This window comes from Papio anubis, chromosome 2 (assembly GCF_008728515.1).
Source record: "Papio anubis isolate 15944 chromosome 2, Panubis1.0, whole genome shotgun sequence".
NCBI lineage: Eukaryota > Metazoa > Chordata > Mammalia > Primates > Cercopithecidae > Papio > Papio anubis.
This window is the reverse complement of record NC_044977.1, coordinates 187,756,857-187,828,945: the sequence shown is the minus strand read 5'-3', so window position 1 is coordinate 187,828,945 and position 72,089 is coordinate 187,756,857. Positions and strand designations below refer to the sequence as shown.

Genomic DNA, 72,089 nt, shown 5'->3' with positions numbered 1-72,089 from the left:
TGTAAAGATTTTTTAGCAAGTATCCAAATACCCACATCAAATATTAAATAATTACATTTTCTAGAAATGTTCTAGATAGTTTATTAATTGACTATATTAAAAAAGAACATTTATGGCTGGCTCCTAAAATAAAACTTTTGATGACTACCTTGTTCTTTGAATGGTCTAAAAGATGATGTTCCATAAATACAGATTGTCAAGTCCTGTGGGTAAGAAAACACAAACCACAGTGATTCATTGGAATCACTTTTGATTATGTTTATACCCTTGGAAAATAAGTTAAAATAACCATTCTTACATATATTATTTGTCTATTTATTTTAGAGACAGGGTCTCACTCTGTCACCCAGACTGGAGTACAGTGGCTGGATCATAGCTTACTACAGCCTTGAGCTCCTGGGCTCAAGCAATCTTCCTGCCTTAGCTTGCTGATTAGCTAAGATTACTGGTGCAAACCACCATTCCCAGCTAATTTTTATTTTATTTTATATTTTTAGAGACAGGGTCTCGCTGTTTCCCAGAGTGGTATCAAAATGCTGGTCTCAAGTGATCCTTCTGCCGTGGCCTCCCAAAACACTGAGTTTACAAGCATGAGTCACCATACTTGGCCATGTTATTTAAATCAAAGTTCAATACATTGATTGAAGGATAATCTAAGCAGAGAATCTGGAGTTAATCATCTTTGTGTACAGTTGTAAATTTGGGCTTCATATAACTATGTGGTTGGTTCTACTAACAAATTTCCATCTTCCTCTGGTATTTTACTATATACCTATACACATCGCTTCTCTTAGAGGATAGTACAAGTAGTGCTCAAATAAGAATAAGAATAACTCATAATGGAGAAAGGACATGGTAGAGGAACCCAACCTGCACTATTGCCAAGAAGTACCTGTGCTGTAAAGAAAAAAAAGTCCAAAATCACATGGCAATAATTAATTTAGGTAGATACGAATAGATGGATAGATCTTCCTTTACTTTCTTCATGTACCTTTGCCACACTTATAGGAAAAATCCATTTTGCTATTATATTCTGTATAAAACACAGTCTATGAGGATTTTCATTTGAAAGCTGATAAAACTTGGGCCGGGCACGGTGGCTCAAGCCTGTAATCCCAGCACTTTGGGAGGCCGAGACGGGCGGATCATTGCTGTCAGGAGATCGAGACCATCCTGGCTAACACCGTGAAACCTCGGCCTGGGGTAAAATGGCAAAAACTAGCCGGGCGTAGGTGGCGATGCCTAAACCCAAGCTACTCGGTTTGAGGCAGGAGAATGGCGTGAACCCGAGGCTGGAGCTTGCAGGAGCTGAGATCCCGCCACTGCACTCCAGCCTGGCTACGAGCCAGACCTCGCCTCAAAAAAAAAAAAAAAAAAAAGCTGATAAAACTAAAAGGTATTTGAAATAAATACTTAAACATTATAATTAATAAGAATAAAAAACTGAATAAAACACTTTGGCACATTTAAAGTTAATTAAATTATTGCTCTGGAAATAAATAGAAATGCTTTCTATGCTAAGAGATATTGATGATGAGAGTATAAAAAAAGTCTTACATTTATAATGTCATTATCTAAATCTACACATTTTGTTCACTTTAGGTTTTCTTTCTTTTTTCTTTTTTAATGACCTGGAAACATGCAAAAGGAATGGTTACAAGACGTATTTCATCCTCCAAAGTATTATATTATTTAGAGTTAATATTTGCAATAATGGTAAATATTTTTGGCTAATTAAAAATAAAAACAAATTTTGTAAATCTGATAAAGGAAATCTGTTTTTTGGAGCGGGGGATGGAATTTCACTCGTTGTGCAGGCTTCAGTGCATTTTAAGTTTTTTAATTTTTGTCGTTGTCATTGTTGTCATCGTTTTTTTAGATGGAGTCTAGCTCTGTCACCCAGGCTGGAGTGCAGTGGCACAATCTCTGCTCACTGCAACCTCCACCTCCCGAGTTCAAGCAATTAATTCTCCTGCTTCAGCCTCCCAGCTAATTTTTTTTTTTTTTTTGTATTTTTAGTAGAGGCGGGGTTTCACCATGTTGGCCAGGCTGGTCTCAAACTCCTGACCTCAGGTGATCCACATGCCTTGGGCTCCCAGAATGCTGGGATTACAGGCGTGAGCCACCCCACCTGGCCGGAAATCTTTAAAATATGTGGCAGGTACCATATTAACGGTGAATTTTTGAAAGCTTTTCTTCTAAAACAGTAATGTCTGTGATAAACACCACTTTTTAACACTTGGCTGGGTGTTCTAATGACTATAACCAGAAAAGGAAATAAAAGGCATAAACATGAAAAAAGGGGAAAATGTTGTCATTATTTACACATGACCTATTTTGTACGTATAAACTCTGAACAGTCTACAAACTAAGTATTTAAATTAATGAATAAATTCAGTGAGGTTCCTGGACACAAAGTCAATTGAAGCTAATTGCATTTAAATACAGTGACAAATATTTTTAAAAATTAAGAAATTGGTACTGTTTATAAAAGGATAAATCTAAGTGTTTTACCAGAAAACCACAAAATAATGGAGATGAAAATTAAAGGAGTCCTAAAGAAATATAGTGAAATATCATGTTCAAGGATTGGAAGACATAATTTATAAAAATTTCAAAACCCCACAAATTGATCTGTATATTAAAAATGAAATATCAATCAGAAACCTAGAATCTTAGAAATTAATTTTTAGTTGGGGGGAGGGTGATTAAAAGCTGGTTTTAAAAGTTATATGGAATCACAAATGACAAAGATTTGTAAGGCAATTTTTAAGAAAAACGTATTTGGAGAATTTGCATTAATGAATATTAATAGTAATTATAAAATTATAGTAATAGAATAGAGTCCAGATTCATATCTATGAATATTAATGTATATTTGTATATCATGTTATTATATATTATAGATTAGTTATAATGTAGATACGAATACATATGTTATATTTTAATAATATATAGATTTACATTAAAATATATTATTTATGTTAATTATATTGATATGATATTATGTATTGTACATAATATTATATAGTATATATTATATATGTATTATGATGTAATTAATATATTTTTCATATGGTCACCTGATTTATGACGTAGGTGACACTAGAACACAGTGGGGGCGGAGAGATTCTTCTCGGCAAACATTTGTATTGACAAATGAGATACCCCATCCCATACGCAAATATTAAGCTGTGATAGATCTAAATATAAAATATAGACAATTTAAGTATAAAATGTAAACAATAATGCTTTTAGAAAGAAGCAAAAAGAATCTTTGAATTTTTTGATGATTTAAGATAGGCTTTCATCAAAAGGACATAAAAAATTGGTAGCCAAAAACTTAGATGAATAGGACAAATTAAGATTAAGAGCATACATTCATTCGAATATAGCTTTAAGAGAATGAGAAAGACACGAGGTGTGGAAAACATTTGCAATACACATATATGTGACAAAAGTCTTATATCTAGACTATATAAAACAAAACAACGTTAAAATGCATAGAAGCTAATAGAAAAATGAGGAAAGACTTCAGAAAGCACATTACAATAGAAGACAGACAAACAAAAAGTTGCTTAATATTTAGTCACAAGAGAAATACAAGTTAAAACTAAAACGCTATGCCAATCACAGCTGCCAAAATGGATTAATACAAAGAAAAAAGTACTGAGATTTACTTAAGTTAGGAACAATGGGAAATCCTATCCACTACTGAGTAGAAGTATAAATGTAAGCACTTTGGAAAACTGACACCATGTAATCCAAGAATTCCATGTCTAGGCATGTATCCAATGTAAATGCATGTTTATGTGAACTTTTAAAATGTTCATGAATAGTTATTGCAGTGCTCCTTATTGAAGTAGCCATCTACATTGTTGTATAGATGGAATACCATACAGTGATGAAAATGACAAATCTTAATTACATACAACACCCATGGTTCTCACAAATAAAATGTGAAGCAAAGGAAGTCACATTTAAAAGGGTGCATACCTAACGCTTTCCTTTACACAAAATTGAAAATAGGCATAACTTATCTTTGTTGGCAGTCAGGATAGTTGTTAATTCTGTGTGGTGAAGTCACTGGAAGGGGAAATGGAAGAGGCTTCTCTGGTGCTTGTAATACTGCGTGTCTTAATATGGGCGTTCATTATGATTATGTACCTGTTTTCAGCTTATAAAAAATTAATTGCAGTTTATACTCATGACCCTTCTGCTTTTCTCAATTGTACTTCAACAGAAGTGTAGAATAGAAAGTTATCTAGCTGCGTGAAGAATATGTAGCAGAAAAGCTATATTTATCTGTATAATTTTTACTGTTCGAATTATTTCTTTAGGATAAATTACTGATAAAGAATTTCTAGATAGAAAATGTAAAATATTTTGCAGTTTTCACTGTAATATTGCCAGAATAGTCTCCATAAATAAAGCCGGATTTCTATCAAATTTACATACAAAAAAGGCAATCGTATCTTTGTAGCCTTAACTGTATTTGATCTTAGCACGTTTTTCTGTTATTCCAAGGAGCCTATTATTTTTGAAATTTCATTTAATTATACTTCAGATATTGACTTACTTTTTGTTTTTTCTTTTGGAAGAATTATCTATACATAGCCTTTCACCATAACTAGGCCAAGAATTTCGCTCCATGTTTAAATGTCAGTCTGCAAAGATATTCCTGTCCTCAACTTCAAACAGAAGGAGTAATGTAACACATAGTTTTCAGATAGTCATAAACTAAGAAAACAATCTAATAGATTCTGTGCTGCGTAATTATTAGTCTCTATCTGCTGAGTCAGAGCTCATTAGAGAAACATTAGGGTGCTTCATGTCTCTCACTGATTGTACGTGCAACATCTATGAACTGTAAATGGGATTAACGCGGATACAGTCAGGAGAGGTTCAATAGGCAAACTTTAAAATAATCATTTTCTAACTGGAGTGATACACTGCAGGTTTCTCAGTAATGTGGAACTCTTGGGGACCTGATTCATTTGGCCTTTGACTTCATTTAGCACAGTATACCCACAGGAAAACTTTATGGCGTTTTAAGTGTGTTTGTTATCTTGTATCATTGCTTACACAACCAGAGTTATGTTTGCCAGCTCTATTTTTTTTTTAGGCCATAGTATTTTTCAGTTTTTGTCATCAGACTTTGTTCTTATGCACTTAGTTGAATGGGGAAAACATTGTTTTTACAATTGGAATACGTCTCAGGTTTGCCATAAATAATTTTTTAAGCAGATGGTTTAAAAAAATTAAATGAAAGTTCCACATTCAAAAAGCGTAACTTTGTTTTCTTCATCAGATCTTTCACTGGCCATCTAATTGCTGGGTCTCTGGAGCTGATTAAGGAGCTGACTATAAAACCTGGGCCTCTAATGCCATCAGAAGTATTAATGGTAAATTGTCTTTCTAGTTTTCAGTGTGACAGTTGGTAATTGTTCAAGAAAATCATGATTGCTATGTCCCTTCTCTTGATATGCAGAGTTTCAAGAAACACAAGCCAATTTTTCAGAGAAATAAAGCTAATAGTGTTATATATTTCAGTTTTGGGAAGGAGTTCATAAAAACACTTTGTAAATGTGTAAATATTAAAAGTTCATCCATATTAGGCAGTCATTACAAACTTATAGATTAGTGGTCAATAAAATTTTTAGTATGATCAAGATCACCTGTAGGGTTTATTACAACAAAGATGGTTGGCCCCACCCCTAAAGTTTTGATTCATTTTGTTTGCATTGCTAATAAGGTCCCAGGTGATGCCGATGCCTCTGGTCAGGAGATTTCACTTTGGGAACCACTGATATAGATAAAAGCTGTAGTTCAATGGCTAGGTGGAGAGGCAACTAGAAGCTGTTTCCCTGTAGTTCAGGTAACTTCATAGCCTCACTTCCATTCTAGAAACTCTACTGGAATGTACCTTTTTGAGGGTCATGTTATTTCAAGAATAATATTATTTCTATTTTATTTACTGATATGGTTTGGCTTCACCCAAATCTCACCTTGAATTGTAATAATCACCAGGTGTCAAGGGTGGGACCAGGTAGAGCTAATTGAATCATGGGGCCAATTTCCACCATACTGTTCTCGTGGTAGTGAATAAGTCTCGTGAGATCTGATGGTTTTATAAATGTGAGTTCCCCTGCACACTCTCTCTTGTTCCCTGCCATGTAAGACATGACTTTGCTCCTCCTTTGCCTTCTGCCATGATTGTGAGGCCTCCCCAGCCATGCGGAAATGTGAGTCTACTAAACCTCCTTCCTTTATAAATTACCCAGTCTTGGGTATGTCTTTATTAGCAGCATAAGAACGGACTAATCCATTTACAAAATGAGTCATTAGTAAGTATTATACTGTACTGGTAACAAATTTGGCCACATCACAAGTGTGCTTGAGCACAGCAGTTGAGACTGGCTCTCCAAGGAACAGCTTCTAGTTGCCTCTCCAACCAGCCATTGCTGCTGTCTTCCTCTGATGTCCCAATCTTAGCCCCACCACTCACTTCAGTTATTCCCCTGACCCCTGCCCTTGTCCTCAGATATTCTCCATGATGAATGTTCTGAAGTTCTACAGTGTCTATCTGCATGCTCCAGAACCTTCTCTGCAGTCTCTCCAGTGATCACTGCCAAACAGTAGGCCAGTTATTTTTGATACATTCATGTTTCAATTATCAAACACCCAATCCCATCCCCATAACCCCTCCCTACCCTGTTTTTTCTTTTCACACAGCTTCTGTGTCTTTGGATTACCTGGAAATCTTCAAGTGATAGAATTTCAGTGAAAGTGCTAGAGATCACTTCACCGCAGTATCTTTATGAGCCTTTTGATGCCATTTTCATGAAAGCACTTGGGCAGAGCCTTCTGAAGGTGATACAGAAAGCAGGCCAGTCTTTCTTGCATAGCCCACTGAAAACACTCTTTTACTCAGCACAGCTTGACCTACATTTTCTGATGTGCCCTGGCCATGGCATGGTCTTAGGCTTCTCTAGGAAACCAGAGAGGTGTTTGTCACCCTATTGAAGGATCTCAACTCACCTTAAAGAGCAGAGCAAAGGGAGAGCTCCATCCTGCCCCTCACAGGCAGGAAGACTTAAAAAAATGTCAAGTCAAGCTTACATCACAGTTCTCAATGCTGGTATTCAATTTAAGCTCTAATAATGACTCTCAATTAATAACATAAGACAATGCAAAAGGGTGATTTTATGCCCAGCTACTTGTTGTTTTAAGTGAGAAAGATTAAAGCATGCCAGCCCAATGTTATTCTGTCTTCTCTGACTACTTGTCTGAATTTTTATATACTAAGTTAATTTCAAACTGCACTAAACACATTTTGGCTCTCAGGGTTGTCTCCAGTTTTAATCTACTTTAATACATTACACGTTGTTTCTTTTAAAGTCATGCAGCTTTGTTTACATTTAATAGAGTTTATCTTTAACTCAATTCAGGAAAGCATCCTGTGATATCCTGCTGTTTTTACATCCTGGAATAGCCTTGTCTCTCGTGCCCCAACCCCACTCCTTATCCATCCATGGAAAGTCTTATCTTTTGAGGCACAGCTCAGATTCCTGCTCCAATTATCCTTTCCATCCTCATGTCCCTTGGTCTGATCCCCTACTGGGTGATTTTACATCACTTGGCCTTATTTGAGTCATTTTTTATTCTCCATCAGTACTTAGTAAGGTGCTTCCCATATAGAGCTGATCAATAATTTATCTTAATAAAAATCACTAGTGCATTAAGTAGTTACTAAGTACTAATTATGTCTCTGATCCTATGCTTTCTCAGTTTATGACTATCTGAAAACTGTGACAGTTTACACCTTATATTTGAAGATAAAGGCAGAGATATCTTTGTAGACTGAAAGAGAAAGAAAACATGGTTGCTCTCCCAGGGAAACTTGTAGTCTAAGGAAAAACACAGGTATGCAAACCACAAAGTACAAAACAGGGTAACAGTTTTCTAATACAGGTAACTCCAGAGTGCTCTGACAGCATTAAAAAATATAAAAATCTTTAATTCTAGGGAATTGGGGAGGAATTTGCATAGGGGGTGACATATGAGCTGAATCTTAAAATACAAAAATCACTGGATAGCAGAGGAAAGAAAACATCACCTAGACTGAATGGCATATACAAATGACAAAGCTGTGAATAGACATGGTAGGTTGGGGAGAGCGTAAGTAGTTTATTTCCTGGAGGGTTTCATGCAACAAAGAAAGTTTCAGGAAGTGAATTTGTGCTTCCAGCATTAGCCAAATACTTTTGTCTCCTATTTACATCTTTCTAAATGTGTAGTCCTCTATAATGGAAGGCAAGGGAGTTAATGAATGTAAAATCACACCTCTACCAGTCAAGAAAGTGCTCATTATCATTGCCATTAATCTCTCATGAATTGCATCTCTAAAGACAGAAAAATCAATTAGGCTAGTTGAGATTCAAGGCAGCAGACCTATCTTTCAGAAATATGGCATCATTTCTCCGTTTCATTCATACAATTGGCGATTATTGAGAATCGACCGTTTACATGACGCTGGATTGATTACTAGGCACAAACACAATTCAATCAATGTAATAGAGGAAAAGACAGACACAAGTAACAATATTATACAATACATATTATACAACATTATACAATATTGTACAATAGAATATTTTAAGCATATTCTTATACAGAGAATATGCTTAGTGTAGGAGTGTAGAGCTGAGAATTATGACTCACAGCAAGAGGAATATGGGAGTACTTCAAAAGGAAGGTAGCAACTTTGGCGAATTTTCCACTAAGGGTAGCATTTGAAATGGGGGAAAAGAATCTTAGTCAGAGAAATTGGAACAAAAACAGTCAGCGAGTTGTAAATGAGTATAATAAGTTTAGCAATCCAGATAGCCCATTTTGATTTGGGGGCTTCTTGCCTTGCCTCTCAGGGCTAATACACTCGTAAAAAAAAAAAAAAAAAAAAAAAAGAAAGAAAGAAACATTTTGTCACTAATTAATTTTACAAGATGTAGAGACTGATGAAATGAAGAGCACCTGAAAGTTCAAATTAAATAATGTTATTCAACCAAAACAGATTAAATAAGCAGTTTCCCTAAAAAGAAAGAAAAAGAAACAATTGCTGCGAACTTTTTCAGAGCCACACGTAAATTGTGTTCTGTTGGTGCCTTTGAGACATAAATTATTTAAAATAAATTATGGAGATTTATCTTAATAAGAATAAATGAGAGCATCATCGCAACAAAGCAGGAACTTCTTCCGTAACTGTCTGCATCAGCATCATTAGGGTTCTGGAGAAGCCATCCTTGGGTAAGCCTTGTTTAAGGCGTTATTTATTTATGGTTAAGCTTCCTTAGACTTGGAAGCACTGAGGCAATATGCTGATGGGTCAGATCAACAGAACACACTGAGTAAGCTGACCTTTGCTGTTCTTTGGAGTGAATAATATTTATGAAGCTAAATTTTCTCTTAGAGTTCAAAGCATAGAGCAGAACTGTTACTCAGATTCTGTCACTCAATAGAAAGAACGAGGGCCTGGAATTTGGAGTCAGAAGGTCTGAAATTGAGTTGTAGTCCTACCACTTACAAGCTGTTTGATTTTCATCAAGGCACTCAGTCTCTCTGAGACTCCATTTCTCCCTTTGAATACAAGAATGACTAATATATGCATTGTCTACACATTTGCTGTGAGAATGACAATGTGTAAAAAATCAGTGTTTTACATATTTATAATTTCCCAAATTTATATTTATTACTTTAATAGTTGGAATCTCAGTAAAGAAGTATTGCTGTAACTAGATTGAAACAAACTGAGGATTTTCTCATTTTTCCTTTCCTATTACCTATTAAAATTATCTGCCCAGAGATCCCATTGAATTTTGCTTGTTTGTATTCACGTTTTCTTTTTCCTCTCACACTTTCTTCTAAAGGAAAGCAATTTAAAGTGACAGTTTCTCACTCTTAGGCCTTTTGCCATTTCCTCAAATTGCAAAGCTTCTCACATTAGCCCATCTGGTATTTGGAGTAAAATATACACCCCCGTGATGTGCTAATTGTCTTAAGAATATGGCCTCACAATTGTAATTAGTTCTTTTTACACAGTTTCTTCCTGTCATGGATAGTATTTTGGTGAATAAATGATAATGTGGGATTGTCTGTGTCAGAGCAACAGCCTGTTGTTTTCTAGAACATGCATCTCAGAAGCCAAGAGAAGATTTGCCTTCTGTCGAGGGCTGCAACTGTCCTTGTCACTCTATTGCTACACTCTCTGTGGAAGTGATCTCAAAATGTACCCTGAGATAAGATTAGGGAGATCAGTTTCTGAGGTAGAAAGCAATTAATGTGCTAAAACATTCTTTCATTGTACTCCAAAAAGACACAAGCTGAATATAAACACATTATTGAAATATTAATGCAGACATAATCAGAACTGTGAATTTAGCATGTCTGAATGTAATTTTTTAAATCTGGTAATCACATACAGTATTTATATGCTATGTTTTTTTTTTGTTTTTTTTTTTTTGTTTTTTTTTGAGATGGAATCTCGCTCTGTCCCCCAGGCTGGAGTGCAGTGGTGTGATCTCAGCTCACTGCAAACTCTGCCTCCCAGGTTCATGCCATTCTCCTGCCTCAGCCTCCCGAGTAGCTGGGACTACAGGGGCCTGCCACCATGCCTGGCTAATTTTTTTTGTATTTTTAGTAGAGTCGTGATTTCACCATGTTAGCCAGGATGGTCTCGATCTCCTGACCTTGTGATCAGCCCACCTCGGCCTCCCAAAGTGCTGGGATTACAGGCGTGAGCCACTGCGCCCGGCACATATGCTATATATCTTTATGTAACACTCAATTTTATTGAGTTGTAGTCCTACCACTTACAAGCTCTTTGACTTTCATCAAGGCACTCAATCTCTCAGAGACTCCATTTCTCCCTTTTTATTTTATTTTATTGGTGAAAAGGAGTTGATTCTGCCAACAAGCATGCTAAGACTTTAGCAATATTTGGAATGAGAAAGAAGATCTGGGAGTTATTTTTCCAAGGATATTGAGAAACTCATCTCTAATGGCAGCTCGAGGCCAAGGTGCACCAATAAGAGCACATAAACACAAAACTGCAATGTGTTAAACAGTGTGTTACAGATACATTTCTAGAGAAATAAGAAATTATGAGCTAAGGTGGAGGTGGTAGAAATGGAGATGAATATATCAAAGAGAAATTGGGAAAATAAAGTAGACAAGTGTGAAGAAATGTTTGGATATGGGTGTTGAGGGAGGAAAGATTAAATAGTAAAGGATAATTTCCAGGTTTCAGGTTTGAAGTAGTAGGTGGTACTAATAATTCATATGGAAATTATGATGGAAAATTAATTTTAAATTAGGACAAAGGGTCTATTGATAATTTGAACATTCTAACATGGATATGCCTTTGGAGTTCAGGTAGAAATATCCAGTAAGTAATTGAGTTGTTTGAGCTCCCTATATATTTTAGACACCGTGAGAATATAAATTAGTACAGCCATTATGGAAAACAGTATGGATGTGTCTCAAAAAATTAAAAATAGAACTACCATATGATCCAGCAACTGGGTGCAGTTGCTATGTTATAGTTCTATGTGTGTGTGTGTGTGTACATACATACATTTATTTACTTATTTTATAAAAGAAATCAGTATGTTGAAGCGATATCTGCCCTCTCATGTTTATTGCAGCACTCTTCACGATAGCCAAGATATAGAGTCACCCTAAGTGTCCATAATGGATGAATGGATGGAGAAAATGTGGTATGTTTACACAATGGAATGCCATTAGGCCAGAAAAAAAGAAGAAAATCCTGTCCTTTGCAACAACATGTGAACTTGGAGGACATGTTAAGTGAAACAAGCCAGGCAAAGGAAGACAAATACCATATGATCTCACTCACATGTGAAACCTAAAAATCTAAAAATAGCTGATCTCAGAAATAGGGAGTAATAGAATGGTGGTTATCAGAGTCTGGGGTGGTATGGGAGAAGGGGGATGTGGAGAAGTTGATCAAAGGATACAAAATTGCAGTTAGCTAGAAGGAATAAGTTCAAGAGAGTTAATGTACAGTGTGGTCACTATAGTTAATAATAATATACTGTATTCTTGAAAAATGCTGAGTGGCTCTTAAAAATTCTTACCACAAAATGATACCATTCTGGACATTGGACATAGGTTCTGGCAAAGGTTTCATGGCAAAGACTCCAAAAACAATTTTAACAAAAACAAAAATTGACAAGTGAGACCTAATTAATCTAAAGATCTTCTGCCCAGCAAAATAAACTATCAACACTGTAAACAGAGAAACTACAGAATGGGTCAAAATGTTTGCAAGCTATTCATTCAAAAAAGGTCTAATATTCAGAATCTGTAAGGAAGTTTTAAACAAATTAACATGCAAAAAAAGAACTCAACTAAAAATTGGGCAAAGGACATGAACAGGCACTTCTCAAAAGCAGACATACATATGGCCAAGGAGTATATGAGAAAATGCTCAACATCACTAATCATTAGAGAAGTGTAAATCAAACCACAATGAGATATCATCTGATACCAGTCACAATGACTATTACTAAAAAGTCAAAAAATAACAGACACTACCAAGGTGGCAGAGAAAAGGGAATGCTTATACACTGTTGGTACCAATGGAAATTAGTTCAACCACTGTGGAAAGCAGTTTGGAGTTTTCTCAAAGAATTTAAAATAAACTATGATTTGACCCAGCACTCCCATTACTGGGTATATACCCAAAGGAATATAAATTATTCTACCATAAATACACATGTATGTATATGTTTATTGCAGCACTATTCACAATAACAAAGACATGGAATAAACCTAGTTGCTCATCAGTAGCAGACTGGATAAAGAAAATGTGGCACATATACACCATAGAATACTATGCAGCCATAAAAAAGAACACAATTATGTCCTTTGCAGCAACATGGATGAAGCAAGAGGCCATTATCCTAAGCAAACTAACAGAAGAACAGACAACCAAATACCACATGTTTTCTCTTATAAGTGGGAACTAAACATTGAGTACACATGGACACAAAGAAGGAAACAATAAATACCAAGGACTGCTTGAGAGTGGACAGTGGGAGGAAGGTGAGGATTGAAAAACTGCCTATCAAGTGCTATGCTCATTACCTGGGTGATGAAACAATCTGTACACAAAATGACAACAACATGCAATTTACCCAGGTAACAAACCTGCACATGTATCCACTGAACCTAAAATAAATACTGGAAAAAAAGATAACCATATGAGATAATGCATATATTAATTAGTTAGATGTAACCATTTCACAGTGTATATATACTTAAAAACATCATGTTTTTACATGATAAATACAATTTTATCTGTCAATTTAAAATAAATTTGAAAAAAATTAAAAATTAAATAAAGAAATACCAGTAGGCAATTCAGATAGGCAGCTAAGGTATATTTGTATGGAGTTTGGAGAACTATTGAGTCTGAATTTATAGATTTGGGATTCATTTATATATAGATTCTAATTCAAACTATGAAGTGGGGAGGAGTGAGAAGAGCACAGAAAATGGAAAATACTTCTAAAGGATAACAAGGGTGGGCAGAGTAAGAAAAATTAGCAACAGAGTCTTAGAGGGAATAGTTAAGAAAGAAACTGGGTGTTAATGATCTCAATGGAAGAAATAAGTTTTAGGAAGGAAAGATTGGTCAATACTACTGCCAATTTAGACAAAGGTTATAGAGTATTCACTGAAATTCGTACCTGGGATGCCTTTATTGATTCAATGGAAACTGTTTCAATTGAGTGGTTTTGGCACAACCACCAGTGGGCTATGCAATGACTGGGAGAAAAGATTTTTAGAAATGCAAACTGCAAGCATGGATGGAAAGAGAAAGAGAAAAATATGCTCATTATATGCACAGAACGATGTAGGTTCAAAGAGCTTATCAGTTTTCTGGGTGAAGAAGAAAAAAACTTGAGGAGTGATATAGTCCAAGAAAATAAATGGAGAAAGAATTCAGAGGTAAAGAAGAGGGAGGAAATAATAAGTGGAACAAGAATTGTGCAAGGTTAAGAAAGGTTGACATTCAAGTGTTTAAAATTCACATTTATTATGTCTTTTACCTTTTATTTTAGGTTTAGGAGAACACGTGCAGGTTTTCTTATCTAGGTAAATTGTGTGCCATGTGGATTTGGTGTGTGAATTATTTCATCATCCAGGTAGTAAGTACCTGATAGGTAGGCTTTCAATCCTCTGTCTCCTTCCATCTTCCACACTCAAGGAGTCCCTAGGGTCTATTGTTCCCCACTTTGTGTCCATGTATTTTCATCATTTAGCTCCCACTTACATGTGAGAACATGCGGTATTTGGTTTCTATTCCCGCATTAGTTTGCTAAGGATAATGGCCTCCAGCTGCATCTGTGTCCTTGATGAAAAGGATATGTTTTTACTGTATGGCTGCGTAGTATTTCGTGGTATATGTGTACCACGTTTGCTTTATCCAGTCTACACATTTAGGTTGATTCCATGTCTTTGTTGTTCTGAATAGTGCTGATTTTTAATTCTTTTTTTTTTTTTTTTTAAATTATAGAGATAGGGTCTCACTATGTTGCACAGGCTAGTCTCAAACTCCTGGGATTATAGGTGTGAGGCGCTGCTCCTGGCTTAAATTCACCTTTAAAATAAAGAGAGGCACCTCCTTCTTGGAGAAGAGAGTGAAGAAGGTAAAGTTTCACTCTACATAAGTTCAGACAGTTGGATGGGAAATCAAGGCAGTCTCAACGTGTCTGTTCATGTCTATACAAGCTTTTATACGCTTGCCTTTTTATATACACAAAATTGGCTTTGGGAGGGAAATATGTACAAACTATTGGTTGATCAAATTAAAAAAGAATAGTCTTCGTCATCATATTTTTTAATACTGTCTGTGAACTACATCTAAAACATTTTCCTGTCCCAGCATCTAAGACTTGGGGCCTGAATTAAGCAATTCACAAAATTATAAATTATCTTCTTTTCTTCTAAATCTTTACGGAATTGTTTTCCTTAACATAAAATACTGGGAATTGAAAATCCAATAGTTTCTCGGTTAGAAAACCTTTCTAGCACATTAAAATGCTATCAGCAGATAACTTTCTAGAGATAAATCTTAACATTTTCAAAGGGAGTAGAAATGCATTTGTTTTCATATCAAGAAGGATGTCCCTTCGGAGAGGACTAAATAACAGTAGGGGTAAGAAATGATACTGCTGTTATTTCTTAGTAAACATAAAAAATCAGATTAGTCAATTAAGTCCAAATACGTAGAATTCTTGCATGCCTTCAGAAGAAACACCTTCTGCAATACATTCAGGACAAAGATTGCACCTTGATCATTTCTAAAGCTCCAGAACTGGCACAATATCTAGCATAAGAGTAGAAGACAGAAAGTGTGGAAAAACATGTAAAAGTAAATAAATAATTTGCATTGAAGGTAAAACAGAGAAAATAAGTAATAATGAAAGAAAGAAAGAAAACATAGAAGGGTTGAATAAACCATGGTATATGACCTCCAAAGAGTAAGAATTCTTGTCTAATCAGGTGTAAAGTGTCCAGATATGATGGTTTCTGAAGGTAAGACCACATCTGGAAGTTATGTACAGTTCTGGGTGCCAAAGAGGACCTCACAGAACAGTAAATAGTCTAGAAACCATGTCATGGGAGTTGGAACAATTATAGTTGTGGAATCAGAAGAAGAGAAGAGCAAATACTTATAGAATAATTGTATGGAAGATTAAACTAATTCTTATTTCAAAGGGATGAACAGAATAGGGGTTTTGATTTCTTTTTTGGAAACTGTTAACTATCAAGGGTTGAGTCAATTACCCTATTCAGTTTGTAGCACGTTTCCATCACTGATTTTTACCAGGTTTTATCCATTTAATTATTCCCTCTCTCCTCATAAGTGATCTACTCTTACTCTACCCCACAGGCAACCATGTTTCATATGAATCTTTTTCTTTTTCTTTTTGAAAAGCATATATTAAGTTTTATTATATTATATATTATTGGTCTTAATTTTTTTCAAATGATTTTTTTCAAACAATTCTAATACCCATTTGTTATATTATGTATACATCTAATCCATTGCTCTTAACTGCTGCATAATACTCTATGGTGGATATCTACCTTGCCTTACCTATCTGGTCCCTGAATGACGGGCAACAGGATTGCCTCAAACATCCACACTTCCTGCCCCCTCATACCACCACTACAAATAAACCAGGAAAACCATTTTTGCATGTGTCCCTTTTTGGACCTATGTGAGAATTTATTTAGATGTATATTGATCGGGGTTCTTTAGAGAGAGAACCAATAGGATATATCTGTAGATATGGAGAAAGAACTATAGATACCTGAGAAAGGACTTATTAGAGAAATTACCGCACACAATGATGGAGGCTGCGAAGTCTCACAACAGGCTTTGTGAGCTAGAGAACAACGAAAGTAACCTGGCTTAGTCTAAGACTGAAAGCCTCAGAACCAGTGAAGCTGATTATATATAATTCTCAGTCTGAGGCACAAGGCATGAGAACTCAGGAAGTTGCTGGTGCATCCTTAAGTCTAAAGGTTGGAGAACCAGAAGTTCTGGTGCTCAAAGAAAGGAGAAAAAGAGTGTTCCAGCTCCAAGACAGAGAATGAGAGCAAATTCACTTTTCCTCTGCCTCTGTTCTAGCCAGGCCTTCAGCCAATTAAATGGTTCCTGATCTACTTTGGGTGAGGGTAGATCTTCCTTACTCAGTCTACTAATTCAAATGCCAGTCTCTTCCAGAAACACCATCACAGACATAAACAGAAATGATACTTTACTGGCGACGTGGATATTCCTTAGGTTGACATTTTACATTAACTCTCACAGGGTATGTACGCAAAGAAAGAATTGCTTTGTCAAAAGTTATTCCCATGCCTCATTTGCCTAAGTGGTACAGGATTACTCAGCAGAATACCTGCCCCGTTCTCTAATCTCGCCAATAGTGGATGAAGCGTCCTCTCCTTCTGGCAATACTGATACTATCCAGCATTCTAATTTTTATCAGTCTAATAGTGGTAAAATGGCATCTTATTATAGTTTTAATTTGTATTTATGTGGTCACTATTGATTTTGGGTATCTCTTCTCATGCTTGCTGGTTTTTGTTTATCTGTAAACAAGTCAATTTATAGCCTTTTAAATTTATCTATTATAGTCACGTTACTTGTAACTATAACATATGGGAATTTCTAGTCAAATTTGAACATCAAAAATAGTGTTTCCCATGCTAATTGGGCCTAGGGTGTCCTTAGTTGAGCCGCAAATCTTTATTTAATTTTTTTTAAGTTTTATTTTAAGTTCAGGGCTGCATGTACTGATTTGGTATATAGGTAAACTTCTGTTGTGTGTGTGTTTTTTTTTTTGAAACGAAGTCTTGCTCTGTCTCCCAGGCTGGAGTGCAGTGATGGCATGATCTCAGCTCCCTGCAACCACCGCCTCCCAGGTTCAAGTGATTCTCCTGCCTCAGACTCCCCAGTAGCTGGGACTACAGGCGCATGCCGCCATACCCGGCTAATTTTTTCTATTTTAGTAGCGACGGGATTTCACCATGTTGCCCAGGCTGGTCACGAACTCTTGAGCTCAGGTAATCCGCCCACCTTGGCCTCCCAAAGTTCTGGGATTATAGGCTGTCATGAGTAGTGGTTTGTTGTTGTTGTTGTTGTTGTTGTTTGGTACAGATTATTTCATCACACAGATATTAAGCCTGGTGCTCATTAGTTATTTTTTCTGATCCTCTCCCTCCTCCAAACCTCTCCCCTGTGGTAGGCCTCAGTGCGTGTTGCTCCCCTCTATGTGTCCATGTGTTCTCATCATTTAGCTCCCACTTATAAGTGAGAACATGCAGTATTTGGTTTTCTGTTCCTGTGTTAGTTTGCTAAGGATAATGACCTTGAGCTCCATTCATGTTTCTGCAAAGCACATGACCTCATTTTTTTAATGGCTGCATAGTATTCCATGGTGTGTATGTACCACATTTTGTTTATCCAGTCTACCACTCATGGACATTTAGGTTGGTATCATAAGCTTATTTTTTATACAATTAATTTCATTGTAGTTTTTCTCTATGGGTTACTACTTAATAACATTTTAAAAAGTCTTTCTCAGTCATTATATCCTGAAGGTAAACTGCTAAGTTTCCTTGAGATATATATACATATATATATGTAAATATATATATAAATATATATAATATATAATACATATTTAAAATGTATACTAGATAACTTATTATTACTATTATATAGTAGTACATTATTATATATATATAATTTACTCTAACATAGAGAAAAGTTTTCTAGGCATTAGAAATAATCTAATAAAATTTTTAGAAAAGAAGGAAAAAACCAATTTACCTTAGAGGACACTAAATGTTTCCACTTCTGAGATATTTGCGGTTGCTGTGAAGGGTCATTGACAAATAAGTTTGACTAGATTATATGGTTAGGTCTTAAAGAGAGAGGTTGTGAACATTTGCTGATGACTCTCTGTAATAGAAAAAAATGTGAAAGTAGGCAAACTCTCCCTAATTATGGGAATAAAAACCTAATTATAATTGATCTATTCAAGAGAATATTCCATAGCAATAAGGATGAATGATGCACATGAATACATAAAAACATGAATACATCTCAGATGTAATCTGGAGTGGAAACATCAAATTGCCTACCATACATTATGGTATGAAATTATGTAAATTATTAAAAATTATTAAATGTAAAAATTCTATTGTTTAAAACTATGTGTTGGAAAAAAAGTGTTAGAAAGTTATCACAACTGATAGTGGAAGAGATAAACAAGGAATAGGGAAGATTTAGCTATATAATAATAATTTGTTTAAAAGAGAACTTGGAATCAAAAAAGGCAAAATGTTAAAAATGGTTAAATCTGAGAGAGGAACCCATGTATGTGTCTCTTATACATTATGTTTTACACTTTTCTATAATTTAAAATATTCTAAAGTTAAAAAAATGACAAAGAAAGCAAAATGAAAAACAAAAAGTTTATTGAAACAATATGTTTCAGAAGTTGATGGTTATTGAAATGCAACCGCATATGTTTAATAGACTCAGCTGTTTTACTAAATTCAGCCGCTCGACTCTTTGAAATTAATCTGTATGTCCAGACATCATAAAAGATTCAGCAGAGGACAGGTTGATGATATAGAAGATTATATATTCAGGCAGTCTAAAAATATTCTTTTGGGGCATTTATGAAATTTAGGTTTATTAACTATAAAGTTAAAAAAAACTCAATTAATAGAAACAGTTCTTCAAAAATCTGCAAAAAGGCCTATAAGACATCACAAGGGACATCCTGCGTTTCACATTAGGAAGAAATTAAACATGTAATTGCATGCTGTAAACCCATATAAGCTATCCAAAAAAATCCAATGTTTCTAGTTCTAGAAACCTACAGGCTACAAATGATAGATGGATAGTTTTGCCTCCTATCATCCCACAAATTCCTGGTCACCTCGTTTGCTGTCAAACACCCAAGTACTTCCAGAATAAAAACCTCAACATTATTTATTCTTCAAAATTATCATCACCTCAACTCTACTCTCAAGATTATCTGCGCCTTGACTTGTCTGACACAATTTTCAACAAATTTATCTCCTCCCAAACCGTTATACTACATATTTTGAACTCATGATTTCTAATCAGCAACAGATCTGAATTTCTTTAAACATTCACCTAATATCACTATTTTCCATGTAGTTCTTTGGAGAAGGGATTATTTCTTTTCTTAAATATCACATGCCTCAGGGTCTAAAAGAGAGTGAGTGTTCTCTTTCTTTCTCTCCCCTACTTCTAAAATGTTTACAAACTCTTTTCTCCAAATTTTCGGTCTACGCCATCAGGTTTTACCACCTGTTACTCTTCATGGTCATTTTCACTTTCTGACTCTCAAGTTTCTTCCCTTCATTGACTGAAGACTTTAGTTCCTGAATTACTACCTTCTTTTCTTCTACTACACATCATTTCCAAATTTCAATATTTTGTCACTCCAGTCTTAACCTCCTCATTACCAATTATAGTGTTTTATACCTACTTCTGTCGTCTTGTCCTTTGGTAACATCTAACACCTTGGAATCACTTATAATTTCACTACCTAAAAAATAAAACAAAACAAACAAACAAAAACTCAACTTCCTACCCTCTATCCTGTCACCCACACCTCCTAGGCTTCACGCTCACCTGTCTAGCATTTTTACAACTTTTTTAAAGTTCCTTTGAGACTTCAATCAATTGACCCTATCCTATCTTCACTCTCCTTAATCCCTCTCTTCCTTTTTTAGACTATCTAATACAGAATCATACACACTGCTTTGCCAAGACTTCTGACTTTCTCATCTTTCCCTTCCTTTGTTATAGTAGTCTTGAACTGTAGTGAAGTTTAACCATCTGTCACTGCCTGGAAAATTGGACACTGATGAATGAAAACACACCACCAAATTGACTTGTCTCACTATAAATTCTTGATGACAAATTTGAGTCTTCAATGCTGCCTGGCAATTCTGCTACACTTTCCTAAACTTTTTTCCTACTCCTTCAAATAATTATTTTATACCCTCTATTCTCTCTTCAAAATTCCAGTATGACCCAACCTCCCACTAACTAAAACTCAGCTATTGACCTTGTCACATACTGTATTAAGGAAGTAGAAGCCACTGGCAAGGGAAGTCTCTCATTTTACCACAGCCAATATATTCTGCCATCCCTCTGTTACTGAGATGGAATGTCTCTGCCCTTTCCAAGAGACCCCTTGAAAAAGGAGCATCGTCCTCACATGTTCTAGATCCACTGCCACCACCTAAGTATAAGCCATAATTAACTCTTGCCTATATTGCTGCAACAAGTTCCTAATAACTTTTCTCTCTGATTTTCCATATTTTCCTTTCTCTTGCCCCAGTACAATACATTCACTACCTAGGAGTCAGTGTTCTTTTTAAAGATGTATCATATTTTGTCACACCTGCTTAAAAGCTTAAAACCATCCAATGGCTTTCCAACTAGTATATAATTTGAAATTTTCATGTTGATTTAAAAAAATACATAGTCCTTGGTTACTGTTTCGCCTCATCTTCTGTTGTTCTCATTCCCCTTTTCTCCAGCCATGCACTCTACGCTGATTCCTGTTGTACAGCACTTATATTTGTTATTACTTCTGCTTAGAATGCTCGTCTCCTCCATATTCATAAGGATGGCTCCTGTCTGTCCTTCAGATGTTGGCTTTAAAAATCATCTTTTCAGAAATGACTACCTTCATTATACAGTAATCCAACTTTAATTTCTGTCACTAAACTGATTTACATGTCTTAATGGAAATACCGCTATCTGATATCTAGAGGAAGAAGACAAGGGAAGTTAATCCACGGCAGACTGCTGCCTGCTACAGGGTTGCTGAATTCATAGTTCTCACAAAATACGAGCAAGGAATAAATCTCTCATTTTTATAACAGCAAGTTATTGGGTGCTTTGTTTTCACAGCAAAGCTGCTCAATAACAGCTTGTATTAGTATAACTATCTTGAAAACCACATGAACTAGTCACCCTCTGAAACTCAGCAAGGACACAGCTACCGTGGAGGGAACCATTGTGTGAGCTTTAAAGAAAAGGCAGCTTGCTGGGTGGACAAGTGGGATGTTCTGTTCTAGGCAAAGTGAGATATGCAGTGGCCTGGGGAATAGAAGGTATGTGAAATGTTTACAACATTCTAAGTTGTTTAGTGAGCTGAAATGTGAAGAGACTGAGGGAAAATTGAGAAACATGAGGAAACAATAAGCTGGGCCAGACTGTAGAGGGCCTGAAACGTAACCTGGGTCCTATCTATAGTCCAATAATATAAGCTTTAAATTACGGCTGCTTTGAGCAGAACCGGGTGTTAGAAAGTTTACTCAGGAGGGAGTTTGAAGTGTCCCAGGAACAGTGAAAAGACAGCAAGGAAGTTTACTGAAATAATCTTGGTAAGCTATTTTGAAGGTTTGGAATAAGATAATCAGACATTTGATTATTTCTAGATGAGGAATCTGTGAGACTAGACAAGAGTTTTTTCACTTTTCTTCTTTTTGTTTTAGTCTCAGTGACTCAAAGGTTCTTATATTTTTCTATATCTTAGGCAATTAATACATTTATTACTTACATCTAAACAGGAGAAAAAATATAAGCCATCAAGGCGGTAAAAAGGAAAGACCAAATGTCACTACTTTTCCTTTACACATGATCTGATTCCCTGTCCATGCCCCTCTATCCTTTATTTAAACATCACTTTTCTGAGTGTGGCATTGTTTCAAATGGTAAAACGTATCACAGAAAATCAAAAGTAATGACAACACAATCTCTATTTCTCCGTCTTCTGCCTATTTACTGTGTGCCACCTTGAATTATTTTGGAACAAGCTGTCATCAACCAGGTTGTCAGTCACAATCTCCTTCATTCATCCCTGAATGCTCTTACTTTATAGTTCCCATAACATGAGCTTTTCATTCACTTTTTCAAATCTGTATCTGTAACTTACACTTCTCTTTTGACCTTTGGTTCTAACCACAGACAGACAGACACACACACATGCACACACACACACACACACACACACACCCCATCCTTAGACACTTCCTAATGCAGTTGGCTCACAGAATGTATGGTGATATTTTTAAACGAACTTTCTTGAAACTGAGATAGAGAAGAAAATACGGGAAGTAATCTGACACACAAAAATGAGACAAAAATGTTCCTATGAGATCACGCAAGTAAACTGAACAGTAAACCCTGGCGACTCTTTATGGTAGTTATTGTTTCTCATAATTTAAACACATATCAACATACAATTTGAGCCTCAAAAGAATTCTATAGTTTACATTCATGGAAAGTATTTGAATAAAAAAAGAATTCTGTAGTTTAGGCTAGGTACATAGATCATGCTGATTTTATAAAAACCATACATAGTCCAGGAGTGGTGGCTCAAACCTGTAATCCCAGCACTTTGGGAGCCTTAGGAAGGAGGATTGCTTGAGGCCAGAAGTTCAAGACTGGCCTAGGCAACATAACAAAGCCCAAGTCCCTAGAAAAAAAAATTAAATTAGCCAGGTGTTGTAGCATGTGCTTATAGTCCTAGCTAGTCAGCAGGCTGAGGCGGGAGGATTGCTTGAACCCAGGAGTTCAAGGGTGCAGTGAGCTATGATAACACCACTGCATTCCAGCCTAGTCTATAGAGGGTGACCCTGTATCTATTAAAGGGAAATAAAAGAGCAACATGTCAGTATGTGGCAGGGTCAGCTTCACGAGCATGTGATGTGTGCAGTCGTACAGAGCCCTAGAAAAGTCTGTGCTTGATTCAATCCTCTGTGCTATTGCCAACAGAAAGTTTTTGAACATGGAATCTTACTTTTTGATTTTGCACTGGGACTATAAATTATGTAGGTAATACTGGGTTTAAGAGATGAGAATTATGCAAGGATACACAAAAACCTAATTGGCAGATTCAAAGAAAAGAACATCGAGATAACTTACTTGCAATCCAATGACGTTTTCATAACTTGGTGCTGCCTAAGATCAGATAGTGGATCCGTATCTTCTGAACTGCGTTTTCCAAGTTTTGTAGCTTGTAAAGGCACTTTAACTACAAGCCTATCAACACTATATCCAATACAGAAGAAACAGTGAGACTCGACGTTTATTTTTCTGTTTATTGAAAATAATATCAGATCTTAGGCCAAGTGTTTTTGACTGCGAATGAATAGCTAGCAGGAAAACGAATCCTAAGACACACTCATTCACAGGGAAGATGGTTGTGTGTTATTAAAACAGATGGACTTCCTGAGGCTGACAGCTTCAGTCTGAAGTAACAAGGCCATTAGGAATAAACAGAGTGCATATGAACATGTAGAACAATAGATAAATGACTTATTTGTATAAATGAAAATTATAAAGACCATTAATTGCCCACACACTGATATTATGCCCCTCTAACTCTACCAGGGATTAACTGAAAACTTGTATATTGGGAAGATATGAAGGAAAAGATAGTTTGCCTTTAACTTTTCAAATACCCATTTCAAAAAATGACATGCCTAAATCTTCCAGAGATGCATCATTTTACTACAGTTAAAGAAATTCTCTTCAGGCAATATGTATGAAAATATTTTGAGAAGATCTGTGCACTTTTCAACAATACTGGGACATATAAGGTGCAGGCAATGAACGTTTTGGCTTTTAGAATGTAGGTACAAATTAACTAAAATAGGGCAAAATTAAAGGCACAAAGTGCTTTCCAGTTTTCCACTTAGGGCCTTATCAAAAACTCTTCTCTTTTTTTTTGATACAGGCATACCTCATTTTTTACTCTTCACTTTATTGCACTTTACAGATTTATCTTTTTTAAGAAATTGAAGGTCTGTGGCCACCCTGTGTTCAGTGAGTCTACTGGTGCCATGTTTCAACCAGTATGTGCTCACTTCGTGTCTAGTTGTCACGTTTTGATATTTCTCACAATATTTCAAATTTTAAATTATTATTATAATTTCTGATATGGTGATCTGTGATCAGGGATATTTGATGGCACTATTGCAATTTAAGGAAGAGGGACGCACACCACCAACTTATCCACAGAGATGGTAAACTCAAAAGATAAATGGTTTTTTGTATTCTGATGGCTCCACTGACTGACCATTCCCCCATTTCTCTCCTTTTTCCTGAGATTAAACAATATTGAAGTTAGGCCAGTGAACACCCCTCCAATGGTCCCAAATGTTCAAGTGAAAGGAAGAGTGGCCCTTCTCTCACTTTAAATCAAAAGCTAGGATGACAAAGCTTAGTGAGAAAGGCACATCACAAGGCAAGATAGGCCAAACTCTATGGCACTTGTGCCAAACAGCTTATGAGTGCAAAGGAAAAGTTCTTGAGAGAAATTAAATGTGCTAATCTAGTGAACACACAAATGATATGGAAATGAAACAACCTTGTTGCTGATATGGAGAAAGTTCTGAGTGATTTAGAATATCAAACCAGCCAAAAACATGCCCCTAAGCCAAAGTCAAATCTAGGGCAACATCCTAACTCTCTTCAATTCTCTGGAAGCTTGGAGAGGTGAGGAAGCTGCAGAGGAAAATTTGAAACTAGTAGAGATTGTTTCAGGAGACTTAAAAGCAGAAGGGGTCTCCATAGCATAAAAGTGCAAGGTGAACCATTAAGGGAGTTGCTGATGCAGAAAGTTATATGGAAGATCTAGCTAAGATAATTGATGGAGATATCTACACTAAATAACAGATTTTCAGTCTAGACAAAACAGCCTTCTGTTGGAAGAAAATGCCATGTAGGACTTTCATAGCTGGAGAGTAGAAGTCAGTGCCTGGCTTCAAAGCTTCAAAGGATAGGCTGCCTCTCTTGTGAGGGATTAATGCAGCTGGTGACTTTAAGGTGAAGCCAATGTTCATTTACTAGTCCAAAAATCCTAGGGCCCCTAAGAATTATGCTAAATCTACTGTGCTCGTGCTCTGCAAATGGAACAACAAAGACTGGATGATCACATATCTATTTACAATATGGTTTATTGAATATCTAAAGCCCACTCCTGAGACTTATTGCTTAGAAAAATAGATGCCTTTCAAAATATTACTGCTCACTCACAATGCCCTCGGTCACCCAAGAGCTCTGTAATAAAGACATATAAGGAGATTAATGTTGTTATCATGTCTGCTAGCACAATGTACATTCTGCAGCCTATGGACCAAACAGTAATTTCAACTTTCAAGTTTTAATATTTTAGAAATGTGTTTTATAAGTCTAAAGCTGCCATTGACAGTAATTTTCTGATTGATCTGCACAAAGCAAATTGAAAGCATTCTGCAAAGAATTCACCATTCTACAGGCCATTAAGAACGTGCTTCATGGTAAGAGGTCAAAATATTGACATTAACAGGAGTTTGGAAGAAGTCAATTCCAACCCTTATGGAGGACTTTGAAGGATTCAAAACTTCAGGGGAGGGGAAGTCACTGCAGATGTTTTGGAAACGGCAAGAGAACTAGAATTTGAAGTAGAACCGGAATATGTGACTGAATTGCTGCAATCTCATGATCAAACGTGTATAAATGATTAGTGACTTTTAATGAATAAGCAGAGAAAGTGGTTTTTCAAATGGAACCTAGTTCTGGTGAAGACGCTGTGAACATTGTTGAAATGACAACAAAATATTTGGAACGTTACACAAACTTGGTAAAACAGCATAAGGTTTGAGAGGATTAACTCCATTTTGAAAGAATTCTTACTGAGAGTAAAATGCTATTAAACAACATCACATGCTGCAGAGAGTCAATTGATGCAACAAACTTTTTTGTTATCATATTTTAAGAATTGCCACAGCCACCTCAACCTTCAGCAATCACCAGTTTGGATAGTCAGCAGCCATCAGCATCAAGGCCAGACCATTCACCAGGAAATAATTGTAATTTTCTGAAGCACAGATTATTTCCAGCACTTTTTAGCAATAAATTATTTTTAATTAAGGTATGTGTGTATATGTGTGTGTGTGTGTATATATATATAATTTTTTGTGTGTGTGTGTGACGGAGTCTTGCTTTGTCACCCAGGCTGGAGTGCAGTGGCGCAATCTCGGCTCACTGCAAGCTCCCCCTGCCGGGTTCACGCCATTCTCCCACCTCAGCCTCCCGAGTAGCTGGGACTACAGGTGTCCGCCACCATGCCCAGCTAATTTTGTTTTTGTATTTTTTTTTTTTTTTTTTTTGAGACGGTGTCTCGCTCTGTCACCCAGGCTGGAGTGCAGTGGTGCGATCTCGGCACACTGCAAGCTCCACCTCCCGGGTTCACACCATTCTCCTGCCTCAGCCTCCCAAGTAGCTGGGACTACAGGCGCCCACTACCACGCCCGGCTAATTTTTTTGTATTTTTATAGAGACGGGGTTTCACCCTGTTAGCCAGGATGGTCTCGATCTCCTGACCTCCTGATCCGCCCGCCTCGGCCTCCCAAAGTGCTGGGATTACAGGCGTGAGCCACCGCGCCTGGCTTTTTTGTATTTTTAGTATAGACGGGGTTTCACCGTGTTAGCCAGGATGGTCTCAATCTCCCGACCTCCTGATCCACCTGCCTTGGCCTCCCAAAGTGCTGGGATTACAGGCATGAACCTATTGCACACTTAATAGACTACAGAATAGTTTAAACACACCTTTTATAGGCACGAGAAAACAAATAAAAAATATGATTTGCTTTATTCAAGTATTTGCTTTGTTGCAGTGGTCTGGAACCAAACACACAGTATCTTCAAGGTAGGCCTGTATGGGTGACATCAGTGAATTTTTAAATCCTTTTATGTTGTAAAAATACTTTGAGGGAAAGAAACTACTTTAATTGTGTTGCATTTAAAATTACTTTTAAAAATGTACCTTAATGATACAATTCACATGTAAATGCTATCAAAGGTAGGACCTGGCCAGGTGTGGTGGCTCATGCCTGTAATCCAAGGGTTTTGGGAGGCTGAGGCGGACGGATCACGAGGTCAAGAGTTCGAGACCAGCCTGACCAACATGGTGAAACCCCCTCTCTACTAAAAATACAAAAAAATAACCAGGTGTGGTACACACCTGTCATCCCAGATACTCAGAAGGCTGAGGCAGGAGAATCACTTGAACCCAGGAGGCAGAAGTTGTAGTGAGCCAAGATCACACCTCTGCACTCCAGCCTGGGCAACAGAGGGAGACTCCATCTCAAAAAAAAAAAAAAAAAAAAAAAAGGTAGGACCTATCTCTTTTGTTCATAAAATATCCTGTTCATGTAGACCAGTTCTTTCACATGGTTTTCATTCAGTAAATATCCCCTGAATAAGTGAATAGGATTAGGTTGAAAATACAAAGGTCTAGAGAAGTTATATTTGTTCCTTAATATGACAAAAATTTGTGATCAACAGAAAAAAACATATTCAGAATTACTGCAAGGTATTGACTACAGAAAGCAAAATTCCGATTAATTATAAATGCAAACACAGCAGGAAGAATTTTCAATTGTACCAGATTGGCTTGTCTGATTATATAAAGGGAAAGTCAGTGAAGTTAACTGTTTTAAACCAGAAGTATACAGCTGGTGCCTCATGGGTTGTATCAAACAAGCAGATGTGTTTATGTGTTATTTTTTAAAAATTGAGCCAATTTCTTAAAAATAGTAAGGAGATATCACACAGAAGTAAAGCTTTTCTATAAAAATATAAAGATCTTGTACTACCAAATCTGCATTTCTAGATAGACACAATTTGCTGAAGATAGTAAGCTGCTGATCCCAGTAACAGATCATAAATGCAACAGCTTTCTATAGTCCCCACCAATCATTTCTGCCTCTCTGATATTTTATCTTGCCTGTAATTAACTTCATTTCCCTATCTGACCCCTATGTGAACTTCAGTTTGTGACTGTGCTTCAAATAACCTGAAGATTAATTGGCATGCATGTTATCCGACTTTTATCTGAAGATCAACTATAGTGTGTGAATAAATTCTGATTTTATCTACTAAAACCTTGTGTAGGCAAAGACAAAATTATATCCCTTTTTAAGGAGGCAGGTTACAAGTGTATTCAAATGGAATATTGTTTTCTGACCTTCCAAAGGCATTGCCAAGCACTCACCACTTATTTTATTTTATTTTATTATTGTATTTTTATTATACTTTAAGTTCTGCAGTACGTGTGCATAATGTGTAGGTTTGTTACATAGGTATACATGTGCCATATTGGTTTGCTGCACCCATCAACCCATCATCAACATTAGGTATTTCTCCTAATGCTATCCCTCCCCTGGCCCCTCACCCCCTGACAGGTCCCAGTGTGTGATATTCTCCTCTCTGTGTCCATCTGTTCTCATTGTTCAACTCCCACTTATGAGTGAGAGCATGTGGTGTTTGATTTTCTGTTCTTATGTTAGTTTGCTTGGAATGATGGTTTCCGCCTTCATCTATGTCCCTGCAAAGGACATGAACTCATCCTTTTTAATGGCTACATAGTATTCCGTGGTATATATGTGCCACATTTTCTTTATCCAGTCTCTCATTGATGGGCATTTGGGTTGGTTCCAAGTCTTTGCTGCTGTGAACAATGCCACAATAAACATATATGTGCATGTGTCTTTATAGTAGAATGACTTATAATCCTTTGGGTATATACCTAGTAATGGGACTGGCTGGGTCAGACGGTATTTCTACTTCTATGTCCTTGAGGAATTGCCACACTGTCTTCCACAACGGTTGAACTGATTTACACTCCCACCAACAGTGTAAAAGCGTTCCTATTTCTCCACATCCTCTCCAGCATCTGTTGTTTCCTGACTTTTTAATGATTGCCATTCTAAATGGCATGATATGGTCTCTCATTGTGGTTTTGATTTGTATTTCTCTAATGGCTAGTGATCATACGCTTTCTTTCATATGTTTGTTGGCTGCATAAATGTCTTCTTTCCAGAAGTGTCTGTTCATATCCTTTGCCCACTTTTTGATGGGGTTGTTTTTTTCTCTTGTGAATCTGTTTAAGTTCTTTGTAGATTCTGGATATTAGCCCTTTGTCAGATGGATAGATTGCAAAATTTTTCTCCCATTCTGTAGGATGCCTGTTCACTCTGATGATAGTTTGTTTTGCTGTGCAGAAAATGTTTAATTTAATCAGATCCCATTTGTCTATTTTGGCTTTTGTCACCATTGCTTTTGGTGTTGCAGTCATCAAGTCTTTGCCCATGCCTATGTCCTGAATAGTATTGCCTAGGTTTTCTTCTAGGGTTTTTATGGTTTTAGGACTTATGTTTAAGTCTTTAATCCATCTTGAGTTAATTTTTGTATAAGGTGTAAGGAAGTGATCCAGTTTCAGCTTTCTGCATATGGCTAGCCCGTTTTCCCAACACTATGTATGAAATAGGGAACCCTTTCCCCACTGCTTGTTTTTATCAGGTTTGTTAAAGATCAGATGGTTGTAGATGTGTGGCATTATTTCTGAGGCCTCTGTTCTGTTTCATTGGTCTATATCTCTGTTTTGTTACCAGTACTATGCTGTTTTGGTTACTGTAGTCTTGTAGTATAGCTTGAAGTCAGGCAGCATGATCCCTCTAGCTTTGTTCTTTTTGCTTAGGATTGTTTTGGCTATGTGGGCTCCTTTTTGGTTCCATATAAAATTTAAAGTTGTTTTTTCCAATTCTGTGAAGAAAGTCTATGGTAGCTTGATCGGGATAGCATTGAATCTATAAATTACTTTGGGCAGTGTGGCCATTTTGATGATATTAATTCTTCCTATCCATGAGCATGGAATGTATTTTTCATTTGTGTCCTCTCTTATTTCCTTGAGCAGTAGTTTGTAGTTCTCCTTGAAGAGGTCCATCACATCTCTTGTAAGTTGTATTCCTAGGTATTTTATTCTTTTTGTAGCAATTGTGGTGGGTGTTCACTCATGATTTGGCTGTTTGTCTGCAATTGGTGTGTAGGAATTCTTGTGATTTTTGCTCATTGATTTTGTACCCTGAGACTTTGCTGACATTGCTTATCGGCTTAAGGAGATTTTGGGCTGAGATGATGGGGTTTTTTAAATGTACAATCGTGTCATCTGCAAACAGAGATGTTCAACTTCTTCATTTAGTACCTGAATACTCTTTATTTTTTTATCTTGCCTGACAACCTGGCCAGAACTGCCAATACTATGTTGAATAGGAGTGGTGAGAGAGGGCATCCTTGTCTTGTGCCGGTTTTCAAAGGGAATGCTTCCAGTTTTTGCCCATTCAGTATGATATTGTCTGTGGGTTTGTCATAAATAGCTATTATTTTGAGATACTTTCCATCAGTGCCTAGTTTATTGATAGTTTTTAGCATGAATGGCTGTTGAATTTTGCTGAAGGGCTTTTCTGTATCTATTGAGATAATCATGTGGCTTTTGTCATTGATTCTGTTTATATGATGGATTATGTTTATTGATTTTTGTGTGTTGAACCAGCCTTGCATCCCAGCAATGAAGCTGACTTGACCGTGGTGGATAAGCTGTTTGATGTGCTACTGGATTTGGTTTGCCGTTTTTTTTTTAATTGAGGATTTTTGCATCAATGTTCATCAGGCATATTGGCCTGAAATTTTCTTTTTTTGTGTGTGTCTCTGGCAGGTTTTGGCATCAGGATTATGCTGGCCTCATAAAATGAGTTAGGGAGGATTCTGTCTTTTTCTATTGTCCGGAATAGTTTCAGAAGGAATGGTACCAGCTCCTCTTTGTACCTCTGGTAGAATTCAGCTGTGAATCTGTCTGGTCCTGGACTTTTTTGGTTGGTAGGCTCTTAATTGCTGCCTCAATTTCAGAACTTTTTATTGGTCTATTCAGGGATTTGACTTCTTTCTGGTTTAGTCTTGGGAGGGTGTATGTGTCCAGGAATTTATCCTTTTCTTCTAGATTTTCTAGTTTATTTGCATAGAGGTGTTTATAGTATTATCTGATGGTAGTTTGTATTTCTGTGGGATCAGTGGTGATATCCCCTTTATCATTCTTTATTGCATCTATTTGATTCTTCTTTCTTTTCTTCTTTATTAGTCTGGATAGTGGTCTATTTTGTTGATCTTTTCAAAAAGCCAGCTCCTGGATTCATTGATTTTTTGCAGGGTTTTTTTTGTCTCTGTCTCCTTCAGTTCTGCTCTGATCTTGGTTATTTCCTGTATCAGGGAAAACCCCACCCCTGATATTCAACGTGGATTCTTTTCTATTTCTCTAAGTATCGGCTGCTCTGATAAATAAAGGGAAAGAGTACAAAAGAGAGAGATTTTAAAGCTGGGTGTCTGGGGGAGACATCACATGTCAGCAGGTTCTGTGATGCTCCCAGAGCTGTAAAACCGGCAAATTTTTATTAGCGATTTTCAAAAGGGGGAGGGAGTGTACGAATAGGGTATGGGTCACAGAGATCACATGCTTCACAAGGTAATAAAATGTCACAAAGCAAATGGAGACAGAGCGAGATCACAGGACCACGGCATGGGCAAAATTAAAATTGCTAATGAAGTTTTGGGCACACATTGTCATTGATAACATCTTATCAGGAGACAGGTTTTGAGAGCAGACAACCGGTCTGACCAAAATTTATTAGGCATGAATTTCCTCATCCTAATAAGCCTGGGGGTGCTACAGGAGACTGGAGCTTATTTCATCCCTTTATCTTTGACCGTAAAAGACAGCCTCTCCCAAAGTGGCCATTTTAGAGGCCTACCCTCGGGGTGCATTCTCTTTCTCAGGGATGTTCCTTGCTGAGAAAAAGAATTCAGTGATATTTCTCCTGTTTGCTTTTGAAAGAAGAAAAATATGACTCTCTTCCGCCCAGCTCACCAGCAGTCAGAATTTAATGTTATCTCCCTTGTTCCCTGCACATTGCTGTTATCCTGTTCTTTTTTCAAGGTGCCCAGATTTCATACTGTTCAAGCACACATGCTCTACAATTTGTGCAGTTAACACAATCACCACAGGGTCCTGAAGTGACACATCTTCCTCAGCTTACAAAGATGATGGGATTCAGAGATTAAAGTAAAGACAGGCGTAGGAAATCACAAGGGTATTGATTGGGGAAGTGATAAGTGTCCATGCAATCTTCACAATTTATGTTCAGAGATTGCAGTAAAGACAGGTGTAAGAAATGATAAAAGTATTAATTTGGGGAACTAATAAATGTCCATGAAATCTTCACAATTTATGTTATTCTGCCATAGCTTCAGCCGATCCCTCTCTAGTTCTTTTAATTGTAATGTTATAGTGTCAATTTTAGATCTTTCCTGTTTTCTCTTATGGGCATTTAGTGCTATAAATTTCCCTCTACCCACTGCTTTAAATGTGTCCCAGAGACTCTGGTATGTTGTGTCTTTGTTCTCATTGATTTCAAAGAACATCTTTATTTCTGCCTTCATTTTGTTATTTACCCAGTAGTCATTCAGGAGCAGGTTGTTCAGTGTCCATGTAGTTGTGCACTTTTGAGGGAGTTTCTTAATCCGGAATTCTAATTTGATTGCACTGTGGTCTGAGAGACTGTGATGATTTCCCTTCTTTTGCATTTGCTGAGGAGTGTTTTACTTCCAATTATGTGGTCAATTTTAAGAGAAGTGCGATATGGTGCTGAGAACAATGTACATTCTGTTGATTTGGGGTGTAGAGTTCTGTAGATGTCTATTAGGTCTGCTTGTTCCAGAGCTGAGTTCAAGTCCTGCATATCTGTTAGTTTTCTGTCTCATTGAGCTGTCTAATATTGACAGTGGGGTGTTTAAGTCTCCCACAATTATTGTGTGGGAGTCTAAGTCTCTTTGTAAGAACTTACTTTATGAATCTGCGTGCTCCTGTATTGGGTGCATATATATTTATGAGAGTTAGCTCTTCTTGTTGCTTTGATGTCTTTACCATTATGTAGTGGCCTTCTTTTTCTCTTTTGGTCTTTCTTGGTTTAAAGCCTGTTTTATCAGAGACTAGGATTGCAACCTCTGCTTTTTTTTGCTTTCTATTTGCTTGGTAAATGTATCTCCATCCCTTTATTTTGAGCCTATGTTTGTCTTCGCATGTGAGATGAGTCTCCTGAATACAGCACAGCGATAGGTCTTGACTCTTTATCCAATTTGCCAGTCTGTGTCTTTTAATTGGAGCCCTTTGCCTGTGTACACTTAAGGTTAATATTGTTATGTGTGAATTTGACCCTGCCATTATGATGCTAGCTGGTTATTTTGCCCGTTAGTTGATGCAGTTTCTTCATAGCATCAATGGTCTTTACAATTTGCTATGTTTTTGCAGTGTTGGTACCAGCTGTTCCTTTCCATGTTTAGTGCTTCCTTCAAGAGCTCTTGTAGGGCAGGCCTGTTGGTGATGAAATCTCTCAGCATTTCCTTTTCTGTAAAGGATTTTATTTCTTCTGCGCTTATGAAGTTTAGTTTTGCTGGATATGAGATCCTAGGTGGAAAATTATTTTCTTTAAGAATGTTGAATACTGGTCCCCACTCTCTTCTGACTTGTAGGGTTTCTGCTGAGAGATCTGCTGTTAGTCTGATGGGCTTCCCTTTGTGGCTAACCCAAACTTTCTCTCTGGCTGCCCTTAATATTTTTTTCATCATTTCAACCTTGGTGAATCTGACGATTATGTGTCTTGGGTTGCTCTTCTTAAGGAGTATCTTTGTTGTGTTCTCTGTATTTCCTGAATTTGAATGCTGCCCTGTCTTGCTAGGTTGGGGAAATTCTCCTGGATAATATCCTGAAGAGTGTTTTCCAGCCTGATTCCATTCTCCCCATCACTATCAGGTATACCAATCAAATACAGATGTGGTCTTTTCACATAGTCCCATACTTCTTGGAGGCTTTGTTCATTTATTTTCACTCTTTATTCTCTAATCTTGTTTTCTCACTTTATTTCATTGAGTTGATCTTCAATCTCTGATATCCTTTCTTCTGCTTGATCGTTTGGCTATTGATACTTGTGTATGCTACACGAAGTTCTCATGCTGTGTTTTTCAGCTTCATCAGATCATTTGTGTTCTTCTCTAAACTGGTTATTCTAGTTAGCAATTCATCTAACCTTTTTTTCAAGGTTCTTTGCTTCATTGCATTGGGTTAGAACATGCTCCTTTAGCTTGGAGGAGTTTGTTATTACCCACCTTCTGAAGCCTACTTCTATCAGTTCATCAAACTCATTCTCCATCCAGTTTTGTTCCCTTGCTGGTGAGGAGTTGTGATCCTTTGGAGGAGAAGAGGCATTCTGGTTTTTGGAATTTTCAGCCCTTTTGTGCTGATTTCTCCCCATCTTCGTGGATTTATCTACCTTTGGTCTTTGAAGTCGGTGACCTTTGGATGTGGTCTCTGAGTAGACATCCTTCATGTTGATGTTGATTCTATTCCTTTTGGTTTGTTAGTTTTCGTTCTAACAGTGAGGCCCCTCTGCTGTAGGTCTGCTGGAGTTTGCTAGAGGTCTGCTGCAGACCCTGTTTTCCTGGGTGTCACTGGCAGAGGCTGCAGACCAGTAAAGATTGCTGTCTGTTCCTTCCTCTAGTAGCTTTGTCCCAGAGGGACACCTGCCAGATGCCAGCCAGAGCTCTCCTGTATGAGGTGTCTGTCGGCCCCTACTGGGAGGTGTCCCCTAGTCAGGATATGTGAGGGTCAGGGACCCACTTGAGGAGGCACTCTGTCCCTTATCAGAGCTTGAATGCTGTGCTGGTAGGTCCACTGCTGTCTTCAGAGCTGCCAGGTAGGGACATTTAAGTCTGCTGAAGCTGCGCCCACAACCACCCCTTCCCCCAGGTGCTCTGTCCCAGGGAGGTGGGTGTTTTAACTATACGTCCCTGACTGGGGCTGCTGCCTTTTTTTCAGAGATGCTTGCTCAGAGAGGAGACAGTCTGGCCACAGAGGCCTTGCTGAGCTGGGGTGGACTCCACGCAGTTCAAACTTCCAGGTGGCTTTGATTACACTGTGAGGGTGAAACCACCTACTCCAGCCTCAGCAGTGGTAGATGCCCTTCCCCCTACCAAGCCCGAGCATCCCAGGTTGAGCTGAGACTGCTGCTGTTCTGGCAGGGAGAATTTCAAGCCAGTGGATCATAGCTTGCTGGTTTCTGTGGCGGTGGGACCCGCCTAGCCAGACTACTTAGCTCCCTGGCTTCAGCCCCATTTGCAGGGGACTGAATGGTGCTGTCTCGCTGGCATTCCAGGCGTCACTGGGATGTGAAAAAAAAAAAAAAATTCCTGCAGCTAGCTCAGTGTCTACCCAAATGGCTGCCCAGTCTTGTGCTGAAAAACCCAGGACCCTGGTGGTGTAGGCACCAGAAGGAATCTCTTGGTCTGCAGGTTACAAAGACCATGGGGAAAACACAGTATCTGGGCCGGAGTGCACAGTACAGTCCCTAATGGCTTCCCTTGGCTGGGAGAGGGAGTTCCTTGACCCCTTGGACTTCCCGGGTAAGGCGATGCCCCACGCTGCTTAGGCTCGCCCTCCTTGGGCTGCATCCACTGTCCAACCAGTCCCAGGGAGATGAACCAGGTACCTCAGTTGGAAATGTAGAAATCACCCACCTTCCACATCAATCTCTCTGGGAGCTACAGACTGGAGCTGTTCCTATTCGGCCATCTTGTCAGCCTATCCGCACTGACCATTTATTTAAAGGAATCTCAAATAGAATTTTTATAGAAAAATTTCAATGAAAGCACTCAACATCCAATAGCAACTCTTATTTAAACAGTATAGCATGCTATAAAACAGTAGTGAATATAAACTTAAGAGTTCAATAATTTGATTCCAGCAGCTTTTTACTTCCAAATTTGACTTTGAGACAAAGAGAGCTGTATAAACAGATTTACAACTAGAAGGCAACTAACCCATAACTGGAAATAAATTTGATCAGAACTGAAATAAATCAAATACATTAAAAAACTGTAGAGTTATTAGTGCATACAAGCAGCTGACAAGTAAGTGGTCCCTGAATTGGAATAGATATTAATGGAAAAAATCAAAATATTAAATGTACATTGTACAAAACAGAGTATATGCAATCTACATAAACAGTGTGGCAGTTGTGGTAAAAAATAAAGTGCTGGGAAAGGAGTCTTATGATAGCCTGAAACCAACTTATAAAAATGTCCTCGGGTCCATCTGCAGTGATAACCTACTTGAGGATGGGACCTGCTTTTAGGTGCCACCACAGTCACCTAATTCAGTGGTGTGTTAATTAGGCACCTCCTATCTATCTATTATGTAAAGTTTAATTTGGGCTATTGTGAGTAATGTTGCCATGACTATGTATATACATCTTAAATGGATGTAAGCACCAGTTTCCCTTCAGCATATACCCAGGAATGAAATTGATGTGTCCTAAAGAATATAAATATTTTAAATTTTATTAGATACTCTATAAACAGCCTTCTTGAGTAGTTTTACACTTTTACACTTAAACCAACAGCATAACACAATTCTATTTGTGCTTACACTTCATATATTTTCTGTCTTTTTCATCAGAGCCTTTTCATGGCTTCTTACTGTAGTTTTAATTTTTGTTTTTCTGGTGACTATAAAGGTTGATCTATGTAGATACCCTTTTCTTTGTGAAGTATCTGTTCAAAAGTCTTGCCCTATTTTGTTTCTTTTTTTAGCTGTTTTGATTTTGCCTATTTTTATGGGCTGTTTATCCTTTTATCTGTTCTTTACTGATTGGTCAGAATTCTTTGTACATTTGACGTATGAGTTCTTTGTCAGATATGCATGTTAAAATTCTATTCTCCGAGTCTCTGTGTTGGCCTTTATTAGTGTAAATTTAATGAAATTTAATTTATCAATCTTTTCCTATATATTTAGTTCTTTATGTGTCTTATTGAGAAAAATTTTGGCCATCCCCAAATTATGAAGATACTCTTTTTTCTTTTCTTTCTTTCTTTCTTTCCTTCTCTCTCTCTCCCTTCCTTCCTTCTGTCTTTCTTTCTTTCTCTCTCTCTTCCTTCCTTCTTTCTCTCTCTCTCTCTTTCTTTCTCTCTCTCTCTCTCTCTTCCTTCCTTCCTTCCGTCTCTCTCTCTCTCTCTCCCCTTCCTCCCTTCCTTCTTTTTTTTTTTTTTTTTTTTTTGAGATGGAGTCTTGCTGTGTCACCCAGGCTGGAGTGCAGTGGCCGGATCTCAGCTCACTGCAAGCTCCGCCTCCCGGGTTCCCGCCATTCTCCTGCCTCAGCCTCCCGAGTAGCTGGGACTACAGGCGCCGCCACCTCACCCGGCTAGTTTTTTTTGTATTTTTTAGTAGAGACGGGGTTTCACCCTGTTAGCCAGGATGGTCTCGATCTCCTGACCTTGTGATCCACCCGCCTCGGCCTCCCAAAGTGCTGAGATTACAGGCGTGAGCCACCGCACCCGGCCCCTTCCTTCCTTTCTTTCTTCCTTTCTTTCTTCCTTGACGGAGTCTTGCTGTGTCACCAGGCTGGAGTGTAGTGGCACCATCTTGGCTCACTGCAACCTCTGCCGCCCAGGTTCAAGCAATTCCCCTGCCTCAGCCTCCCAAGTAGCTGGGACTACAGGCACATGCAACCACGCCTAGCTAATTGTTTTGTATTTTAGTAGAGACGGGGTTTCACCATGTTGGCCAGGATGGCCTCGATCTCCTGACCTCGTGATCCACCTGCCTTGACTTCCCGAAGTGCTGGGATTATAGGCGTGAGCCACTTCATTGTTTTCTTTTTACACTTACTTTATAGCCCAGGATATAGTTTCTTTTGACAGATAACCTATGCATACTTGCTAACAATTGTATTCCTCAGTCATTGGATGAATTTTTCTATGTATGTCCAGTAGGTCAAATCAGTTAATTATATTGGTCAGGTATTCTCACCAAATATTGTCTGCATGATCTGAAAATTATACAGAGTTGTGTTGAACTCTTCAACTAATCCCGGAAATATGTGAAAATTCCTAAGATTGTTAATTTGTCCATCCTTCATTTTAGTTCTGTCAAAATTTGCTTTATATATTTTAAAGCTGTTACTTGACACATAAAAATTAGGATTAAGAAATCTTCCTTTGGAATTGACCAATTGACCCTTTAATTTTATAAAACATCTCTTTTTATTTCTTCTAATCCTATTTCCTTAAATTTTTTTTCTGATTTTAAAATAACACCAACTTTTTAAATTGTTATATTTTTTCCTATTTCTTACAACTTTTCTCTGTTCTTATATCTGAAATGTGTTTCTTAGAAACGCATATACTGTAGGTATATAGAGTTTGACCTATAGAGTTTGACATTATTTTTATTGAAGTGAACAAATCATTTTCAATTAATGTATTAACTGTTATAATTGGGTTAAAATTTATCATCTATTTGTCCTTTGTTCTTTCATTCTTCCTTTTTCATCTTTTCTATGTATAGCTCATCTTTATTATTCCATTTCTGTCCTGCATTACCTTTTAAATTACACTGTCTTTTACTGTTATTTTAGTGGTAACCTTAGAAATTAGAATACGCATTTCTATTAATACTGTCTGCTTTAAATTCATACGTTGTCACTTCCTAATCATAATAAGGTTACTACATTTTTACCTTTTTATTGACTTTATGCATTTTGTGTTTCTGTTTTCAAATATTTTACTCATATATATGATCAAAATCTTACATATCATAATGTTTAATACCATTATTCTATTGTTTTAAACAGGTAAATTTATTTTCATATGTCCATATGTTTAACATTTCTATAACCATTCAATCTTTTACTCAGTTCCATGGTTCAATCTAGAATATTTCTCTTTGAGCTTCTTCTTCTTTTTTTTTTTTTTGAGACGGAGTTTTGCTCTTGTTGTAGAGAGCAATGGCGTAATCTCAGCTCACTGCAACCTCTGCCTCCTGAGTTCAAGCGATTCTCCTGCCTCAGCCTCCCAAGTAGCTGGGATGACAAGCGCCCACCACCACGCCCTGCTAATTTTTGTGTTTTTAGTAGAGAAGGGGTTTCTCCATGTTTGTCAGGCTGGTCTCAAACTCCTGACCTCAGGTAATCCACCCGCCTCGGCCTCCCAAAGTGTTGGGATTACAGGTGTGAGCTACTGTGCCCGCCCCTAGCTTTTTTTTTTTCCTTCTTTTCTTTCTTTTTTTTTTTTATATGGAGTCTCGCTCTGTCGCCCGCCCAGACTGGAATCAGTGGCGCGATCTCGGCTCACTGCAAGCTCCGCCTCCCGGGTTCCCGCCATTCTCCTGCCTCAGCCTCCCGAGTAGCTGGGACTACAGGCGCCCGCCATCATGCCTAATTTTTTGTATATTTAGTAGAGACGGGGTTTCACCGTGTTAGCCAGGATGGTCTCGATTTCCTGACCTTGTGATCCGCCTGCCTTGGTCTCACAAAGTGCTGGAATTACAGGCAAGAGCCAGCACACCTGGCACCTAGCTTCTTTTAATATTTTTTAATTGTATTTTTGTATTCCTCTCATAGTTTATATTTGTCAGTTTAAATTTAGAGCGCTTGAAAAAATGTTTTCCCTATATGATTTTTAATTTTTAATGTTTATGTGTATATAGTATGTATACAGAATTATGGAGTACAGGAGCTATTTTGATACAGGTATATAATGTGTAATTATCACATCAGGGTAAATGGGGTAGCCATCACCTCAAGCATTTATCATTTCTTTTTGGTATGAACATTCCAATTATACTCTTTTCGTTATTTTTAAATGTATAATAAATTATTGTTGACTGAACGCACCCTGTTGTGCTGTCAAATACTAAATCTTTTCCATTCTACCTAACCATGTTATTGTACCTATTAACCACTCCTGCTTCCCACCCTCTCCATTATCCTTCCCAGCTTCTGGTAACCATCATTCTACTCTCTTTCTCCATGAGTTCAATTGTTTTAATTTTTGGCTCCCACAAATAAGTGAGAATATGTGCAGTTTGTCTGTCTGTGCCTGACTTATTTCACTTAACATAATGTCCTCTAGTTCCATCCATGTTGTTGCAAATGACAGGATCTCATTTGTTTTTATGGCTGGATAGTACTCCATTGTGTATATGTACCAGATTTGCTTTATTCATTCATCTGTTGATGGATATTTAGGTTGGCTCTGAATCTTGCCTGTTGTGAGTAGTACTGTAGGAAACATGGGAGTGAAGATATCTCTTTGATATACTGATTTATTTTCTTTTGTGATTGTATCTAGCAGTGGAATTGCTGGATCATAGGGAAGTTCTATGTGTAGTTTTTTGAGGAACTTTCATACTATTCTCCACAGTGGCTGTGCTAATTTCCTTTCCCACAATGATGTACAAGAGTTCCTCTTTCTCTACATCTTCTGCATTTTTTACTGCCCATCTTTTGGATAGAAGTCATTTTAACTGGAGTGAGATGATATCTCATAATTTTGATTTTCGTTTATCTGATGATCAATGATGTTGAGCACCTTGGCATATGTCTGTTTGCCATTTGTACGTCTTCTTTTGAGAAATGTGAATTCAGATCATTTGGTCATTTTAAATCAAATTGTTAGATGTTTTTCCATTAGAGTTGTTTGAGCTCCTTATACATTCTAGTTATAAATACCTTGTCAGATGAGTAGCTTGCAAATACTTTCTTCCATTCTGTGGGTTGTCTCATCACTTTGTTGACTGTTTCATTTGCTGTGCAGATGCTTTTTAACTTGATGTGACCTCATCTGTCCATTTTTGCTTTAGTCTCCTGTGCTTGTGGAGTATTACTCAAGAAACCTTTGCACAGACCAATGTCCTGAAGAGTTTCCCTAGTGTTTTCTTATAATAGTTTTATAGTTACAGGTCTCAGATTTAAGACTAATATTTCTTTTAGCGAAGATCATTTGGTGATAAATTGCCTGTGTGTGTGGGTGTCTATTTGTGTACAATACATTTTTATTTTACTTTGAATTTTGAATAGTATTTTGTTAGATATAGAATCCTAGGTTGCCTTTTTTTCATTCGGTACTTTTAATAGTCATTTTTTTCTTGATGTGTTAATATTGTATTTTGCTTATAATATTCTGATGTACTGAGGTGTTGCTTTGTTTTTATTATTTTACATTTATTATTTTATTTTAGATTCAGGTGGTATGTGGGCAGGTTTGTTACACAGGTATATTGCATAATGCTGAGGCTTGGGCTTCTAGTGAACCCACTACCCAGATAGTAAACAGAGTACTCAGTAGGTAGTATTCCAACCCTTCCCCACTTAGATGTGGTTTTATTGCATTTATTCTGCTTGGGGTTTCTCATGTTCTTGTATGTGTAGGTTAATACATTTCATCAGATTTGGAAAATACTGGACTATGATTTTTTCAAAGATTCCTTTGTCTTATGTTCGGTATCTCTGCTGCTCTCTCTCTTCCTTCTGAGATCCCAGTTACACAGATGTGAATATTTTGAAGTGTCATGCATGTCTTGCAGTCTTTTATTCCCTTTTCCTTGGAGCTGTGATTTACCTGTCTTCAAGTTTCTAGTTCTATCATCTGCTGTTTCCAGGCAGCTGTGAATTCCTTCCTTCAGTCTACATTTCACATATCTGGCAGTTTTTACAGTTAATTCTGGACATAGTGTATGATATGAACATCTAAGTTATGTGGTCTGTCTCTAAAATATGTGAAACTTTGTTCTAGAAAACTGTCAGATCATCAGAGGTAACATTAATCTTGTCAGAGCTTGATTTTAGGTTTGTTAGACTAGATTTCTTTTAGTCCTTACTTTTCTTTTATGTCTTATCCTTTATTTTTAGGGCAACATCCTTAGAACATAGCTTATGTGGTGTCTTAATTGAGATCCCGGATCTCTCCACTCTGGTTAAGTATGGCCTTTCAGATATTTGATTAGTTTTTTGGTCTCTCCACAGATGTTATGTCAAAGCCTTCTCAGAATTTTGCGTAGCTCACGTGCAGTTTATTAGTCAGCCAAAGATCCAGGGAGAAATCTCAACAACTATTGTAGAGGTTTCTCTATGTAATCCTCCTCTAAACTATCTTGCCTCCTAAATCACACTTACCTGGGTAGCCCCGCACTGTGATTTACACTTTCTCAACTCATTTAGACCAGTACACTTAGACTCTGTATTTCTGTATTACATTTTTAAACTGCCATCAGGGAGAAAGCTAGGGTAAAATTAGGGATCCCTTTGCTTCCTCCCTTCTCTTAATAATTTCAGTCATACATTTGTTTCTATCCAATGCCTGCAAATCATCATTGCTGCAGATTAAGCGTGATACCATTTATTCTCTTGTGAAAGTCATCTGGATATTTTATTTATCTTTGGCCTCAGTAACCTCCCTGTTATGGCTAAATTGCTATAAAATTACTGAGTTATCAACTTCGGATTCTGTATTTTCCTATTCCAGAACATGCATTGGTTGCTGTTTATAAATTCCAAGTCAGTATTTTCTGCCACTTCATCTATTTTATTGATCTTTCATCCATCTTTCATAGCAAATCAGTCATAATTATTTTAAAGTCTTCCTCTTCCTCCTCCTTCTTTTTCTATAGTCTTGAAATATTATGTAGAATTAGTATTATTTCTCATTAAATATTTTCCAGTGAAACTATCTTAACTTGGTGTTTTCTTGTATGGAATATTTAAAACTACATGTTCAGTTCCTCTAATAAGAATGGAATGATTCATATTTATTCTTGTGTGGATATTGATAATTTGTGAATTCCAAGGAATTGGTTGATTTTCATATAAGTTTTATAATTTATGAAAATAGATTGTTTATATTAATTCCATATTTTTCTTTTAGTATCTGTGGAAACAGTAGTGATATGTTCTTATTCATTCCTGATGTATTTGTGTCTGTTTTTTTTTTTTTCTCAGTCAAACTAGTTAAAGTTTTATCAGTTTTCTTAATCTTTTCAAAGAACTAGTTTTTTGGTTTTATTGATATTACCTATTGTTTTCTCTTTTTTAATTTTATTGATTTTTACTGTAATATTTAAAATTTTTTTCCATCTGCTTATGTCAAGTTTAATTTACTTTTCTTTTTCTAGTTACTTAAGATTGAATCTTGGATTACTAATTTTTTTGTATTTCTTATTTTCTAATAGAAACACTGGATGTCATAAATATCCTTTTCACTTTAGCTGCCCCATTTTGGCTGCATTCAACAAATTTTGATTTTTTACATTGCAATTTTTACTTAGTACAAATATGTTTAATTTCTTTAGAATGTTTTCTTTGATGAATGGGGTGTTTAAAAATGTATTTCTTAATTTCCAAATATTTAGAGATTTCTCAGATATTTTTCTGTATCAATTTCTACTTTAATTCTATTATGGTCTAACAATCCACTTTACATGATTTCTAACCTTTCAAATTTGTTAAGATTTATTTATGCAGTCTATCATTGTGAATGTCCTATGCACAGTTGAAAGAATACATTTTCTGCTGTAGATGGTGGAGTGTTCAGTATACGTCAAACAGATTTTGTTGGTTGATTATGTTCTTCAGATCATCTAGAACCATACTGAATTTCTGCCTACTTGTTTTATCAGTTATTCAGACAAGTGTGTCGAAATACTCAACCATAATTGTGGTTTGCCTATTTCTCTTTTCAGACCAATCACTTACTCTTGCATGCACACTGAAGCTTTGTTCTTAGGTAAATATTCCTTTTTATTGTTATATTATCTTAAACAATTGACCCCTTTATCATTATGTAATGTCTGTATCTTTCCCTGATGATGTTTCTCCATCATTTTCCTTTTAAACAACCTAAACCGCTTATATTTAAAGCATGTTTTTTGTAGAGAGTGTCTAGTTAGGTTTGCTTTACTTGATTATTTTTTGAACTTTTATTTTAGGTTCGAGACATGTGTGCAAGTTTGTAATATAGGTAAACTCATGTCACGGGGGTTTGTTATACAGATTATTTTGTCAACCAGATACTAAACCTAGTACCCATTAGTTATTTTTTCTGATCTTCTCCCTCCTCCCACCCTCCACCTTCCACCCTCAAGAAAGGATGCTGGGTATTGTTCCATGCACACTGGAAAAAAATGCGTCCCGTTTTATTTGTGAGATAATGGGATTGCTGGGGCAAATGGCAGGTCTGTTTTTTAGCTCTGTGAGGAATCCCTACACTGGTTTCCACAATGGTGAAACTAATTTACACTCCCACCAACAGTATATAAGTGTTCCTTTTCTGCTGCAACTTCACCAGCATCTGTTATTTTTTGACTTTTTAATAATAGCCATTCTGACTGCTGTGTGATGGTATCTTACTGTGGCTTTAATTTGTATTTATCTAATGATCAGAAATACTAGTTTTTTTCTTACATTTGTTGGCTTCATGTATGTCTTTTTTTGAAAAGTGTTCATGTCCTTTGTCCACTTTTTAATGGAGTTTTTTTTTTTCTTGTAAATTTGTTTAAGTTCTTTATAGATGCTGGATATGAGACCTTTGTCAGATGCATAGTTTGCAAAGATTTTCTTCCATTCTGTAAGGTATCTGTTTACTCTGTTGATAGTTTCTTTTGCTGTACAGAAGCTCTTTAGTTTAATTAGATCCAATTTGTCAATTGTTTTTGTTGCAATGGCTTTTGGAATATTTGTCATAAAATCTGTGCAAGTTTCTATGTTCAGAATTGTATTGCCCAAGTTGTCTTCCAGAGATTTTACAGTTTTAGGTTTTACATTTAAGTTTTTAATCCACCTTGAGTTGATTTTTGTATATGGTTTAAGGAAGGGATCCAGTTTCAATCTTCTGCATATGGCTAGCCAGTTATCCCAGCACCGTTTATTGAGTAGGAAGCCCTTTCCCCATTGCTTGTTTTTCTCAACTTTGTCAAAAGTCAGATAGTTGTAGGTGTGCGACCTTGTCACTGGGCTCTCTATTCTGTTCCATTGGTCTATGTGTATGTTTTTGTACCTTGCTGTTTTAGTGACTGTTGCCCTATAGTGTAGTTGGAAATCAGGTAATGTGATGCCTCCAGCTTTGTTTTTTTTTTTTTTTTTCTTACAATTTCCTTGGCTATTCAAGGTCGTTTTTGGTTCCCTATGACTTTTGACGTAGTTTTTTCTAGTTTTGTAAAGAATGTCATTGGTATAGCACTGAATATATAAATATCCTTGGACAGTATGGCCATTTAATGACATTGATTCTTCCCATCCATAAGCAGGAAATGTTTTCCCATTTCTTTTTCTCATCTATGATTTCTTTGAGCAGTGTTTTATAATTCTTATTGCAGACATCTTTCACCTCCCCAGTTAAATGTATTCCTAAGTATTTTATTCTTTTTTGGCAATTATGAATGGGATTGCGTTCGTGATTTGGCTCTCAGGTTGGCTCTTGTTGGTGTATAGGAACATTGGTGATTTTTGTACATTCATTTTGTATGCTGAAACTTCACTGAAGTCATTTATTAGCTGAAGGAGATTTGGGGCTGAGACTATAGTGTTGTCTAGATATGGAATCATGTCATCTGCAAACAGGTATAGTTTGACCTCCTTTCTTCCTATTTGGATGCCCTTTATTTCTTTCTCTGGCTTGATTGTTTTGGCCAGGACTCCCAATACTATGTTGAATATTAGTGGTCATGGAGGGCATCCTTGTCTTGTGCCAGTTTTCAAGGGGAATTCTTCCAGCTTTTGCCCATTTATTATGATGTTGACTGTGTGTTTGTCATAGATGACTCATTGTTTTGAGGTATGTTCCTTCAATACATATTGTATTGAGAGTTTTTAACATGAAGAGATGTTGAATTTTATAGAAAGCCTTTTATGCATCTATTGAGATCATCATGTGGTTTTCGTCTTTAGTTCTGTTTTTGTGATTAATCTTATTTATTGATTTGTGTATGTTGAAACAACCTTGCATCCTAGGTATAAACGCTACTTGATCATGGTGGATTAGCTTTTTGACATGCCACTGGATTTACTTTGCCAGTATCTTGTTAAGAAATTTTGCACTGATGTTCATCAAGGATATTGGCCTGAAGTTTTCTCTTTTATATTGTGTCTCTGCCAGCTTTTGTTATCAGGAAGATGTTGGCTTCATAGAATGAGTTAGGGATGAGTACCTCCATCTCAATTTTTTAGAGCAGTTTCATTAAGAATGGAACTAGCTTTTCTTTGTACATCTTGTAGAATTTACCTGTAAATTCATATGATCTTTATCTTTTTTTGGTTGGTAGGGTATTTATTACTGATTCAATTTCAGAGCCCATTATTAGTCTGTTCAGAAATTAAATTTTTTCCTACTTCAGACTTGGGATGGCATATGTATCCAAGATGTGACTCCAATTGTCTCAGTTTCCATTTACCACTAATTGGCATCCAGGTAGGCCACATATTACTTAAACCAGTAAAGTGAATGCCACTTTGTCCTTAAGTTATTCCTCTAGTAATAACATATCCATATCTTCTAGGTTTTCTAATTTTTGCATATATAGGTGTTCATGGTAGTTTCTGATGGTTATTTGTCTTTCTGTGGGGTCAGTGGTAACATCTCTGGTCATTTCTCATTGTGTTTATTTGGATCTCCTCTCTTTTCGTCTTTATTAGTCCAGCTAGTGGCCTATATATCTTATTTTTTTTTTCAATAAACCAACTTCTAAATTCATTGGTCTTTTGAATGGTTCTTAATGTGTCAGCTTCTCCCAGTTCAACTCTTGTTATTTTTTGTCTTCTGCTATCTTCAAGGTCGTTTTTTTCTTGGTTCTATAGTTATTTTAGTTGTAATGTTAGGTTGTTAATTTGAGATCATTCTAACTGTTTGATGTGGGTGTTTAGTGCTATAAATTTTCCTGCTAACACTGACTTAGCTGTGTCCCTGAGATTCTGGTATGTTGTATCTTTGTTCTCATCAGTTTCAAAGAACTTCTTGATTTATGCCTTGACTTCTTTATTTACCCCAAAGTCAGTCAGGAGTAGGTTGTTAAATTTTGCTGTCATTGCACGGATTTGAGCGATTTTTTCAGTCTTGACTTCTGCTTTTATTGCTTTGTGGTCCAAGAGTGTGTTTTGTATGATTTTGCATTTGCGGAACATTATTTTATGTCCAATTGTGTGGTCTATTTGAGAATATATGACATGTGGCTATAAGAAGAATGTATATTCTGTTGTTTTGGGGTGGTGAGTATTTTTATTTCTGTCTATCAGATCAGTTTGATCCAGTGCTGAGTTCAGGTCCTGAATATCTTTGTTGATTTTCTGCCTTGATGACCTGTCTAACACTGTCAGTGTGTTGTTGAATTCTCCCATACTATTGTGTGAAGTCTAAGTCTTGTTTAAGGTCTCTAAGAACTTGTTTTATGAATTTGGATGTTCCTACGTTGGGTGCATGTATGCTTAGGACAGTTAAGCCTTCTTGCTTAATTGAACCCGTTACCATATGTAATGCTCTTCTTTGTCTTTTTGGATCTTTGTTGGTTTAAAGTCAGTTTTGTCTGAAATTAGAATTGTAATCCCTGTTTTCTACCATTTGCTTGGCAGGTTTTTCTCCATCCCTTTATTTTGAGCCTGTGGGCATCATTGCATGTGAGATGGGTCTCTTAAAGGTGGCATACCATTGAGTCTTTCTTCTTTATCCAGCATGCATGGGACTTTCTTCTTTATCAGGCTTGCCACCCTGTGCCTTTTAATTGGAGCATTTAGCTCATCTACATTTGGTTAGTGTTGATGTGTGTGGATTTGATCCTGTTATCTTGTTGTTAGTTAGTTACTATGCAGACTTGCTTGCGTGGTTTCTTTATAGCCTCACTGGTCTGTATACTTAAGTATGTTTTTGTAATGGCTGGTAACAGTCGTTCCTTTCCAAGTTTAGTGCTTCTTTCAGGAGCTCTTATGAGACAGGTCTGGTGGAAATGAATTCCTTCAGCATTTGCTTGTGTAAAATGGACCTAATTTCTCCTTCATTTATAAAGCTTAGTTTGGCCAGATATGAAATTTTTGGTTGAAATTTCTTCTCTTTAAAAATATCGAATACATGCCCCCACATCTCTTCTGGCTTGTGGGGTTTCTGCTGAGAGGTTCACTGTTAGTCTGATGTGCTTGCCTTTGTAGGTGACCAATCCTTTCTCTCTAGCTGCCTTTAACATTTTTTTCTTTCAGCCCGCCTATACCTTTAATCAACAAAAAGTTTAGCAGTTTTAGTTTATAACAAGAGTTTTATAGTTTATAGCAAGGAGTTTCCTGCTCTAACAATTTTTAAAATTATGTAGATTATTTACAACTAGATGAAATAAGTCCATTTGAAATAGAAACTTCAAAACATCTAATTTTTGAAGGTACTAACAGCTTATTGGAAGCAATTCTGTGATTGGAACTCAAATTAAAATGGGATTTTGTATTGATTTTTCTTCTGCTCCTGTTTGACTCATGTCTGAAGATAAAAGTAATTTACAAAGTTTAGTGAATTCTTAGATGTGACTCCAATTGTCTGAGTTTCCATTTACCACTAATTGGCATCCAGGTAGACCACATATTACTTAAACCAGTAAAGTGAATGCCACTTTGTCCTTAAGTTATTCTTCTAGTAATAACAAGAAGAAACAAAACCAACTCAGAATAGAATAACCCTTAGAGCCTCTAAGAAATACTTTTTCTCCTACATTTTCTGTCATTTTATCTCCTATTAAAAGAAAAACTACTAATACTGTGAATTTTAAATTAATATGCTTATATTTTCAATGTATAGAGAGGATTTATATAATTCTATTAAATTCCAATAACAAATAAAGATTGACTCAATCTTTGTAATATATTAAATCTTAATTATGCTTATTTCAATGTGGAAGCTAATTCTCTTAGAAGAGCATTCCATTCATCTGTATTCAATAAGCAGTGTAGCAGACTCATAAAACATTTATAAATGGGCAAATGCAATTCACCATTTAATTATATAAACAACAGTGAAATTACACTTATTCAGGAATTATGTGGTCATAATGTGCCACCATCCAGGATGACCGCAATCTAAGGAGTTACTAAAGGGAATACCTGCCAGGGGTTCACTTGGAGAATCTGAAAAAAGGGTTAGTCACAATGACATGAAGTGGTACATGGGTTCACTAAAGAGGAGAATGAGTGAATCATAATCGTATTGATTAACAGTTTTCTGCTCATATACTTCATCAATCTTTCAATGAATGTTTATAACTACCTTTTACGAATCACCCTTTATAGACATGAGAATTAAAAAGTGAATAACATATCAGCCTTTGCCTCATAAAGTAGAGGAAATAAACACAGACACAAATGGGTTAAACAAATAGACCATGGTAAGTGCAAAATAATTATCTGGATACACAAAGGAATACATGAGATATTGTGTCTGAAGGGTAGGGGATAGTTGAACAAAAGAGGTTGTGTAGGCCTTTTGCATATTGGGGAAAAAATTAGGTGTATTAATAAAAACAAGTACAAAGGGCAGATACTTAAAACATCATGACATGAGGCATTTGCAAGCAATCCAATCTTACAAGGTAATAGTGTTTGAGGATTCACTGTGACAGAGAAGATAAGAGCATTAGACAAAAATTATTCCATCAAAATCTTTATATGCCTCACACCAAGGAGCCTGGATTATATCTCACAGGAAATGATGATCCATTGAAGGCTTTAAGAAAAACCATAACCCAATTTCTATTTTCCAAAAATCCTCCGGTATCTTGATGTTCCTTTGAAGCAGAGCCTAAGACAAAGACTTATGATGGGTTGTTTATTTTCAAGATGGTCCCAGGTAGAGTGGAATTCCTGGGATAATGAGGCAGGGAATAAGGAAAAAAGAGCATGAAGATTTAATGTTGGGGTCACTATTGTAGGCAATGCCTGTTTGTTTCTATCTAGAACTTTTGAGAAACGTACAAACATTTCCCAGAATTATCTGTCTGAATAATAGGAAGTGGGAATGTTTATTCATTGGCTCCTTTCACAATGGGTCAAGGGTTGCACCTGGGGATTTTAAGTCCCCCATTTCTGAACTATACTTGCACTCCCAAAGTAAGTTCCCAGAGACAGCCCTGGGTCAGAAAATAAAGACGTTTCATGTGCCTTTTGTGGAACACTGTCAGAAAAGAACTATTTTCTGAAGGGTGTGAATATGGACATGGAAATCATAGAATACATATCTTCTTGGAGTACAGATTATTTGATAGCAAGCATAGTACCTCAGGATAGAAATATGAGAAAAATATGAATAGGTATAAGAAAGGCGAGCAGCTTTCCTGACTGTAATATATTAGGAGACAAGGTTGATTATATTATTAGAGACTTTGGTAAATCTTGGTTCTGGCTGGGTAGTTGGCTTGGGTACTGTGCATTGCAAATCTTAACAAATGTTTTTACTGTGCTCAAGTAAAATCTTAAATATTTTTTAATGGGAGGATTCTTAGCACAGTGGCTTTTGTGGCTAGTTGATCACCACAAGATTGCATTATAAAAGTTTTCATTTAATTTGTGTTATAGCCTATGACATAACTCTGTGTGTGCTAAAATATTAGCAGCTTTGGAAGTTCCATATATTTGATGCCTTTGTTACTTGTCGTTAGTGTTTTCCAAAGCAACAGTGATTTCCAGTGGTTTAATGTTTACATCAGCATTTCTCATCCCTCCATGCAAGGCTTTTATATGACATGTTGATTTATTTCTTATGGCTCATTTCCTTTATTTCACAAACATCAGTATAGGCAATCTTTCAAAACCTGCTAGGAAAGCCTTCAAACACATAAGAACATATTTGTCTTTTTATGATGGGTATTTATTTATTTGAGATGAAGTATTGATAAGAATCTTCATTGTGAAAATATTTAAGATAAAACATAGACAAAGCAATTGGGAAGTCTCAAAAACAAATGCCTCCACAAAGACAGTGAACTAGGCCTTTAATATTGTAAATATTGGATATCAGTAATGCTTGATTCCCCTGCCCTGAAAGTAAGTTATCAGAATATTAAAGCTTGTTAAAACAACTAATAGGTATTTTAATATTCAGTGTGCTATTGCAGTTCCTTCTGCCTTCTTATTTCCTTATGATTCCTTTTAAATGTAGAGTTAGTCTTCTGTGTATCTTATCCACAGCATAATTTTATAAAAATAAGATGGAATATTTTTCTGTGTCATAATTAGACCAATTATCATTAAAGCCCCTTCTTTAGGCAGTGGATCCTGTTTTACTCTCACTGTATCCTGTCAAGGATCAAAAATACTTTTCAATAATGCCTTTATGATTCTTTGCTGTTAATAACACACCCTGAATTGTTTGTGGCACCTATTGTATTTTCTTCAACAAATACAATTTCTTCTCCTGGATTGTCTAAATATGGTAACTCCAGGGCATGCGTTACTGACAATGGTCCTGGCTTGCTGGGTTTCCTTCTTCTCAGTTAATCTCTCCCCCAGGAAATGACTGGCCTTGAGAGAATCTTTCAAACGTATCTCGTATAGGGACAGGTGAAGAAAATGGAGGTAGTTAGAAATAAGACAATATTAATTCTCTGTAAATATTAGAAAGATTATCAAATGGAAGAATTTTGTTTACTGCTCTCACTGTTGGAAATGAAAAGAAAAAATATATGGGTTTGGTGTAAAAATAACAAAGATATTCCCAAATTTTGTGACTAAAAATATCACCATGAGTGAATACTGAAGATGTGAAATCATCCCTCAAAATTTATATTTGAGGTGTTGAATGGGCAAAAAAGCATGTTAGTAAATATCACGGTTAACAAATATGGGCATATGTTTGGGACAAACATGAATTACAGCTTACAGGTAGAATTGATTTAAATTTGAATAAACTACTTGCGTTAATGAATCTTCTAAAACATTTCAAATAAATATGTCAAATTATAAAAACTTACAGTGACAAATCAATAAACACCTCTTACCCACCACCCATTTTGTCATATTTGCTTCAGATTTTAGATAGATGATAGATAGACAGACAGATATGGATAACATTACTGTTACAGCTGCAGCCTTAACCACACCATGTGTTTCTCTCTAATCTCAGTGCCTTATGTTCTATCCAAGAGGAAACCACAATCTGAATTTACCTCAGAAAGCCCAGGAATTCCAGGGATATTTTTATATTGTTACACAGTATGTATGTGGTGTATCTGAAAAATGTATAGCCTCATTCACAGTGTTAAAAGATGTATAAATAGACATGAATATATCAATTTTCAGTTTTCTTTTCTTCTTCAACATTCATGTTATTGATGTCTATACTGATTCATGTAGCTATAACCTATTTATTGTAACACCTGAGTAAGTATAACAAAAATGACCATTTTTAGAGGTGTAAAAATTTATGTAGTATGCTTTTTCATTTATTTTTTCAGTTATTTTATTGTGGCAAGATGCACATAACATAAAATTACCATCTTAACCATTTTTAAGTGTGCAGTTCACTGGTGTTAATCACATTAATCCTGTTGTGCAAACATCACCGCCATCCACCTTCAGGACATTTTTTGTTGTGGAAAACTGAAACGCTATATTCATTAAATAACGACTTCCAATTCTTCCCTCCCCTCAATCCCTGGCAACCACCATTCTATTTTCTGTCTGTGTAATTTTATTATTTTTTAAAACACACAAACAAACAAAAAAAACAAAACACCCAAGAGAAACGTATTGTCTCACAGTTCTAGAAGCTGGACATCTAAAATCAAGATGCAATCAGAGTTATTATTTCCCTGAAACCTGTAGGGGAGGAATCTGCCTTTCCTCTGTCTAGCTTCTGATGACTTACCCACGGTCCTGGGCATTCCTTGGCTTGCAGCTGAAGCACTTCAACCTCTTCTCCATTGTCACATGGCAGTTTGCCTGTGTCTATGTCTCTGTGTCTCTTCTCCTTTTGTATGGGACCCACCTTAACTTCACTAGGACCTCTTCTTAACTCTACCTACAATGGCCCTAGTTCCAACCCAGATCACACATTTTAAGTATTGGAGGTTTGTTTCTACGAATTTGATTGCTCTAGATACCACATATAAGTGGAATCATGCAGTATTTGTCTTTTTCAGAGCAACTCATTTCAATTAGCATCAAGTCCTCAAGACCTATCCACGCTGCAGCATATGTCATAATTTTCTTTCTAAAGCTGAAAAATATTTCACTGTGTGTGTGTATATATATATATGTGTGTGTGTGTATATATATACACAATAAAGTGTGGTATATATACCACAATATTCACTCAAGGCCCAAGAGCTCTTCATTCAGCTTGTGGTAAATGCTGCCAGGCCTGAGTCTCTCCTTTCATGACAGGGGCTCCCCTCTGGCCCAGGCCAGGTCTTGAAATGCCATTCAAGAGCCGAGGCCTAGAACTGGGGACATAGGAGCCTGCATGCTGTTCTCCCCCACTATGGCCAAGCTGGTACCCAAGCTGCAAGACACAGTCCCACTTACTCTTCCCTCTCCTGTCCTCAAGCAAAAGGAGACTCTCCACAGACGCCACAGATGGGAATATACTGGGTCATATCTGAAGCCAGCATAGCTTTGCATCTCTCCCACGGCCCATGGCAGGTATTGCCTGGATACTGCTGCTGATTGTTCAGGGCCCAATGACTCTTTAGTAAGCAGGTGATGACTCCTGCTAAGACTGGTTCCTCCTCTTCAAGGCAGTGAGTTCCCTTCTGGCCCAGGGTGTGTCTAGAATTGTCATCTGGGAACTACAACCTGGAATGGAAGTCACAGAGCTCTGCTTTGTTCCCTATTCTATTTTGACTGGGCTGGTATCCTAGTTACAAGTTAAAGTTCTCTACACTCTCCCCTCTCCTCTCCTCAACATAAGAAAGAAGTCTCTCCTAAAGTCAGGAGCTGCACTGTCTTGGGTTAGGGTAGCTGTGAGGCAAGCACTCCCGTGGTCACTCCAGCTGGTGTCTCACTAGGTAATGTGCTGCAGAAGACCACTGACTCCAAGCCCAACACAGCACCAGGATTTGTCCAGGAATTACAGTCTTTGTGGCCTAGACTACCTTACTAGTTTATTTAGAACCCAGATTACTTTAACCCACAATGGTGAGCTCTGCTGGAACCGAAGTTCTGACTCCTGGGATGAATAATTTGCCTTTGGGTCGGGCTGGTCTAAATGCTTCCTCCATGGGTGAGCTGTGTTCTGCCCCATGTTGCTATTTACTGTGACAGGCAGCACCAATTTCCAATACAAAGTTCCACAATTATGCAGTATCCCTTCTCAAGTTATCAGATTCTTTCTCAGTGCCATGTGGCTGATGCTGTGGGATTGGATACAGTCTTTCCTATCCTCTTCAGTGCCTCCTTCTTAATATGATGTTAAACCCAGGCAGTGTGATTGCTTGACAGATTTTTAGTTCTTATAAAGGTGCCCTTTTCTGTTTGGATAGTTATTCAACTAGGTGTTTCTGCATGGAGGATGACTGCTGGAGGCTTCTATTTGGCCATCTTGCTCTGCTTTCCCCTCCTACTCTCTGTGTGTGTGTGTGTGTGAGCGAGAGAGAGTAGCCATATTAATGGATGCAAGGTGGTGTCCCATTGAAGTTTTAATTTGCATTTCCCTGAGGATTAGTACTCTTTGCATGTGCTTAGTATACTTTTTTTTGGAAAAATGTTTACTCAAGTCTTTTTTCCCACTTTTGAATCGAGTTTTTGTTGTTGTGGTTGTTTTTAGTTTTAGTTCTCTATATATTCTGGATATTAATGATCAGACATATGACTTGCTAATACTTCATTCCATTCCGTGTGCTGCCTTTTTACTCTGTTGATAGTATGTTCTTACAATTATTTTTCATCTCTTAAATTTTCTGTTTTGCTCATTTTTTACTCCCCGATTTTAATGAATTGTTTTTCTGTCCTTTTTTTTTTTTTTTTTGAGACTGAGTCTCACTCTGTCACCCAGGCTGGAGTGCAGTGGTGCGATCTTGGCTCACTGCAGCTTCTGCCTGGGTTCAAGCAATTCTCATGCCAGAGCCTCTTGAGTAGCTGAATTCTTTCTAATTTTGTTTCCTATATTTAAATGATCTGATATTAAGTGTGTAAATGTAGATTCTTACATCTCATTGTATTGAAACTTTTGTGAATATAAAGTATCTTTCTTTGTTTTTATAACCTTTTTTGATATAATTTTTTTTTTCTGATGTCAATAGAGTCTTATCTCTTTCGGTTACTATTTGCAAGGAATACACTTCTCCACACTTTTACTTTCAACCTGTTTCCTTGGATCTAAAGCAAGTTTCTTGTACACAGCATATAGTTGAATTAACATTTTTTCATTTATTCTGCCAACCTCTGTTTCTTTATCAGAGAACTTTATCCATTTATAAAGTGATTACTGATAAAAAAAGACTTCTGTTATTTTGATATTTGCTTTCTATGTTTTACAATAATTTTGTTCCTTATTTCTTGCATTACTGTCTTCTTTTATGATTAGTTTATTTTTTTTAAACCAGTGAAATATTCACATTTTCTTCCTTTTTCTTTTGGTTTTTATTTTGCAGTAATTTTCTTTGTGATTACCAAAGTAATTCCTTTTAATATTCTAAAATAACACTATAGTTTAAATTTATAACACATGAACTTTACTAACACAGCAAACCAGTGCTCCTTTAAAACTGCCTGTATCCCTTTATTTCCATTAATTTTCTTTTTTTGACATGTGAAACTCAGAATTTTACCGTAAAGTGTTGTATTTCTTTTTTTCTTAGTTTCAAGTTTTATTTTAGATAGCGGAGTATGTGTGTAGGTTTGCTACATGGGAATATTAAGTGATGCTAAGGTTTGGGGTACAATTCCTGTCGCCCAGATCATGAGCATAGTACCCAATAGGTAATTTTAAAATCCACACTCCCCTTTTCCCTTCCCCCTGCTAGTAGAGCTTAGTGTCTATTTTTCCCCATATTTATGTCCATGTGTACTCAATGTTTAGCTCCCACTTATAGGTGAGAACACATGGTATTTTGTTTTCTGTTTATGCATTAATTCACTTAGGATCATGTTGTCCAACTACATGCATGTTGCTGCCAAGGACATGATTTCGTTCTTTTTATGGATGCATAGCATTTCGTGGTGTCTATATACCACATTTTCATTAGCCAGTCTACCAGTAATGGGCACGTTTGTTGATTTCATGTAATTGCTATTGTGAATAGCACAATGATGAACATATAAGTGCATGCACTTTTTGGTAGAATGATTTATTTTCATTTGGGTATATACCCAGTAATAGGATTGCTGGATTGAAATGTAGCTCTGTCACATTCTTTGAGAAATCTCCTGACTGCTTTCCACAGTGACTGAACTACTTTACATTCCCACCAACAGTGTATAAGTGCTCCCTTTTCCTCAAACAGCCTTGCTAGCATCTTATGATTTCTGACTTTTGAAGAATAGCCAGTCTGACTAAGATGAGATGGTATCTCATTGTGGTTTTGATTGGCATTTCTCTGATGATTTGTGATGCTGAGCATTTTTAATATATTCATTGGTAACTTGTATGACTTCTTTTGAGAACTGTCTATTTGTGTCCTTCGCCCATTTTTCAATGGGGTTATTTAATTTTTCTTGAATTGTTTAAGTTTCATAGAGATTCTGGATATTAGGACTGTATTGGATATATAGCTTATGAATAGATTCTCCCATTGTGTACATTGTCTGTTTCCTCTATCAATAGCTTTCTCTTGATGTGCAGAAGCTTTTTAATTTAATTAGGTTCCACTTGTCAATTTTTGTTTTTGTTGCAATTGCTTTTGGAGACCTGGCCAAAAATTATTTGCTAAGTCCAATGTCAAAAAGAGTATTTCTTAGGTCATCTTCTAGGATTTTTATAGTTTCAGGTCTTACATTTAAATCTTTAATCCATCTTGAGTTAATTTTTGTGTATGTGAAAGGTAGAGGTCCAGCTTCAGTCTTCAGCATATGGTTAGCCAGTTATCCTAGCACCATTTGTTGAATTTGGAGTCCTTTTCCCATTGCTTGTTTTTGTCAGCATTGTTGAAGTTTAGATGGCTCTAAGTATAAGGCTTCATTTCTCAGTTTTCCCTTCAGTTCCATTGTTTGATGTGTTTGGTTTTGCACTAGTATCACACTGTTTTGGTTGCTATAGCTTTATAGTATAGCTTAAAGTTGGTTAAGGTGATACCTCTGGCTTTGCTCTTTTTGCTTAGAATTGCTTTGACTGTTCGAGCTCTGTTTTCCTTCCATATGAATTTTAGAATAGTTTTTCTCTAATTCTGTGAAAAATGACATCAGTAGTTTGATAGAAATATCTTTGAGTCCATAAATTATTTTAGGCAGCATGGCCATTTTAATAATATTGTTTTTAATAATATTGTTTGTTTCAATCCATGAGCATGGACTGTTTTTCCGTTATTTGTTTTTATCTCTGATTTCTTTCCGAAATGTTTTGTGGGTCTTCTTGTAGAGATCTTTCACCTCTTTTGTTAGCTGTATTCTGAGGTGTTTTGTTTTCTTTGTGGCTATTGTAAGTGGGATCGTGCTGCTGATTTCACTCTTAGCTTGGATATTGTTGATGTATGGAAATGCTACTGATTTCTGCACATTGATCCTGCAACTTTATAAAAGCCATTTATCAATTGTAGGAGCCTTTTGCCAAAGTCTTTATGGTTTTCTAAGTACGAAATCCTGTTGTCAGTGAACGGAGATACTTTGACATCTTCTTTTCCTATTTGGAGGTCTTTTATGTCTTTCTCTTGCCTGATTGCTCTGGCTAGGACTTCTAGTATTATGCTGAATAGGAGTGGTGAGAGTGGGCATCTTTGTCTTATTCCAGTTCTCAGGGGGAATTATTCAATCTTGTGTCAATTCAGTATGATGTTGGCTGTGGGTTTATGATAGACGGCTATTGTTATTTTGAGATATATCCCTATGATGCCTAGTCTGTTGATGTTTTTATCATGAAGGGATTTTAGATTTTACCAAAAACTTTTTCTGTATCTATTGAGATGATTACATGTTTTTTGCTTTTAATTCTGATTATGTAGTGCATCATATTTCTTGATTTGCATATCAAGAAATGCAAATGAACCAGCCTACCGTCCCAGGAATAAAACCTAGTTGAACATGATGTATTAGCTTTTTGATGTGTTACTGGATTTGGTTTGCTAATATTTTGTTGAGGATTTTTGTGTCTATGTTCACCATGGATATTGACCTGGTTTTCTTTGATTATTATGTCTCTGCCAGGTTTTGATATCAGGCTGATGCTTGCTTCATAGAATGAGTTAGGCTGGAACTCTTCATTCTTGATTTTTTGGAATAGTTTCAAGTTTCAGTAGAACTTATATCAGTTCCTCTTTGTAGGTTATATGGCTGGTGGAATTCAGCTGTGCATCTATCTGGTCCATGAATTTTTTTGGTTGGTAGATTTTTTATTACTGATTCAATTTCAGAAGTTTACATTGGTCTATTCAGGGTTTCAGTCTCTTCCAGGTTCAATCTTGTGAGATGGTATGCTTCCAGGAATTTACTCATCTCCTCTCGGATATCTAATTTTTGTGCATAAATGATTCATAGTAGTCTCTGAGAAACCTTTGTATTTTTGTGGGATCAGTTGCAATATCATTGTTGTTTCTGATTATACTTATTTGAATCTTCTCTTTCTTTTTCTTTGTTAATATAGCCAGTGGTCTATCAATCTGCTTTTTGAGAAACCAACTTTTGATTTCATTGATCTTTTGTATGGATTTTGGCATATCAATTTCATTAAGCTCTTCTCTAATTTTAGTTATTTCTTTTCTTCCAGTAGCTTTGAAGTGGGTTTGTATTTCTTTTGTCCAATTCCTTTGGTTATAGAGTAAGATGGTCAATTTGAGATCTTTCTAACTTTTTGATAAGGCCATTTAGGGCTGTAAACTTTTCTCTTAACACTGCTTCACCGCATCCGAGAGATTTTGGTAAGTTGTGTTCCTATTTTTATTAACTTAAAAGAATGTTTTGATTTCTGCCTCAATTTTGATACTTGTCCAGAAGTTACTCTGGAGCGTTTTGTTTAATTTTCATGTATTGTGTAGTTTTGAGAGATTTCTTTATATTGATTTCTATGTTTATTGCACTTTGGGCCAAGAGTGTGCTGGTATGATTTCAATTGTTTCTTAATTTATTGAGACTTGCTCTATGACTGAGCATGTGAGTTCATCTTAAAATAAATTCTGTGTGCATATGAGAGGAATGCGTATTCTGTGTTTGTTGAGTGGAGTGTTTTGTAGATGTCCATTAGATCCAAGTGGTCAAATGTAGCATTTAAGTTCAGAGTTTCTTTGTTAGTGAGTGTTCTGCCTCTATATTCTTTGTAATGCCACACATGCAGTACTGAAGACTCCCATTATTATTCTGTAGTTGTCTAAGTCTTTTGTAGGCCAGGAAGAACTTGTTTTATGAGTCCACATGCTTCAATGTTGAGTTTGTATATATTTAGGATAATTAAGGCTTTTTGGTGGATTGTACTTGTTATCATTATGTAATGACTTTCACTGTCCTTCTTATTTATTTTTTTTTCAAATAGGGTCTCACTCTGTTGCCTAGGTGGGAGCACAGCGGCATAACTCCAGCCTCAACCTCTTGGGCTCAAGCAATCTTTTCAACTCAGCCTGAGTAGCTGGTACCACAGGTACATGGACCATGTCTGGATTTTTTTTTTTTAAGACGAGGTCTCACTGTGTTGTCCAGGCTGGTCTTGAACCCCTGAGCTCAAGCTATCTTCCAACATCAGCCTTCCAAAGTGTTGCGATTACATGTGTACACCATGCCTGGCCTTTCTTAATTTTTATTCGTTTCAAATCTGTTTTATCTCATGTAAGAATAGTGACCCCTGCTCTTTTTTGTTTTGTTTTGTTTTCTGTTTGCATAATGAACCTTTTCCATTCTTTTGTTTTGGTCCGTGGGTGTCATTACATGTGGGTTAGGTCTTTTGAAGACAGTGGTTGATGGGTCTTGTCTTTTTATCCAGTTGGCCACTCTGTGTCTTTTAAGTGAGGCATTTAGTTCTTTACTTTCAAGGTTAGTATTGATATGTGGAATTTTGGTCCTGTCGTAATGTTGTTAGCTGGTTGTTATGTAGACTTGATTGTGTAGTTGCATGATAGTGCCTATCTGAAATGTATGCTCTCCGCATTTGCTTTTCTGAGTAAGACTTTATTTCTCCTTCACTTTTTCTTTTGCATTGACCTTGGTGAACCTAATGACTATGTGCCTTGGGGATGGTCATCTTGTATAGTATCTGTCTGGGTTTCCCTGTATTTATTGGATTTGCATGTCAACCTCTCTAGTGAGATGAGGAAAATTTTTGTGGACTATATTAAGTTTACATTTTAGTCTAATCATTTGCACAGAGGGAGCCTACAACAATTGAAAAAATAATACAACTCTGGAATAGGAGGAGAATCTGACTTCCAGAATTACCACACTAATAATTTCAGATGACTAGTTTGCAACAAAAATGTCACAAGGCATACCACAAAATAGTAAACAATGGCCAATTCAATGGGAAAAAAAATCCAGAAAGCATCCCACAAAAAACCTGGTGGTAGATCTACTAGTCAAAGATTTAAAACAACTTTCTTACAGATGCTCAAATACTAAAGGAAAATATGGAGACATTTTTAGCAAAAGTGTAAACGAAATGGAAATTTAAATAAAAGAATAGAAATCCTGAAAAGAAACCAAAAAGGAATTATGCAACTGAAGTACACATAAAATAAAATTTAGAAATTCACTATATTTGAATATGATGACTTAATTCTTTATCAAATAGTTTATTTTATCCCACTAATACTTATTTATTTGGTTTTTAGGGTTTTTTTGTTTTGTTTTGTTTTGTTTTTTGAGGCAGAGTCTTGCTCTGTTGCCCAGGCTGGAGTGCAGTGGTGCAATCTTGGCTGACTGCAACTTCTGTCTCCTGGATTCAAGCAATTCTCTGCCTCAGCCTCCTGAGTAGCTGAGATTACAGGTGCCCACCCACCACTCCGGGCTAATTTTTAAAAAAAATTTTTTTGTAGAGATGGGGTTTCACCATGTTGGCCAGGCTGATCTTGAATTCCCGACTTCATGATCTGCCCACCTTGGCCTCCCACAGTGCTGGGATTACAGGCATGAGCCACTGCGCCTGGCCTTATCCCACTAATATTTAATGGAATCACCTTTATGTAAATATTCATATATACATATGTGTGTGTGTTTGTGTGTGTGTGTGTGTGCCTTTACTTCAGTTTTTCTGTTCTATGCCATTGCACTGTTTATCTCTGTAATATTACAACATGGTCTCAAGTGTTATAGCCTGTCAATCACTTTAGATATTGGGTAGAGAAAGTACTCCCTACCTTTTCTTCTTCAAAATAGTCTTAGCTATTTTTTAAAATTTTCCACAATCAGCTTATTAAGTTTTACAAAAATCTTGTCATAATTTGTATTGAAATTTGATTGCATTTCTAGATTAATTTAGGGAAAAGCGGTTCCTTTAGGAAATGGAATCTTCAGATGCAAAATATGTGATTATTATTGTTTTTCTGTTTAATACTGACTTGTTGGGAACTAGCATAAAGGTCACTCTTGCCATGCAAAGAGACTGGCAGCAATTTTCCCCTACCCTAGAGATCTGTGGAACTTTGAACTTAAAAGAGATGATTTAGGGTATCTGGCAGAAGAAATTTCTAAGCAGCAAAGTGTTCAGGAAGAAACAGAGAATAAAAGTTTGGAAAGTTTGCAGCCTGATGATGCAACAGAAAAGAAAAACCCATTTTCTGGGGAGAAATTCAAGCCTGCTGCAGAAATATGAATAAATAACAAAGAACCAAATGTTAGTCACCAAGACAATGAGGAAAATGTCTCCAGGGCATGTCAGAGACCTTCATGGCAGCCACCCTCCCCCAACACAGGCCTTGAGGCTTAGGAGGGAAAAATGGTTTCTGGGTCCAGGCCCAGACCCCCCTGTTCTATGCAGCATCAGGACATAGTGCCCTGAATCCCACCGGCTTCAGATCCAGCCATGGCTAAAAGGGGGCCAATGTCCAGCTCAGGCTGTTGCTTCAGAGGGTGCAAGCCCCAAGTCTTGGCAACTTACACGTGGTGTTGGGCCTGTGGGTGCACAGAAGTCAAACATTGATGTTTAGGAACCTCCACCTAGATTTCAGAGGATACATGGAAATGCCTGGATGTCCAGGCAGAAGTCTGCTGCAGGGGCAAAGCCCTCATAGAGAACCTCTGCCAGGGCAGTGCAGAAGGGAAAAGTGAGGTTGAAGCCTCCACAGAGTACCCAACAGGGCAGTGCTTAGTGGATCTGTGAGAAGAAGGCCACTGTCTTCCAGACCCCAGAATGGTGTATCTACCAACAGCTTGCACCATGCTTCTGGAAAAGCCACAGACACTCAATGCCAACCCATGAAAGCAGCCAGGAGGGAGGCTGTATCCTGCAAAGCTGCAGTAGCAGAGCTTCCCAAAACCATGGGAACCTCCCTCTTCAATCAGCATGACCTGGATGTGAGACATGGATTCAAAGGAGATCATTTTAAAGCTTTAAGGTTTGACTGCCCTTCTGGATTTTGGACTTGCATGGGGCCATTAACCCCTTTGTTTTGGCAAATTTATTCCATTTGGAATGGGTGTATTTATCCAATCTCTCTACCCACATTGTATCTAGGAAGTAACTAACTTGCTTTTGGTTTTCAGTCCCATAGTAGAAGGGACTTGCCTTGTCTCAGATGAAACTTTAGACTGTGGACTTTTGAGTTAATGCTAAAATAAGTTAAGTCTTTTGGGGGACTGTTGGGGTAGTATGGTTTTGAAATATGATACATGAGATTTTGGTGGGGGGTCAGGGGCAGAATGATATGGTTTGGCTATGTGTCCCAATCCAAATCTCATATTGAATTAGTTCCCACAATCCCCACATATTGTGGGAGGGACCCAGTTGGAGGTAGCTGGATCATGAGGTGAGATTTTCCCATTCTGTTCTTTTTTTGTTTTTGAGACAGAGTCTCACTCTGTCACCCAGGCTAGAGTGCAGTGGTGCAATCTCAGTTCACTGCCAGCTCCGCCTCCCGGGTCCACACCATTCTTCTGCCTCAGCCTCCCAAGTAGCTGGGACTATAGGCACCTGCCACCACACCTGGCTAATTTTTTGTATTTTTAGTAGAGACAGGGTTTCACCGTGTTAGCTAGGATGGTCTCGATCTCCTGATCTCATGATCTGCCTGCCTCGGACTCCCAAAGTGCTGGGATTACAGACGTGAGCTACCACACCCAGCCCATTCTTTTGTTATGATAGTGAATAAGTCTCACAAGATGTGATGGTATTATAAAGGACAGTTCCCCTGCACATGCTGTCCTGCCTGCTGCCATGTAAAATGTGCCTTTGCTCCTCCTTCACCTTCTGCCATGATTGTGAGGCCTCCCCAGCCATGTGCAACTGTGAGTCCATTAAACCTCTTTCCTTTATAAACTACCTGGTCTTGGGTATGTCTTTATTAGCAACATGAGAATGGATTAATACAGTAACTAAATACATTTTCTACCTGTTAGAACATTATAACTCATTTTCTGTTGAAATTATTCATTAAAGCACAAGAAAGAGAAAATTAATTTTAAAATATTGTAGCTTTATTTTCTTTTTCTATTAAGATAATGTTATTCAGTGACTCCATTGGGATGTATGGCACTTTGATATAGAAAATGTACTTCCATGTTCTCCCTAAAATTATTAAACTTACAGCATTATACTATACAATAGTTATTTCAGCTATTCTTAGAACCTCACCTCATTCTTGAGCTTAATCCAATCCAAACATAAGGACTGTGAGTGCAGCAAATAACAAGAATTGGGAAAGAGATGGGGGAGATGAAAACTGTGAGAGTTTCAAAGATGGATAAGAGTTAAGAATATCTGTTGTACACATTGAGAAAGATAATTTTGAAATGGTTTCTTATTTTACTTAACTTCTTTTAAATAGCCTAAGGAAGAGGCATTGTAAATTAAGTAATATTAAAATGTTCTATTTAATCAAAATATACAGTCTATTTGGGAGACATAATTATACCTGTGCCTTGTAACTATTTGGTCTTCACAGAATTTTACATTGATTATGGATTAGGGGGAAAAAAGAACAAAATGTTAAATTAATATCTTCCTTAAAATAATCATACAAAGCTCCAGAGGGAACAGAATCTACCGAACATTGGTTGGGCATAGTGTGGTCAATTCATTTACAATGTCTAATATATCCAAAGTCCTAAGATAAACTGTCCTGCCCATACGTCCCTTCTGTGAGCATTGGTCTTAGTGCCTGGAGAAAGACTGGCCATATTCTGCATCATATGACTCACTGCCTCTACTAATCATAACTCATTGGGTAAAGCCAGGCATCTCACTCAATGTACACCAGTGTTTAGTCTGGCCTGTGGGTTGTGAGATATCCTTGTGGCCAAAGCTAAAGAAAGACCAAACATAATGATTTGAGAGTTCTTCCTAAAGTCTCCACTAGGGAAACTGTGAACTTGGAAATAAATGAACAAGTAAGTGGGAACAAGGAAGAGAAGCGATAAGAAAGATATTATAGAGAGGCAGGGACAGAGTCAAAGAATGCTGCTAAGAGACATTAAGAGAAACAAGAATAAAAGAACTCTTGCTATTAAATAGGCAGTAAGTTTCCAGAGCCATGTGATAGACTGAATTATTGTTCAGGGTATATTCCACCCTGTCACCCAATCCATTGGAATATACTTCCTTTCCCTAATTACTCTGTGAAATTGGCCACTGCCTTTCTTTAGCTAATGAAATGGGAATACACATGATGTGTGGGGCTTCATTTGTCCTCTTGTGATAGTAAGACCTACCATGAGAAGGGTATGTTTTAGAAAACTCATAAAGCCAAAGGGAACTCACTATGCAAGAAGCTCAGCCATAATCAGCTGCACATGAGCAGTCCCACAGAACCGTGAGCAAGTAAAGTTAATTTCTGGGGTTGTAAGGCCCTGAGATACTGAGGTTGTTACACACATACACAAAAAATGTTCAATAAAAGCTCATTATATACTTCCAGTTTCCAAATATCATTTCAGTTTTCTTTTTTTTTTTTTTTTTTGAGACGGAGTCTCGCTCTGTCGCCCGGGCTGGAGTGCAGTGGCCGGATCTCAGCTCACTGCAAGCTCCGCCTCCCGGGTTCACGCCATTCTCCGGCCTCAGCCTCCCGAGTAGCTGGGACTACAGACGCCCGCCACCTCGCCCGGCTAGTTTTTTTGTATTTTTTGTAGAGACGGGGGTTTCACCGTGTTAGCCAGGATGGTCTCGATCTCCTGACCTCGTGATCCGCCCGTCTCGGCCTCCCAAAGTGCTGGGATTACAGGCTTGAGCCACCGCGCCCGGCCTCATTTCAGTTTTCGAAAGGCATAGTTATATGGATATTTCTGCATTCTTGAGGGTTTTTATTCACATTGCCATCATATTGTCATATTATATGCTCTGTATTTGTGATTCTACAGGTAGTTTCCCTACTTGAAACCAAAAGAGGCCAATGCAAGGTCTAAGACACCCCAATTAAAAGCTGGTTAACAGAAAATGTATTCAATTATCTTTTTTAAAAAAACTTACAGATATTATAGGAGGTCTGTAAGGAAGAAAAAAAAAAAAAAAAAAACCTCTAAACAAATACGATTAAGCATCGATAGACACCAAAGAAGTGCATCCTGGTTTTATAAAAGCACACTAACACTTTTAAATTTAAAAATTAAATAAAATGAAAATATATGGCAAATTGATTAAAATTAGAGTTGAAACTAATAGAAAATAATTTCCAATACAGATTTATAAAAGCTTTCATGTGGTTACTAATTCAGAGGTGAATAAAATAATTAAGCTACAAAGCTTATTAATCTTTTGCAAAAACCAATCTGATAAACATGTTGCTCCTCATTATTTCTAATTGCCAGATGTCTTTTCTATGCTTGTGAAGACTATTTTCCAATTATTTTAGTGAGGATTCTTATTTGCACTCTCATTAATTTTGTTAAATCCTCTTATTATTTACTTAAAAATTTTTGTTTGTTGCTCAAATATTTGTCTGCTATACAAGTTAATATCTTTAAGAGTTATGTCTTTATTAAATAGCTATGACAAAAAGCTGAGTTTAATGTTGGCTTTAAAAATATTTCCTATTTGTCGGCCGGGCGCGGTGGCTCAAGCCTGTAATCCCAGCACTTTGGGAGGCCGAGACGGGCGGATCACGAGGTCAGGAGATCGAGACCATCCTGGCTAACATGGTGAAACCCTGTCTCTATTAAGAAATACAAAAAACTAGCCGGGCGAGGTGGCGGGCGTCTGTAGTCCCAGCTACTCGGGAGGCTGAGGCCGGAGAATGGCGTGAACCCGGGAGGCGGAGCTTGCAGTGAGCTGAGATCCGGCCACTGCACTCCAGCCCGGGCGACAGAGCGAGACTCCGTCTCAAAAAAAAAAAAAAAAAAAAAAAAAAAAAATATTTCCTATTTGTCATTGGAAACATACCAAATATTTATTTTAGAATTTTTAAAATATCTGAATGACTAATGTTAACTCCCTTATTGTAGAGATGAGTAATTGGAAATCCAAAGTGGAAGTCTGAGTTTCATTGGTGGGTTTGTTGCCTACACTCACCTATGTTTAATGGCAAACCAAGCCTAGACAGAAGGCTTTTTCATGGTACAGTTGTCAATCTTTACACTTGTTTTTAGTTAATAGGTAACTGTGTGTAGTGGGTAAAAAGTTTTCACAATTTTGTATTTTTTGGTGGACAAGGAGATGGTGATGATTTATTTGTTTATTTCTCCTCTTTGTTCATTTAAGAAAAATATTTCAAGAACCAATTGTTTAAGTAAATAATCTTGAATATAATTTAAAGCTGAATTCTGATTTCCAGGATGTCTTTGCCAATGTCATATCAGGAAAGAAAATATTTAAATCTAGAAAAGTAAAATGGAGTATGCATGAAGTTGTCAATAATGTCTTCATAAGTAGTATACTAAAAAGACATGACTGTTCAAAAAAATCTGTTTCTTAACAAATTAGATGTATTTTTTTTGTTTCGTTTTTTTTGTTTTTTGGCAAACCATAAAAACTGGCTGGCTAAGTTAAGCAGTAAAAAAATTATTGTAAGCATAAATGTTCACAGAATCAAACGGAAGTCTAGACAATCTAATTTAGAAATTATTGCAGTTCTTAAAGATAGAAGTAGCAGGAACATATAAACCATCTCATCAGGATATTACATGTAGAATAAATGAGGTTTAGCAATTTTTATTTTCTTATGTCACTCTGCTGACAATAACAAACTCCTAGAGATGTGTTAATTTACTTAATTGGTTAATTGGATAATGTGGTCAGCTCTTGGCTAGGAAAGAGCAGGCCAATTTAATTAACTGCCTTCCAAGTTTGCACCCAATAGGAGATAATGGCCTTTCCCCTACCCCCCTAAAAATTTGCTGCTGTTATTCAAAAAAGAGAAATGGATAGTGGGCAGACAAAATTTAACAAATAATCAGTGTAATCATTCTTGTTACACCAAATCCACATAGATCTTTTGTCCAATGAGTATAGGATACTCCAAATAATCCCTGTCTAACAAAATACATCTGCCATGTCTACCTGTAAACTCCTTCAACCTTTCTCCAAGAGAAGACAAGCAGTTTCATGACTTATTTTTGTTTAATGTTCTGGATCTACTATAGAAGTTTACTCTTCACCTAGTTTCATCAGAATGCTAACTCTTACTCTAAAACTATAGGGAGCCTATTGCTTATTTGTTCATGTATATATATAAGGGATAAAAAAAATTGAGAAATCATTAAAAATAGGCAAATACATTTGAATAGGTAAAGAACGAAATTGGTAAGGTTCTTTCAATAACTAATCCTAAGGATAAAACCGGTATTTATTTTTTCCACAGCCTCTTTTCCACAATGTCTTCCATGATCCCTTCCCCTAGTCAGGGTAATTTGTCTCCACTCATAGGCACCAAATCTTCTTTTCTGAGGAATCTGGCTGTTTGATGATCACACAAGTAAATATGTAGCAGTTTCTATTAAACTTTACCCTCAAGAATGGTATAAAAAAGAGTAGTCTTAAAGATTAGATAGGTTCCATCCATACTCTTACTTGCCCTCATTTCACAGCTGCAGACCTTTCTTTTTATAATCATTGGAGTCAATCATTCCAGCTAAAATAAATACATAGTCCCTTTCTGTGTCTGATATGGTTTGGTGTGTCCTTACCCAAATTTCATCTTGAATTATAGCTCCCGCCGGGCGCGGTGGCTCACGCCTGTAATCCCAGCACTTTGGGAGGCCGAGGTGGGCGGATCACAAGGTCAGGAGATCGAGACCACGGTGAAACCCCGTCTCTACTAAAAATACAAAAAATTAGCCAGGCTTGGTGGCGGGCGCCTGTAGTCCCAGCTACTCAGGAGGCTGAGGCAGGAGAATGGCATGAACCCGGGAGGCGGAGCTTGCAGTGAGCCGAGATCGCGCCACTGCACTCCAGCCTGGGCGACAGAGTGAGACTCCGTCTCAAAAAAAAAAAAAAAAGAAAAATGAATTATAGCTCCCACAATTCTCACATGTTGTGGGAGGGACCAAGTGGGAGGTAATTCAATCATGGGTGAGTCTCTCTCATGCTGTTCTCATGATAGTAAGTCTCATGAGATCTGGTGGTTTTATAAAGAGGAGTTCCCCTGAACAAGCTCCTTCTCTTTGCCTGCTGCCATCCATGTAAGACATGACTTGCTCCTCCATGCCTTCTGCAAGGATTATAAGGCCTCCCCAGCCATAATGGAACTGTGAGTCCATTGAACCTCTTTCTCTTATAAATTACCCAGTCATGGGTATGTCTTTGTTAGCAACATGAGAACAGACATACAGTAAATTGGTACCGGTAGAGAGCGGTGCTGCAGTAAAGATACCTGAAAATGTGGAAGTGACTTTGGAACTGGGTAACAGGCAGAGGTTGGAACAGTTTGAAAGGCTCAGAAGAAGACAGGAAGATGTGGGAAAGTTTGGGACTTCCTAGAGACTTGTTGAATGGCTTTGACCAAAATGTGGACAATGAAATCCAGGCTAAGGTGGTCTCAGATGGAGATGAGAAACTTGTTGGGAACTGGAATAAAGGTGGTTCTTGTTATGTTTTAGCAAAGGGACTGGCAGCATTTTACCCCTGCCCAAGACATTTCTGAAACTTTGAACTTGAGGGAGATGATTTAGGGTATGTAGTGGAAATAATTTCTAAGCAGCAAAGCATTCAAGATGTGACTTGGCTGATGTTAAAAGCATTCAGTTTTAAAAGGGAAACAGAGCATAAAAGTTGAAAAAATTTGCAGCCTGATTATGCAGTAAGAAAGACAAACTCATTTTCTAATGAGAAATTCAAGCCAGCTGCAGATATTTGCATAATTAACAAGTAGCCAAATGTTTATCACCAAGAGAATGGGGCAAATGTCTCCAGAGCATGTCAGAGAATTTCAGAGCAGCCCTTTCCATCACAGGCCTGGAGGCCTAGAAGGAAAATATGGTTTCATGGGCCAGGTCCTGGGCCTCTCTACTCTCTTCAGTCTGGGGACTTGGTGCCCTGCATCCCAGCCACTCCAGCCATGGCTAAAAGGGGCCAAGGCACAGCTTGAGCTGCTGCTTCAGAGGGGGCAAACCTTGGCAGCTTCCACATGGTGTTGAGCCTGTGGGTGCACAGAAATCAAGAATTGAGTTTTGGGAACCTCCAACTAGATTTCAGAGGATGTATGGAAATGCCTGAATGCCCAGGCAGAAGTTTGCTGCAGCAGTGGGGCCCTTGTGGAGAACCTCTGCTAGGGCCATGCATAAGAAAAATATGGGGTCAGAGCTTCAATTTTGCATAGAAGAGAGTTCACGGATAGAAAGTTTCATCTGCAAAAGAAATAAAATGCAAGGAAAATGGTAAGCATGTGGGAACACAAAAACAAGCAATGAATGTATAAAGTAATAAAACTAGTACTAATGATACAACAACAACAACAACAGTAACCTCTTGGGGTTTTAGAAAACATAAAACCAATACAGATGATAATAATAACACTTAAGTCAGTAAAGCTACAATTCAAGTTAAACTCCTCTAATATCTCTGTATTTTGGGAGGAAAAGGTAAAGACAATAGTTAATTTTACAATTTAAGTATACAGATTAAAACACATGACATAATTTTGTAAAGAAATTGGAATACAGTGCAAAATTTATAAGTATTAGAAAAAAGGTGGATTAGTAAAATTATTTAATTCACACTAAAGGAGAAATAAAGAGAGAAAAGAATTAGCGAATTGTAGGGATAGAAAACAAAGCCAGTAAGATAGATTATAGACCACAAAGGCTCATACATGATCTAGAAATATGATCATTCTAGATCATATTTGATCTAGAATACCACCTCCAAACACTTTACATTTCCCAGAGTATACTACTTGCAACTAACCCTTTATTGCCATTTTCTTTATTATATCTTTTCTTCTCAGCAACATAAATTCTGACTAACTTAAACACCACAGTCAATGATGCTTAATAACAAAATTAAGCTTCAGAAAGAGACAGAACCACAGCTTATCCAAGAGTCTAAATAGCAAAAGCAGTCTTATATGATCCCATAACCAGAGTAAACATCTCTAACAACTTTTTCTTTTTGACATATAAAAGTTTATTGAGGTAATCACTTTTCTTTTTCTTTAAATTTCAAATTTTATTTTAGATTCAGGTCTATGTGTGAAGTCTTGTTACACAGGTATATTGAGAGATGCTGAGGTTTGGGGTACAGTTAATCCTGTTACCAAGGTAGTGAGTGTAGTACTCAACAGGTACTTTTCAGCCCTTGTCCCTCTCCCTTCCTCCCCACTCAAGTTGTCCCCAGCATCTATGGTTCCCATCTTTATGTCTATGTGTACCCAATGTTTAGATCCCACTTATAAGTGAGAACGTGCAGTATTCAGTTTCCTGTTTTTGTGTATAACCACTTTTTGTTACCTTGCATTCCTCTATTCAACATCCACACTTCTAAGGAGAAATACATCACCAATAAGTTAGACTGCTGTTTTTAAAGGAAGAAGTGCAATAGGGAAAAACAAAAATAATAAAAATATATATTATATGTCTTTTCAGTTCTAGTACTTCTTAATGTTTCACAGTACCTGCTATTATAAGGAAATACCTTGACTGTACATATACAGTCAATTCTCATTATTCATAGTAGTTACAGTCTATAAAGTTACCCTGGTCACTGAATTAGCATTTATTGAACCACTGCTCCTAGGAGAAATACAGGGTTAGGTTCTTGTGCACAATATTTGTGTTAATTGATCAATAAATAACTTTTTTTTCTGTGTGTCACTGTTTAAAGACATCTCATTTAATATATGTTGTTGATTTAGGAACATTTTTCTCATGTGCAACAGTGCTGTAACTCATGCCTGAATGAAGGTTATTTAACATGTATTTTCTCCATAAGGTACAACACATCCCTCTCGTGTTTAGAAACACTCGTCAATAAGTGCACTTGAGGGTCATTTTAAACAGAAAAATAACCAAAAAAGCACAAAAATGCAAAAACCATGTCACTAAGTGGAACATGAGAAGGA

The 72,089-nt window shown here is 37.0% G+C and overlaps 1 long non-coding RNA gene across 2 annotated transcripts; it reads right to left on the bottom strand.

Annotated features, from left to right (window-relative positions):
• Positions 1–23,194: 23,194 nt before the first annotated feature.
• On the bottom strand, positions 23,195–55,274 carry LOC108584411. 2 transcript variants are annotated; one of them, XR_002520633.2, is made up of 4 exons: positions 53,905–55,274; positions 53,246–53,409; positions 36,110–36,204; positions 23,195–23,916 (listed from the first exon to the last, which is right to left on the bottom strand). It is a non-coding gene; the product is annotated as an uncharacterized LOC108584411 (long non-coding RNA). The 2 variants fall into 2 exon arrangements; XR_001899436.3 differs by having other exon boundaries at positions 53,246–55,274.
• Between the last annotated feature and the right edge of the window lie 16,815 nt (positions 55,275–72,089).